This window comes from Prunus mume, linkage group LG5 (genome assembly GCF_029339155.1).
Source record: "Prunus mume cultivar Tortuosa linkage group LG5, ASM2933915v1, whole genome shotgun sequence".
NCBI lineage: Eukaryota > Viridiplantae > Streptophyta > Magnoliopsida > Rosales > Rosaceae > Prunus > Prunus mume.
Genome location: NC_142702.1, coordinates 11,997,001 through 12,069,089, shown reverse-complemented (window position 1 = coordinate 12,069,089; position 72,089 = coordinate 11,997,001). Strand labels below are relative to the sequence as shown.

The following is a 72,089-nucleotide window of genomic DNA, read 5'->3' as shown; positions in this document are numbered from 1 at the left end:
ATATACTATTTTGAGTTTGAAGACTAATTTGGACTCAAGCCCTCCAAAGATATAGTGTCTAACAGATTTATTTTTTTTGTTTTTCTTTTTTGCAGTAGGGTGTTTGAATTACTTGCTTAAGAGGTATGGATAGCTAAAAATCTGGCATCTGCCAATTTTTTTTTTTTTTTTTGTGACTTGTGTCATGGGTTTATTGTGTCTAACATAATTTTTTTTTTCCTTTTTTCAATAGGTTGTTTGGAATACTTGCTTAAGAGGCTATATTTGCTTTAGAGGTATGAATAGCTACAAATCTTCTGCCTGCCTTTATTTTTTTTTTACTGGTTTCATGGGTTCAACTAAATTATGCAATATAATGTTGAAAGAATTGTAAAAAAAATATTGTTACCATGATACTTACCCTTGAGAAGCATAATTAATGTGGAATCTCTCTACCCTTGAAAAGCATAATTAATGTGGAATATCTCTTTTTATAATTTTCATGTGAAAGAGTTATTAGCTTGTCATTCTGTGAAAGAGTTATTTGCTTATATCAATAACTGTGTTCGATCTAATCATGTTATGAAATTTTGGAACTGCTTTAAGTCATCACTGATTGAATTGGATAAGGCCCATTATAGGAGGTATAAGAAGACGGAGACAAGGTGTGTTAGAGATGAACAGGGATTGGATACACAATAAAAACAGGTTGAGTAATCAATATCGTGCTGGAATTCAATCATTTATGGAAGTTGCAAGCCAACATGTGGATAAGAAGAATGAGACTCCATGTCCATGCATGAAGTGCCAGAATATGAATTGCCATTCTCTTCCGGTTGTCCAAGCACATTTATGGCAGTATGGGATGTCAGTGGTGTATCACACATGGATATGCCATGGGGAACAATTCGAGATAACAAGACAAGCTTCACCTCCTGCAACTGCTCAAGAGGCACCTCGTCTTGATGATTATACGCATAATATTTTGAATGATGCATTCCCACCAGACTTGGGAGTTGTAGATGATACATTGGGGGACAATGAAGATGTGGGGGATGATACCGATATGCATAGGGTTGAGATGGATAAGTATGACAAGTTGATTGCTGAATCTCAGCAACAATTGTTTCCCGGTAGCAATGCATCAGTTTTGACAGCAATGGTACAATTCATGCATGCGAAGGTACTTCATCATTGGAGCAACAAGTCATTTGATCAAATGTTACAAATACTCAGTGCTATTTGTCCGCAGCCTCATAGCATTCCTCCATCATTCTATGCCGCTAATAAGATGTTGAAAGATTTGGGTTTGGGGCATGAAAAAATTGATGCATGTATTTACGATTGTGCTTTGTTTTACAAAGAGCATAAAAGTAAAGATAAATGTCCAGTGTGTGATGAGCCTAGGTATAAACCTAGTACTAGTAAAAAGAAAACAGTGGTGCCCCAAAAAGTGTTGCGATATATTCCTCTAAAGCCGAGATTACAGAGATTGTTTATGTCTGAACATACAGCAGGTCACATGCGTTGGCATAAGGATAAACGAGTTGATGATGAAGGTGTTATGAGGCATCCAGCAGATTCTATTGCTTGGAAGGAGTTTGATAAGATGTACCCTGAGTTTGCCGAAGAGCCACGAAATATCAGGTTAGGCCTTGCAACTGATGGGTTTAACCCATTCGGGAATATGAGCACATCTTATAGTATGTGGCCGGTGATGGTGGTTCCTTACAATCTACCTCCTTGGATGTGTATGAAACAACAGTATTCAATAATGACTTTGCTTATTCCAGGCCCAAAGGCACCAGGCAAGGAGCTGGATGTGTATTTGCGTCCTTTAATTGATGAGCTAAAAGAGTTGTGGGAAGAAGGTGTTCAAACTTATGATAAGTTTACTGATACAAGGTTTAACATGCGGGCAGCTGTAATATGGACAATCAATGACTTTCCCGCTTATGGGAATTTATCCGGTTGGAGTACAAAAGGTTACAAGGCATGTCCCGTATGTCTTGAGGATACAACATCTACCAAGCTGAGAAATAAAATTTGTTATATGGGGCACCGTCGCTACTTGAAAAAGAATCACCCTTGGCGTAAGGATTCTGAAAATTTTGATGGAACTATTGAGACGAGGGATCCCCCAAGAGAATTCTCTGGTGATGACTTATTACTTCAGTTTAATCACCTTGTGCATCGTAAGCTTGGTAAACATCCTGAAAATTTGGAGAGAAAGAGAAAGCGGACACCTATGGAGTTAAATTGGACAAATAAGAGTATTTTTTTCGAATTGGAGTATTGGTCCAAGTTGAAAATAAGACATAACTTGGACGTAATGCATATTGAAAAGAATATATGTGACAACATTGTTGGAACGTTGTTGAGCATAGAAGGAAAAACAAAAGACACACCCAATGCTCGTTTGGATTTGAAAGACATGAATATACGAAGGAATCTGCATTTAGATAAAGATGAAAATGGCAAGATAAAGAAGTATGCTGCAGAATATACATTAGAACCGGCTGATCGTCGAGCATTTTGTGAATTTTTGAAGTCTATAAAATTTCCGGATGGTTATGCTGCTAATATATCACGAAATGTCAAAGATGGGAAGATCACAGGTTTGAAGACTCATGATTGTCATGTTTTGTTACAACGAATTTTACCTATTGGAATTCGGCCATACTTGATAAAAGAAGTGTGTGCGCCACTTGTAGAATTGGCATGTTTATTCCAACAAATTTGTGCAAAGACGTTGAATGTTGCAGATTTGGATAGATTGGAGGTTGACATTGTGGTCATTTTATGCAAACTTGAGAAAATATTTCCACCTGCCTTTTTTGATGTCATGGTGCATTTGGCCCTTCATTTACCACGTGAGGCCAAACTTGGGGGACCTGTAGGATATCGTTGGATGTACCCGATAGAGAGGTAATACTCAGTCATCATCTTTTTATTTTTATTTTGATTAGATTCTCTTTCATTTGTATTTAAAGATATTAATATACAATGATTAACAGGATGCTAGGGAAGTTAAAGGGCTATGTACGTAATAGAGCTAGACCCGAAGGTTCAATTGTTGAGGGATACATTGCAAATGAAGCGTTAACTTTTTGTTCAATGTATTTTCGTAATGTGGAGACTGTTTTCTCTCGTCCTGAACGAAATGATGATGGTGGCGAAGCCAATGCTAAGCTCTCGGTATTTTCTCAAAATGCACGACCCTTTAATGGCTATAAATTTCTTCAATTGTCTGAAGGAGAAATGGAACCAATTTATTGGTATATCTTGGACAATTGCGAGGAAATTGAACCATTTAGAAAGTATGTAAGTGTAATTAATTCTATTTTTATCACTCTGTTTTCTTATTGCTTTGATTTAACTTTCTATTTATTTTTTCAGTGAGCATCGTCAAATATTAGAGCGTGAAAGCCTGTTTAACATAGAACAGAGACATAGGCAGTCGTTTCCCCAATGGTTCAAGCATCATGTCAAAGCATTGTATAGTGAGGAATCAACATTGGTGACTAAAGAAGTGTGTGCATTATCATATGGTCCTGATGAAAGAGTTTGTACGTATACAGGATGTGTTGTGAACGGAATTCGGTGGCATGTCCAAGATATAGAAGAAACTCGTACAACTCAAAATAGTGGGGTCATGGTACCAGGAACTCATGCTGATCAGGAAAGTAATTTTTATGGTAGATTAGTTAGTGTTGTTAAAATAGGATTCACATATGGCTATCATGTTATCCTTTTTAAGTGTGAGTGGTACAATACAAGTACAGATGTGAAGCGAAAGAAAAAGATTGTTAGGCTTGTTCATGATTACCATCTCACGTCAGTGAACTCAATGAATTTATGGTATAAAGATGATCCTTATGTGCTAGCAAAACAAGCACAGCAGATCTTTTTCCTTGATGACCCATCCTTGGGTCATGGTTGGAAGGTAATTCAAAAAATTCCACATAGACATGTGTGGGATGTTCCTGAGAATGAGGTGGCTCACGAGGCAGAAACACTTTACGACGATGGTGTGGACCAAACTGCACATATTAGTGTTAGACATGCACCAGAAGATAATGATCTACTCAGTCCATCACTTCGTAGAGAGTATGTTGAACCTGAAATAGTTGTCGAAGATATTAATTTTGAACATGTCTCAAATGATATGGAGGATGAAGATTTTATTGATGATGATGATATTGAAGAAATACCTTCGGGTGATGATGAAGGCAGTGTTCACAGTGACGATTATAGTGATTTGGATTGAAGTGTTAGGCTGTCTTTTGTTTAGGCACTATATGTTTCTTAATTACCTTCAAGTTACTATATGTTTTCCTTAATCTGTTTTAAGGGGTAAGATCTGTAAGGTCTGTATGTTGAAGAAATATCTTTGGATAAGGTTTGCATGTGTTAGGCTGTCTTTTGTTTAGGAACTATATATATGTTTCTTAATCATCTTGAAGTTACTATATGTTTTTCTTAATTTGTTTTAAGGGGTAAGGTCTGTAAGGTCTGTATATTGAAGAAATATCTTTGGATAAGGTTTGCATGTGTCCTCCCCATGTAAATGAAATGCATGTGCGTGTTATTTTTCTTTCCTATTAATAAAGTACTATGTTCAATTATTTTTAGATGAATAATTCCTTTATCTCAAGCACGTTTGTGACGAGAATCAATGTCATTATAGCTAAAGTATGATATTCAATAATTTATGTTTATTTTTTCAAGGAATGATCTGGTAGTATATTGTTGTATTCTCTCTTTGTTTATGTGTTTGTAAGTGTAGAATGACACTTATGAGGGCTGCTACCTTAAGCAACAATAACAATAAGAAGAAAACTTCAACTCTACTACCACCACAGCCACTTGAGCAACCATGTCAGCTGCCACAACAGCAATCAACTCAGCCACAACAAGGTACTTCATCAGCCTCAGGAGGGGGTTCCCACTAACAGGGTAACTGATACCATATTTTGTGCCTTTAATTTTTATACCTTTATTTGGTGCACTCTAGTTACTGTTTTTTTGAATTTTTGTCTCTAGATGAGGGAACGCATACTCAAACTTCTTCACAGAGGAAGAACACTCGTGGCCGAACTGTGGGGGCTGGCACTTGTGATGTTGTGAAAAAAAGGAAGAGTTTGATTCCAATACGGATGGATCCATCCCAGAAATTGGTGGCGACTATTGAGGCTCAGAAACTGTTTGTCTCTGAGATTGGGTTAATCACTCGCAATAAAGCTCCATTGAATGTTTTAGGGATGAAAAAAGTGAGCTTGGAGATGAAGAAAGATATGGCACTGGGATTGCAGGTAATCTTATCTAATTCTTCGTTGATTATAATTTAATTTTGTTCATTTAACTCTCTTTTTATTTCAATTCTTCATTGTATTCTAGGGGGAACTGAAAAATTTGTCCTTCAATGTTTCTATTTGCATTGAAAAATTATAACTAATACTTGTTTTGTTTATGGTTAATTGATATTAGTTCATGTTTGATGTGGACTTAACGGATCCGGATATATGGAAATTTATTAATGACCATATGCACTCAACTTATAAAGAATGGAAAGCAAAGCTCCACAGACACTATAAGCAATATGCTTCTGACCCTGCTCTTGCACGAGAAACACCTCCCCCTGAAAAGATCTTTGGTACTCGAAGGACTCTAGAAGAGTGGCATTATTTGGTTGATACGTTGTACACAAATGAGCAATATCAGGTGTCTAATGTATCATAACATTTGCTGTTTTCATTTTTTTGATTGGGAACTTATTCTAAGTATCAAATAGAAAAAAAAATAACAATTCATGTATTTAATAAAAACAGAAACGCTGCAAGACCAATGCTGAGAACAGAAAAAAGAAAGAGTTTGATCATACAGGAGGGTACGTCACGTCCTTTCCTAAAACATATGGAAGCTGCTAGAGAGGTTTATAATTTTTGGTCACTTTAAATCTTTCTTTATTTATTATATTGTAATAATTTCAAGTATTTCTAATTTTCTTTTGTTGGGAAAATGTAGAAGGGTGAAAATCCTACATACATTAGCAATTGGAACAACATGCATATGCTTAAGGGTAAGAGCATGTGGATCAATGAGGCTGCTGAAATTAAAGGGGTAAGGAATACATAAACCTGCTGACAATTAACTATTGACTTGCATAATCTGCAATCCAAAAGATCAGTCGACTGGTCATGCAAGTTTTTGACGGCCCATTATTTTAGATGCTAATTGTGTACTTTGGTTTTAGCATCATATAAAGGCTTTATCCATTGCAATAGAACTAATTAATTAGAAACACAATGAAGATGTGTGTCTGAGTTTTCTAAATTTTCCAGATCTTATATATTGACGACCAAAAAAAGTGCATGCTAAGATCGTTTTGAAACAGAGCTGCTGCAGTTGTACTTCTCTTCCTCTTTGGAGGCCCAATTCCAAACACCTATTTAACATATTCAGTTCTAATAACCCATTGTGCTCTTAGAAGTTAAAATGTAGACCCAATTATAAGGGGGCCATGTTGCTGGGCAAATATTTATAATCCCTGTTTTTGGAATTTTCTTGTTTGTATTGTTGTTGCTTTCAGGAGATGCTCAAAAAGATCTTATAAGATCTGTGAGTATTTTCTTACTTTCTGCAATCTGCATATCCGAAGAGATCTATTCCATTTTTTATGTACCTTTTCCTTTTATTATTTGCTTCAAGTTGAATTTTTTTTTTTTTATTGTGACTGTTTGATTAAGGATAATTGGCATTGCTAGTTTATGAACACAATTGGTCGTACTGGCATCCCATTTACTTCATTCTTTTTATGCATTTATATATATTGACATATCTATATTTTGCTTCTTTTTGTAGAAGAAGATGAATGAAGAGTATGAGAAAGCCAAGCAACAAGTGGCTGAGAGTTCAGGAACTCCACTAGATCAAGTCTCACTCCCTATCCCACAACAGTGAGAGATCATGACTGGAGAACTTGGGGTTGCAAAGGGCAAGAGGATTCGAGGCTTGGGTTCTAGTCTTAGAGTGGAGAGCTTGCATAGTTGTGGATTTGCCTCTTCTTGTGCTACAGAGCAGAAGGTTGAGGAACTTCAAAGCACAGTTGGTGAGTTGAAAGGCACAGTAAGTGAGCTTCAGGGCACAGTGGGTAAAATTTTGGATGTCATTGAGTGGATGCGAACCCATGATGGTCCTCTACCCTCACATTTATTTGTTCCATCCCAGCATGTTGGTGATTCTCCTTGTCATGATGATCAAGGTAATAGTGGTGGTTCACGTAATGTTTATGAAGATCTTGATGATATTGGAAATAGTCATTAGGTTGTGTGTACATCTACATACTTGATGGTTTTTGTATCTAGCCTACCTTGGGGGTTCTATGGGGCCTCTGTATCTAGCCACTTAATGGTTTTTGTATCTAGCCTACCTTGGGGGTTCTATGGGGCTTCTGTATCTAGCTACTTGATGGTTTTTGTATCTAGCATATCTACCTTGGGGGCTTTTGTATCTAGAATACACTAATGTGTACTTAAACAACTAGTATCTTTTTGAATAGTAATTATCCTATTTCTATTAATTTCATCTATTTACTGTTTTTCAAAAACTTTATGGACTAAATAATATTCTGTTACAAAGATTGAAATATAAATAATTATTTAAAATAAATAAATACACATCTTGACGACGAATTAGTTTTCGTCCCTCCATCAGATAATACCAATATCTATAGTTTTGGCGACCAATTTGTTTCGTTGCCCATTATGAAAATAACCAAACCAACTACCATATGCTACAAATAAACTACATCTTTCACGACCAAAAAATTCGTCGCTGAAATATTCAGGCGACCAAACATTTATTTCGTCGCCAAATAATTCCATGTTCGCGGGCATTTTTGGTATTTTGGTGGCACTTCCCTCTCTATAGGCGACCAACTTAGAGCTGTTTAGCGACAACTCATTTGGTCGCCAAAATCTTTTAGCGACGAAATGGTATTTCGTCGCATTGTATCTTTTAGCCGCGAGCTTTCCACACGACCTTGGCGACCAAAAATATTCGTCGCTATTTGTATTTGGCGACGAAATTTGGTGTTATAGCGACCATTCTGTTTCGTCGCTAAAAGGGATTTTCCTTGTAGTGTTTTCTACATGACGAACTCACGGAGGAGGTGTACATAGACATTCCTCTTGGATATAATACAACTCAGACTGGAACAGCTTGCAAGTTACGAAAAGCATTGTATGGATTGAAACAGTCACCACTTGCATGGTTTGGATGATTCACCATGACAATGAAGAACAATGGTTTCAAACAGTGCAACTCAGATCATACTCTATTCTTGAAACATCGGAAAGGGAAGGTAACAACATTAATAATCTATGTTGATGATATGATTATTACTGGGAATGATAAACAGGAAATATCACAACTACAAGACTATTTGGCTACTGAGTTTGAGATGAAGGATCTAGGTGGACTCAAGTATTTCTTGGGAATTGAGGTGGCTCAATCACAGCAAGGCATATTTCTCTCTCAAAGGAAATATGTCTTGGACTTGTTGACAGACACAGGAATGCTAGATTGCAAACCTGCGGACACTCATATTGTTCAGAATCATCATCTTGGAGAATATCCGGATCAAGTACTAATAAAGAAAGATACCAAAGGTTAGTGGGAAGATTGATCTATTTGTCACATACTCGACCAGACATTACTTATGCGGTGAGCGTTGTCAGTCAATTTATGCACTCTCCAAGTGAAGAACACATGAATGCAGTTCTTCGGATACTTAGATATTTGAAGTCTGCACCTGGAAAAGGACTTATGTTCTCAAAACATGGTCATCTAAATATTGATGGTTATTCAGATGCAGATTGGGCAGGTAATGTAATAGATAGAAAATCCACATCGGGTTACTTCACATTCGTGGGAGATAATTTGGTGACATGGTGGAGCAAGAAACAGAATGTAGTAGCTTTATCCAGTGTAGAAGCCGAGTTCAGAGGCATGACTAAAGGAATTTGTGAACTTCTTTGGTTAAGAAAGTTGCTTACTGAACTTGGGTATAAACCTACATCCACAATGAATCTCTTTTGTGACAACAAGGCTGCTATAGCCATTGCACAAAATCCAGTTCAACATGATCGTACTAAACATGTTGAGGTGGATCGACACTTCATCAAACATAAGCTTGAGGCTAAAGTGTTTCTGAAACGACCTGATCCAATTTCCACTTTGGAACTCCGGGTCGAAACTCGCTTAAAATCGACACTGGTGACTGTGGGTCATAAATGACCAAAAATGACCAAAACGCTAACACAAACTCGGGGCCTAACTCGTGGCTGCGCCTGAAATCGTAGGCTGCCTATGTACCCTTACCGAGGGATCAAGCCACACGTAGTTCTCTCCTCTGTTCTTGACCTGCAACTAGTTCGTTATTTTGTAATGGTTTACTTATCCGTAAAACCTACTCTAGGGCTGACGCTTCTGGAGTATCCGGGACTCGTTTTACGATCCGTCAAATACTATACGATCCTGGAAATACCTAGATTAACATACTTGGAATTAACTATGATCCAATGGTTCAAACATGTTGAACCCGGAAATCGCATACTAGGCGAGATCCGTTCGGGGTTCAAACGATATCCGAATTAAGTTCCGTGAAATCCTACGCGCTCGTGAGGACTAGGAGATCATTCTACGACTGACTGTGGTCCCCACCTTGTTGCCCACGAGCCGCCACATGCGCTGGCAGCGCGTGGTGCCTAAAGCGATAACGCCTCGCCGGAAAAACTCAACATCTCGGCTCAAGACTCCTATCCTAGGTAAAACACCCTATTTGGAACCACTTTTGTTCTTGGACATACCCCAAATTATAGACGGAAGTGGCCGGAAATTCAATTTGAAAATCGGCCGAAACCTAATTCCAAAATCGAACTACAAACTCTCAAAATTTCTGGAATCCTATCCAACAGGCAGCTAGATCATGAAAAATAGTCGAAAATCCATACCTCATTCGTCCGATTTGGTGGAGAAATGAGAGAGAATGAAGACTTGGAAAATCTGTCAAAATCTGTCCGGAAACAGCTCGGATTTCTTCAATTTCCGGCCAGTACCGGCGGTTCCAGCGGCTGAAATTGGTCGGGATGGGAAGAGGAAGGAAGCCCGGTCATTTTGGTACCGGCCCCGTCGAGTTTGGTGGCCGGACTAACGAACGGCCGCCAAAACGCGTGGCGGCTGCGCTGCTGTCGCGTGAAGGAGAGAGAGACAGACGCGAGAGAGAGAGAGAGAAACTGAGGTTTTAAAATCTAACTTTTCAAAATTACCCTTTTGCCCTTGAGCGTATTTTGACCATATTTTCTTCGTTATAATTCCGATTCGAGCCTACTACGTGTCTACGGACTCGTTTCGTCGCGCTCTACGCAACGGTGTAAGTGAAACGGTCAAATTATTTCTCGGTCAAAAGGTCAACCTTTTCCTCAATAAAATATTCTGAGGGCATTTTAGTCTTTTCCTCCAATAAATTAATAGTTAAATATTAAATTTAGGTTTGGGTTGTTACAGTTTCAGTTTCCTTTTGTGAAATTCGAGGATCAATTGGCGGATATTTTGACAAAGGCGATTTTCAGTAAAGCATTCCACAATTCACTAGATCAGTTGGGCATTGGCAACATCTATGCATCAACATGGGGGGGAGTGTTGGCATGACTTGTGGATATTGACTTACTTTCCTTACACACCAAGAATTCCTTTTATAATTGTAATTGATTTACTTTAATTTCTGATTTCCTACTGTAAATAGATTTAGGAATTTATTATTTACTTGCCCATTCAGGTTTCGTTGTATTATAAATATGACCTTTTACAAGGAGAAGAATACACAGAAAAATCCCACAAATAAATATTCTCTCATAGTTTTCATATTTTAGCAAATAGGACCCCTTAATAGGCCTCAAAACCCTTCCTTATTTCACTGGGTTTAGGGCCTCAAGGTACAACTTAATTTAAACTTCTATTAAACCTTATATGACTTAGTATCTAGTGCAAAGATCTAAATAGGAAAACATAACATTAGAAATAGGAGAAAGTTGACGAAACTTAGCTTCTGCTTCAAGAACTAGGGACCTTTTAATTTTGATCCACAACGATTCTATTACTTGCTGAACGTTGCTCCGGTATTAAATTAGGAGTCAATTAATCGTATTAATTGTACCCATTTTTTCATATCATACATCATCTAATTAACATAGATACATACAGCTATCCACATCATATGTTTAGATTTTGAATTTCCATTGCAGTGCAATGTTTCTTGCAAGGGCTGAACACAAATCTCCTTGAAATTTTGGGTATGCTACATTGTTTCCATATTTCCTTTGTTCTCCATTATTATTTTAATTTTTTTTTCTGGAATTAGTCGTATAACATGTTTTTCCAATGCCAACTTAGGAATCAAACGCCTACGAGAAATGAAATTGGCCCATATTCAAGCCCTTGAACTCCTAGATAACATGTGTGAAGTTGTGGGAACCGAATTAAATCATACCCTAGGTCAAATAATTCCTTCCATTTGGGGATTATTTGACCTAATTGGGAATTACTCAACCTAATTGGGAGTTACTCAATTTAATTGGGAGTTACCCAATTAAATTGAGAATTACCTAATTAAGTTGGGAATTGATTTGATTCCTACCCCAATTCCCAATTAAATGAGGAGTTACCTAATTAAATTAGGATTTGATCTGATACCTACACGATTAGGGATTTGATTTACCCTAATAAATCAAATCCCTAATTAATCAAATCAATTCCAAATAGGGGAGGAATAATTCCCTTCCATCTATGGAATTATTCCTCCGAAACCCTAATCTCCGAGACCATTATAAATACTTGGCTACGCACAAAGGTCAAGGTACGTCTAAATTCCTACCGAAACTCTGCAGAAATTATTTCTCACAAACCCTAGCCACCACTTTCTTTCTCTCTCTGACACAAGGCTTCGGCCACCACACACGGCTCCGGCCACCCGGTTTTCCTTGAAATACCCTACCTAACTTAGGCATCGGAGGGCCTTTGGCCAACACCCCCCGGGTGTGGTCCTTTTACCCCGATCTGTTTTGCAGGGAGAAAGAGAAGTGGAGAAGACGAAGGAATCTTAGACGAATATTCTTGTGGGACGAAATTTGCTCCCACAAATTGGTGCTTTCATTGAGAGCACGAGATATATTCAAAGCGTGCTCAAAATCCATCTTTCACACATTTTTTCAAACAACCATGGTTGATACAAGACGTACGAAGAGTAACGCCACCACGACGGGCCCATCTCATGGTTTCGTGGTGGAAACCTCCATGCAACAGCACGAATCATGCTCGCCAACGCCTCGCAGCCCTTCTAGTGCTTTGCACCGCCTTCAATTGCCGGAATTGCGTAACAGCCGCCACATGACTCGACTTCCACAACCTTGCGTCGCCGCCTGACACGAGTCGCTCGCTTGCCGTCGCCGCCAGAGCACAAGAATAGCCACACCACTTAACCATCGGACTTGCCGGCCCCATGGCTACTCGACATCGTCCCACCTTGGAGCAGATCCATTCTTCCTCCTCTCGCGATCACACTTGACATATGCACTGTGTACGCGCTCTAATGGAGCTCCTAGCCCACATGCCGCTGGGCCCGATGCATACCACTCTACTTGACCCGAGCAATGTGGACCTTAACTCGCGGGTTGATCAACTCACACAGAAGGTCGATGATCAAAACAACCTGATTGGCCAGCTACTCAGGCAGATCAACTTGAATCAAGGCCCCAACCTTGGACCCCATGACGAGGAGAGGAGGGCACACGAGCATGCTGGTGAGCAGTTCGAGAGGTCCCAGGCTAGTCAGACAAGGGCAAACCGGCAGGGAAGAGAGCGAGATCGTGCAGACGAGACGCAGACCGCGAGCCGCACTCTGAGCCGTTCGAGGCTAGGACCCAGGACCAATGTGCTCGAGAGGCTAGGCCCACAATCCAATGTTCGTGCTCGCTTAGGTCCACAAGGAGCTCGAGTTCGTGAGCGGTCGCGGCGACAAGCTGTGGAGGGATCCTCCCAAACTCAACCTTCTCTCCTGCCCCATCGGCAGGGCAACCAAGGGGATCGACCCTTGGGAGCCGGAGAAGAAGTCAGCCAATCACGTTCGAGGCACCGAAGACGTCGACCTGAACGACCTTCCTTGCAAGCAGAGGATGACGATCAACGCTCACCAGCCCGCTCGAGGTCCGACATGCGGCGACAAGCTGTGGAGGGGTCCTCCCAAACTCAACCTTCTCTCCTGCCCCATCGGCAGGGCAACCAAGGGGATCGACCCTTGGGAGCCGGAGAAGAAGTCAGCCAATCACGCTCGAGGCACCGAAGACGTCGACCTGAACGACCTTCCTTGCAAGCAGAGGATGACGATCAACGCTCACCAGCCCGCTCGAGGTCCGACATGCGGCGACAAGCTGTGGAGGGGTCCTCCCAAACTCAACCTTCTCTCCGCCCCATCGGCAGGCAACCAAGGATCGACCCTTGGGAGCCGAGAAGAAGTTAGCCGCCATGCTCGAGGCACCAAGACGCCGACCAACGACCTTCCTTGCGAGCAGAGGGTGACGATCGACGCCACCAGCCCGCCGAGGACCAACACGCGGCGACAAGCTGCAGAGGAATCCTCACAAACTCAATCTCCTAATCTGCCTCACGGGCAGAGCACCCAAGGGGATCACCTTGGGAACCGAGGAAGAAGCTAGCCGGCCGCGCCGAGGCACCAAGACGCGTCGGCCCGAGACTCCAACCTGCGAGCAGAGGATGTCGCAAAGCTAGTAAATGACCAACTCCGAGGTCTCCGACTCAAAGGAAGCGCGGAGGAGGCCTTATGCAAGGAAATTGATCGAGTTGATCGCCGCCTTTACGGACGAGGTGGAACGAGCTCCGCCGCCGGCGGTTTACAACGCCATCCATCACTCCATTCAAGGGGGACTCACCGAGTTATTTGAGGCACTTCAAGAGCGCCATGATCCCGCATAAGGCGACGACGCCGATGTGCAAAGTGTTCGCGGCGACTCGCGAGGAGCAGCTCAGATTGGTTCCACACTCTACCGTCCGCCAATAGGCAACGTCGCCATCATTTTCACAAAGGAGTACACCTCCTACAAGACGGTCGAAGCATGCGTACTCACCTGCTCAACTGCGCGAAGAAGCACGAGTCTCTACGAGACTACCCGAGACGGTTTAAGGCCGAAGGCCAACATCATAGGATGCAACGACCGTTGCATCCTCGCCAAGAAGGGCTTGCCAACCGAGCACGAGCTATACCGGAGTCGCCATAACTCCAAGTCAAACCTTGGCGAAGTGTTCGCGGAGAGTGCTACGACTTTGGGACGATGATCGATCGCCGCAAAGGAAGCTAGCAAGCAAGTTGACCACCCGACGAAGCAGGCAAGCCAAAAGAGCAACAAGTTCGAGCAAAAAGCCCGAGATAAGCGCAGATCGCGGCCCCAAGAGGAAAGCTCAGAAACAGGGACCTTCACTGAATTTGCTATCCCAATCAACCAGATCCTAGCTCAGGTGAAGGACAAGCCGTGGGTGAGGAGACCACCACCCATGAAAGGAGACCCCTCTAAAAGAGACACCAGCAAATACTGCGCATTCCACGGGGAGCACGGTCATTACACCAACAACTGCAACGCTTGGAAAAGGCACCTTGAGGAGCTGGTCAGAGAGGGCCATTGCACAGAGTTCGTTGCAAAGAAGGCTATCCAGCAGATCGAGGATCGTGATGTAGCTGCCAAGGAACCTCCCCAAAAGGTCATTCGAATCAACACCATTCTAGCCGACTCCCAAGAGTCCGGGCTGACCACCAAGGAGCGCAAGAGAAAGATCGCGCAGGCAACTTATGTCTCCCAAGTCACAACAGGAGTACCAGCTGTTGGGGATACACCTATCATCGGCTTCTAGAAGAAGGACTTGTTCGGGCTTGACCTGCCACATAATGACGCCCTAGTCATCTGCATCCAAATTGAACAAGCTGTGATCGAGCGAGTTCATGTAGATGAGGGCAGCGCAGCCAACATCCTGCAACTATCTGTTATCCAATAGATGGGGTTCGAGCCCAAGATTAGCAAACTTGCCAGATCGCTCATCGGCTTCAATGGGGCCACATCAATCACTATTGGAACGATCGACTTGATGTCCACTCACCCCGTGGTCCGCTCACGCACTTCATGGTCATCAACGAGGTTTCCCTACAACGGAATCTTGGGCCGACCGTGGATCAAGAAGATCGAGGCCGCCACACCGCTCTACATCGAAGATCCGCTATCCCATCCTCGGGCGGATCGGCAAATCAACAGCGACAAGCCATGGCAGGAGATGCACCGCCAAGGGCTCAAGAAGAGCAAGCAAATGCAGCGATTCACACCGCAATGCAAGCTACCAACGAGGCAGAAGCGCCTTAGCGCATAAGCAAACCCGAAGGGAAGGAAGTTACGCCTCACAATAGCGCTAAGGAACCAGATCGAGATGAGGAATCCACCAAAGGCTCCCTTGAAGAAGGTTGAAGCCCGAGGAAGACGCTGAGTTAGTACCCCGATCCCGACCAGCCGCATAAAGAGGCGCAGATCGCTCGCGCTGTAATCCGAACAAGAAGGATCGAGACGAGGGAATCCGCCTAAGGCTCCTTGAAGAAGGTTGGAAGCCCGAGGAAGACGCTGAGTTAGTACCCCGATCCCGATCACCGCAGAAGGAGGCGCGGATCGCTCGCGCCGTAATTCAACCAAGAAGGATCGAGATGAGGGAATCCGCCCGAAGGCTCCCTTGAAGAAGGTTAGAAGCCCGAGGAAGACGCTGAATTAGTACCCTCGATCCTCACCAGCCGCATAAGAAAGCGCTGGATCGGCTCGCGCCTAAGCCCAAACGAGAAGATGAAGCTGACCATCTTCCTCCAGAACAACAAAGACATGTTCGCGTGGTCACCATCTGACATGCCTGGCATTGACCCAAATATCATTTGCCATCGGCTCCATGTCAACCCTGCTAGCAAGCCCGTGGTGCAGAAGAGACGCAACTTTGCTCCCGAGCGGGTCGCGATCATTGAAGCCGAGATCGACAAGCTCTTAGCTGCCGGTTTCATTGAAGAGGTCTCCTACTCGGAATGGCTGGCTAACGTTGTTCTGGTGGCAAAACAAGAAAAGGGAAAATGGAGAGTATGCGTTGATTACACCGACCTCAACAAAGCGTGCCCTAAAGACAACTTCCCACTGCCGAGAATCGACCACCGTGGATTCAACTTTCGCAACCACCGTCACTTCATGGATGCTTACTCCGGCTATAATCAAATTATGATGTACGATGATGACAAGGCGAAGACCTCTTTCATCATCGAAAGAGGGACCTATGCTACAAGGTCATGCCCTTTGGGTCAAGAACACCGAGCAACCTACCAAAGGCTCGTGAATAAAATTTTCAAGGAGCAGATCGGCGTAACCATGGAGGTGTACGTGGACGATAGTGGTTAAAGCCCCCTGCCGGCGCACCACCTCAAAACCTCACCAAGGCATTCAGCCTACCCGCCAATATCGCATGAAGTCTGAATCCAAGTAAATGCACGCTCGTGTATCGTCGCCGTTCCTACGGTACTTGGTGACGCAACGAGGTATCGAGGCACACCCGCGCCAAATCAAAGCCATTCTCGAGATGAAGTCGCCTTCCACAGTGAAGAAGATACAAGCCCGACGGGCAGAGCAATGCCCTTAACAGATTCCTCTCAAAGTCTACCGACAAGTGCAGACCATTCTTCAAAGCTTTGAAGAAAGGACAAAAAGACAAATGGGACGAAGAGTGCGAAGTAGCTTTCCAGAATCTAAAGACCTACCTTACTTCACCTCCCTTGCTCTCAAAGCCGCCTCGTGAAGACTTGTTCGTACCGGCAAGGTCCAACTCGGCCACACCACTCTCATTCGAGAAGAACTTGAGGCCCAACATTCGATATTCTACACATCAAAAGCTCTCCTTGATGCAGACTCGTTACATCCAAATTGAGAAGCTCATTTTGGCCCTTGTGGTTTCAAGAAAGTCGCGACCTTATTACTAAGCTCACCGAGTCATCGCACATGACCGACTTTCCTTTGAGATCAATCCTCCACACTGATGCTTCAATGACTCATGAAGTGGGCTATAGAGCTGCCAATATGACCTCCTCTACGCCAAAGACTGCAATAAAAGCTCAAGCCTTAGCAGATTTTATTGCAAATCTACACCATCACCAAGAAGAGAAGTCTGGTCAAGAAAAAGAAGGAAAGTTCGAGAGCAGATAAGACCTCACCAACTCGACCAACCCAGACATGTGGCAGCTTGCGCATAGACGGAGCGCCGAACTGTAAAGGAGCCGAGCAGCGCCGCCGCCATCACCCCAGATGGAACCCTATTAGAGCAAGCTATCACGCTTGGCTTCCCGGCTTCAAACAACGAGGCAGAGTACGAGGCGTTGCTCGCTGGCTTGCGCTGGCAAAGAAGCTATCAATCAAAAAGCTGGCCATCTACTCAGATTCCCACCTGATCACAAGTCAAGCTTCAGGAGAATACATGGCGAAGCACCCAAGGATGATCTTGTACCTTGACAAAGTTCAAGAGTTGTTGAAGGCGTTTCCCACCTTCACCATCCAAAGCAAGTTCCCAGAGCAGAGAACGCACGCAGATGCACCGCAAGCTTAGGATCGGCGCCGATACCCAGCTCGACGCCCATCCCGGCCGAGCACCTTCACCACCTAGCATAGAAGAGGCAGAGCAGCCGGACCTGATGCAGATCGATGAGGATCCTAGCTGGCAAGACCCAATTATTGACTATCTAGTGAATGAAAACCTGCCCGAGGACAAGTCCGAGGCCAGAAAAATCAAGCAGAAGGCTGCAAGATACTACATGAAAGGCGACATGCTTATCTGCAGATCAAACTACGGGCCTCATCTCACTTGCATCAAGTACCCACAAACACTCGAGGTTCTCTGCAAGATACACGACGACGAATGTGGAAATCACGCTGGGGGCAGATCGCTTGCTCGAAGGCTCTCAAGCATAGGCTATTTCTGGTCTACCATGCGCCAAGACTCCACGGAGTATGCTCGAAGATGTGATCGATGCCAACGCTAGAAGCCGGTCCCTGGCCTGCCCGCTGAGGAATACCATCCGCAGAACAGTCCGTGGCCATTCATGCAGTGGGCCATTGACTTGGTGGGACCTATGCCGACGGCACCTGCCAACAAAGAGATGATGATCGTTGCCACTGATTACTTCACCAAATAGATCGAGGCCGAGGCTTTATCTTCTACCAAGGAGGCCGATATTGAACGGTTCATCTGGAAGAACATTATTTGAAGATTCGGTTGCCCGCAATCGATAGTCACCGATAATGGTACATGTCAGGCAGCGTGTCACCGCATTCTTTGGCAGTATGGCATCAAACAACACCTGTCAACACCCGATACCCGCAAGGCAATGGTTAGCAGAGGCATCCAACAAGATAGTGCTGGACTGCCTAAAGAAAAGACTAGAAGGCGCAGAAGGAAAATGGGTCGACGAGCTGCAAGGAGTCCTATGGGCTTATCGCACGACCAAAAGGAGATCGACCGGAGAGACACCATTTTCCCTGGCCTATGGGAGAAGCAATCATTCCCACACATCACAGTCCCTTCCATGAGCATTGAGGTGGGCAGCCTTGACCAAAACTGCAAGCAGATGAAAGTCAACCTTGATCTGCTTGAAGAAGAACGAGAAAAGGCTATTGTTCGAGTTGCCGCCTACCAGCAGCAGTTGACGTCCTACTACAATAAGAAGGCTAAGATAAGACAGTTTAGCTCGAGACCTTGTGCTTAGAAAACTTTCATCACAGCACCAAGGCAAGGGTCAAAGAAAATGAAGCCAAACTGGGAAGGCCCCTACGTGATCAGCCGATCTGGGGGCAGAGGAAGTTACACCCTTGATACTCTAGAAGGAAAAGAAATTCCAAGACAATGGAATGCCCACCACCTTCGAAGATACTATCCATGAAACTCTTCGCTTACCAACTTGGCTGCTAGCAGGCAACGAGCCTCCTGTACTTCCATTAAAGTCAAACTACTCTTGATGTTACCTTTGTTGTTAATTTCCTATATTCAATAAAGCGATGTATTCACACCAACATCAATACAAGAGCAAGCTTTTCAATGAAGTACTTTTCTGAGCATTATGTCTTACGAACATACACATGGCGGCAGCAAGCCCCATCTCCATTGCATAGGCTGCTTCACGAAGCACAAACTCAATGGAGTCTTTTTCGAGCATTTTGTCCCGACATACGCCGCAGCGATAAGCCTCATCTCCATTGCATAAGCCGCCTTCACGGCACAAACTCAATGGATTCTTTTTCGAGCATTTTGTCCCGACATAAGCTCGCAGCGACAAGCCTCATCTCCATTGCATAAGTCGCTTCACGAAGCACAAACTCAATGGAGTCTTTTCGAGCATTGTGTCCTCGACATACGCCGCAGCGACAAGCCTCATCTCCATTAGCATTTCGCTTCACGAAGCACAAACTCAATGGAGTCTTTTTCGAGCATTTTGTCCTCGACATACGCCGCAGCGACAAGCCTAATCTCCACAGGCATGTGTCGCTTCAAGCACAAACTCAATGGAGTCTTTTTCGAGCATTTTGTCCTCGACATACGCTCGCAGCGACAAGCCTAATCTCCGTGCAGGCATGTCGCTTCACGAAGCACAAACTCAATGGAGTCTTTTTCGAGCATTGTGTCCTAGACATACGCTCGCAGCGACAAGCCTCATCTCCATTGCATAAGCGCTTCACTGAAGCACAAACTCAATGTAGTCTTTTTCGAGCATTGTGTCCTCGACATACGCTCAGCGACAAGCCTAATCTCCATTGCATGTGCCGCTTCACGAAGCACAAACTCAATGGAGTCTTTTTCGAGCATTTTATCACGATATACGCAGCGACAAGCCTAATCTCCATTGACATGCTGCTTCACGAAGCACAAACTCAATGGAGTCTTTTTCGAGCATTGTGTCCTCGACATACGCCGCAGCGACAAGCCTCATCTCCATTGCATAAGTCGCTTCCAAGCACAAACTCAATGGAATCTTTTTATTTCGAGCATTGTGTCCCGACATACGCCGAGGCGACAAGCCTTACCTCCATTGTGGGCAAGCTACTTCACGAGTACAAACTCAATGGAATCTCTTTCAAGTGCTATGTCTCCGGACGTACACTTACAAGATATAATGAGAATTGAAGTTTGAAAGGCAACTGAAAATTCCATAACAAAGCAGCCAACCAGCACCATCTACTCAACGACCTCACCTGCCTACTCATTCGCATATGGTCTAGCCTTATCAGCTACGCCACCTTGAGAGTTGTCTTCCTCCATTGCTGCTTCATCTGCTATCTGCTCTTCAACTGCTTCTTCATCCACAACATTGCTCTGCTCACTTTGAGCAGGGGCAGGTCAAGATAAAGTTGCTTACCGTCTTCATGTTCGAGAGGGCAACAAGGAGAAGCACTATTCCTGCATTCCGAATATCCCATCTTGTACGCATTAGCAACAATCTCATGCTTGGATGCCTCCGTGGCTTCAACATGAGTGTCGAACTTGACCAGCAGAGCTATCACCAACTTCGGATCGGCTCAGGCAACTTAAGGACTCTTTGCTCGAGCAGCGACTCTTTAGTTCTCTTGGCCGTAACTTGCAACATTGAGTCGCCGCGCTTGATCTGCTCGTGGCTTTGCGCGAGTCGTAATTGCTAGATGATGTACAGTCCTCTCGCTTGATCCCAAGATCGGCACAAGCACCAAACCACGCTCTCAACAGCCTCCTGTGGTAGATCATGGGTTTTAGGCGCTCGAGCGGATACCGAGCAAAATGTCCTGCACCTCCCGCATGCCATTGATCTTCTTACTGCTCGTGCTAACGAGGCGCTTGATCCTCGGCAGATGAAGAAGCAACTCCCATAGGGACATTCCCAGCAAACAAGACCCCTTACGGAAGACTTGCTCGTGGAAGAATGAGGAAGCTTGGTCGAGGACTTCTCCCGCTCAACCTGGCAGATCATCTAGGTCCGAGCCATGCAGCCCATCTTTCAATATCTTCGGTCAGCGTACCATCAGCCTCCTTCCGATGTTCACTCAAGAACCGCAATCCACGTAACCCGCAAGGACGCTCAAAGCTTGATGAACATTGGTCGTGGTTCGCCAAGATCGAGCTTATTGTGGATGTCATTTTCTACAAGCATGAGACAAGTCACCAAACACATAGCAAAGAATTCCATGGCAGCTGTAGCAGATCAAAGGGATGCAACTTACCATCACAGTAGGTGAGAGGAATGAGCGGACCGTCGCCAACCTCCCCTACCCATCTGCCACTGACTTCTAACATGTCCGTGCTCCACACATGATCGCCTTGACTCATATTGTTCCTAGTTTGTGACACAAAAAGAAGAAGGAATTGAAGTAGTTTGGATCAACCACAAATAAGCCGACCCAAATTGCCACCGCTTCCAAGAAGAGCCTTGCCTCGGCCCAAATTATAGCTGGACAGCCCAAGTCAAAGACCACTGGTAAGTCAAAAGCCTCCTCCATTCAAGAGCCCAAATCCAAGGAGGAAGCCCACATACCGGACAGCCCAACAACACTCACATCTCCTACATGCCACCACGCCATGCAAGTCGGGGCATTTGTGGGAACCGAATTAAATCATACCCTAGGTCAAATAATTCCTTCCATTTGGGGATTATTTGACCTAATTGGGAATTACTCAACCTAATTGGGAGTTACTCAATTTAATTGGGAGTTACCCAATTAAATTGAGAATTACCTAATTAAGTTGGGAATTGATTTGATTCCTACCCCAATTCCCAATTAAATGAGGAGTTACCTAATTAAATTAGGATTTGATCTGATACCTACCACGATTAGGGATTTGATTTACCCTAATAAATCAAATCCCTAATTAATCAAATCAATTCCAAATAGGGGAGGAATAATTCCCTTCCATCTATGGAATTATTCCTCCAAACCCTAATCTCCGAGACCATTATAAATACTTCTACGCACAAAGGTCAAGGTACGTCTAAATTCCTACTGAAACTCTGCAGAAATTATTTCTCACAAACCCTAGCCACCACTTTCTTTCTCTCTCTTACACAAGGCTCCGGCCACCACACACGGCTCCGGCCACCCGGTTTTCCTTGAAATACCCTACCTAACTTAGGCATCGGAGGGCCTTTGGCCAACACTCCCTGGGTGTGGTCCTTTTACCCCGATCTGTTTTGCAGGGAGAAAGAGAAGTGGAGAAGACGAAGGAATCTTAGACGAATATTCTTGTGGGACGAAATTTGCTCCCACAGAAGTGATAAAACATGAAGATATCAATGAGCTTCTAACTGCAGCAGTCTTCAGAGCTACGAAGCTAGGAATGTTTGAGTTTATTGACCGTGTATTGCAAGCAAAACCAAATCTCGTGTGGACGTCAATGAGAAGGAACCTCTTTCAGTTTGCCATTGAATGTCGTCAAGAAAAAGTTTATAGCCTTATTTATTATAAACTCGATAAAAAACAAAGAGCTGTGATTGGAAGTCTTGCAGATTCGGATAACAATTGCGCGCTACATGTGGCAGGGATGCTTTCACCATTAGCAAGGCTTGATAATATCTCAGGTGCAGCTTTGAAAATGCAGAGAGAACTACAATGGTTCAAGGTCAGAACATGTAATTCGGTGTTAGTTTTTTTTTTTCCCTCCCTCTTATGAATTAGTATAATTCTAAACACCATTTTTTGTTTGGAAATTGTGGGAATCGGTCATGGGCGCACTCTGCATAGTTATTTATTAATGGGAATCGGTCATTCTGGTACAAACTAGCTAAAATCAGAAATCAATAAGACATCTAAGAAGATATACATTTGTCATATGTATATACTGTGAACATTCTCTTTTTCTTTTCCTCACTGAATATGATTTTCTATACTTATTTTTTTCTGTAAAAAAAAATAGTAACTCAAATAGATGGATACTGTTTTAAACAAACATGAACAAAATTTGTATTAATTTATACTTTTTCAACTTATACAAATTTAGTAGTTTATTCATTCCAATATTGAAAACTAATGTTTCAAATTGAAACATTAGTTTTCAATATATCGAACGCATTTTCTAGTCGAAAATCAATGCAGCCAAAAATGTAGTCGAAGGAGTTAAGCTAGCCTTTTATAGAAATCAAAAATGTAGAATGACAAGAAAAATATAAATAAAGGCAGTACTAAGATGGCTTATTTAGTTACTTTACGGTCAACATTGTCTTCTCTGTTCTCTAATGGTTTGGGTTTATATGGCCTCTCAAATTTAAAAAAATTCAAGGGTTGATTGGAAAATACTCATATAAATCTTTTGTTCAACAAAATGTAGGAGGTCGAGAATATTGTAAGACCCCTGCTTAAAGAATCTTTAAATAAGGAGTATAAGATGCCACGTGAGATGTTTTCCGAGAACCACAATCAATTGGTGAAGGAAGGAGAAAGATGGATGAAAGAAACTGCATTTTCATGTACAGTCGTAGGTGCTCTCATTATTACCATCATGTTTGCTGCAACATTCATAATTCCCGGTGGAAACAATGGAGAAACAGGCTTCCCAATATTCCTGCATAAAAATTTGTTTATGGCTTTTATAGTTTCAGATGCTATATCCCTCTTTTCTTCCACAACTTCGGTGTTGATGTTTTTGGGAATCCTTACATCACGTTATGCTGTAGATGATTTCCTTACATCCTTACCAACAAAGATGATAATAGGCCTTTCCACCTTATTCATCTCTATTGCCACCATGATGGTTGCCTTTTCTTCTGCCCTTTTCATTATCATCCATGAACAGTCGTGGATTGTTATTCCTATGATTTTCCTTGCTAGCGTTCCAGTCACCTCATCTATTTAGATGCAATTTCCTCTTCTAGTTGAGATGTACGTTTCTACTTATGGACGAGGAATATTTGACACAGGAAAGTGAAATTAAGGGCATAAATTCTTCTACTTGGGAGTGGAATATTTGATAGGAATGTGAAATCATGGACTTAACTTTTGATGGTACGTGTAAAGGCGCCACCATGGTAAAACCTCTGTACCCTATTGGTAATGTATAATCTTCCTATTGAAAAACTTAAGCTGATTCTGATTTGTTATTTTTCCTATTGGTATACTGGCGTGGTACTTCCAGATATATATAAAAGAAAAAGAAAAAGAATAAGGAATGTAAGTACTTAAAGAATACTTGAAAAGAAAAGGCCTGATTCTTAATACACCAATGCACTCAACCCCAACAGTATTTTATCATCTGCCAACAGTGGCATGCTCGTATAAAGAAAATTAATTCAGAAACCATTAAATGGTTAAATGGTGTTAGTGGGGAATTTTACAACAAGACTCAAATATAAAAAGAGTAAACGGGTATAAGTAATAGATGGAATATTAGTATACTCGTGATACTTCCAACACTACTTTAAGATGAGATGTTGTAAACTTTTATCTGAGACCTAAATACAAAAACAACAAAAATAGCAAGCCGGGTCAGCTTTCAGCAGCTCGTATCAATAATGTTTACACCATAATCAACCGAGCATATCCAGCCTCAAAGCGACTAGCACCAAAGACACGTGTCACCACCACAACGACTTGCACAAAGTCCCACATCGAAATTCTACACAAACCTCCCATTTTTACCTCCCTATAAATAGAGAATAGTATCCATGTGAAAGGAGGACTTCTCTCCACTTAGAAGAGGATTCGGGTCTCAGAGCTAGACCCTAGGGTCGGGGACTCTCTTCTAGATCCCTGGCTTGGGCACCTCACTTGTCATCTTTATATATTCGGGTCCAACCCCATGTACAAATGTAATCATACACTATTATAATGAGAACATACTTCTCCGTGGACGTAGCCCATTCATTAAGGGTGAACCACGTACATCTTGTCTTCTTTACATTTATCGCTTACCCAAGCCTTCACACACATACTGAAGGTCCTCACCTTCACCCATCATTCACTATCACCTACTCTCTAAGTTGACCTCCCAAAAAGAGCATCAACAGTTTGGCGCCGTCTATGGGAATCAACACAAGAAGCTTTGTTGTTCTTCTCTTCCTCTAGTGCCCTTCGGCGTCCTTTCAATCATCACCTTGTAACTTACCACTAAGCACATATGCATTCCTTCCCTTCGGCACCCCCGTACCTAGCCACATCGCCTTGCGGCACGCAAACTTTGTGTCTCCTTTGGCACCCTCGTGCCTAGCCACATTGTCTTGCGACACGCAAGCTATGTGTCTCATTCAACACGCAAACTCTGTGTCTCCTTCGGCACCCTCGTGCCTAGCCACATTGTCTTGCGACAAGCAAGCTCTGTGTCTCCTTCGGCACCCCCATGCCACATTGCCTCGCGACACGTAAGCTTTGTGTTGCCTTCGGCACCCACATGCCTAGCTACATTTCCTTGTGACATGCAAGCTTTGTGTCGCATTCGGCACCATCATGCCTAGCCACATCGCTCTTCGACACGCAAACTTTATGTTGCCTTCAGTACCCCCGTGCCTAGCCACATCTTTTGTCACCTTCGGCACCCCCGTGCCCATGCCACATCTTGTGTCGCCTTCGGCACCATCGTGCCTAGTCACATTGTTCTTGCACCCGCAAACTTTGTGTCACATTCGGCACCCCGCCACAATTAGGCTCGAGCGATGCCTTCGGTCCCCCACCATCATTCGATGCAAGCGATGCCTTCGACATCCCAACATCGAGCAATGCCTTTGGCACCATGTCATCATTTAGCCCAAGCGATGCCTTCGGCACCTTGTCATCATGTGGCTCATACGATGCCTTCAGCAAACCTCTCTGATGTGAGCAATGCCTTCGGCACCTCGTCATCATATGGCTCATGCGATGCCTTCAGTAAACCTCTCTGATGTGAGCGATGCCTTTGGCACCTCGCCTTGCATGGCCAAAAGAGGAAGCCACCATTTCAGCCCAAGGAACCACTTTTCAATCACGTTGAAAGTCTTAATTTATGGGTGGCCAAGTATTCCAAATGCATGGCTTGCTTGTACAAGGAGGCAAGCTAATATTTCAATCCAAGAAAAGCCCACGAAACTTCAAAGAGATAAGTCAACCATACCACATCTCTTTTGAATATATTTTATTTGGAATGTTGCATGTCAAGTTTCATTAAAATATTAGTATTGAATATTAGTATAGACCATGTGTGGTAGATGACATTGGACAACATTGCCCAGCCTTGAAGGGCTATACATGCACCACCATGCACTACAGCACAAAGCAGGGAATATGCCAAGGACCCACGGCTGCTGTTCGGCAGTTTCTTTCTCTCAAACTCATGGGACTTGTTCCACTCTCTGTTAAAGCCACAAATACTGATATGGCACCAAGTGCGTCACCCTTGTACCAAAGCTTTTCAAACAAACTTGACAAACCAAAAACAAAACTACTTTGCATGGCTTGCATGGCCAAGGAAGCCCACATGCCAATCCAAGGGGCAACCCACATGGTCCATTTCCATGAGTTTGTGGCTTAGGTGTTGTTCAATAGCTGTCAATTGCTATTCAACAATTCAATAGAATATCCATACTGAAGCCACCATAAACTCTTTTATTTGAAGACAAAATACAAGGACCAGATCGGCACCCAATGCTTTGAGCTCATCTCTAATAATCTAGCTTCAACCAATGGCTTTCAGAAGCCATATCCACCTCCAAAATACTACCTAGTACCATTTGGCAGCCCCAAAATTGAAGAATTATCTCATGCTTGAAGCCAGATACCACTCTCACCAATCTGTCATACAGTTGGAAAATTTCTCAAGGCACCCAAGGATACCGAATGGCAGCCGTAGAAAACTCCACATGCTTCGCACACGGCTGATTGACCGTGTTCGGCAGCAGCCACACTTTGCCTTCTTTGGAAGCTTCAGATCAGCAACTCCCAGCTCCAAATAACACCTGCCAGAGGTACATACAACAAGGATAAAGATCATCAATTCAAATTTCCGAAGCTGGCCTTGCCGAACGGCAAGGCCCATGAAAGAAAATCTGGACCTTCTCCGAAAGCTCTCTTGCTGAAGCCACCACAAGCTTCAAAGAAAAAAAAATTCAATTAGCTCTTACCGATCAACACTTGGCTTAAAAGTGGCTAAGACCTCGAATGCCTTCTATCTCTAGACATGGCCGAACTCTCACAACCAACACCCTTGCCGAACGGCAAGGGTTATGCAGCAACTAAATGGTGGCATTCAAGAATAAAAAGACTCACCTTCTAAACACTAAGAAAGGCTCCGAACCACGACAACAGCAGCTCACAAGTCTTCAGCACTCCAAGAAGGGCATAACAAAACCAAAGTTGCCGATACCACAAAGCACCTTTGCCGAAAACACAATACCAAATTTCAAACGGCAAGCTCCTCAAGTATTTGCCAAAACACCGAGATATTTGTCCAAACCAATGAGAGCTGAATCACGCAGCGAAACAAATTCAAAAAACTGATCAGGACACCCTTGCCTTTAGCAGAAGGGAACGGGTCTCATGAAAGCATACCTACCGAATTATGATGGGCACCCAGCCCACTTTGCTGAACGGTAGGCCCGAGGATACTTGCAGATTTGGTCCCCCAAAAAACAGCAAAACTCACGAACAGCCCAGCTCCCTTACCACAACAACGTGTTCAAGTCTCTTGCTTACCGAATCTCAAATGGCCAGCTCCTCAAGCTACCGAAGGTGTAGAGATTTGCTCACATCGTGAAGATGATCTCGAAGCCCATCTCCAAATTTCAGCCCCAAATTCACATCAGCATGTGATCAAGACACCCCACATTCATGTCCGAATGTGATCAAGACACCCCAACTCAAGCTTGCTGAAGGTCTTCCCCCAAACCTCACGACAAACCTGCCACAAGTCAACAAATATCAAATCCATATCAGCCAAGCCTTACCAAAAGGTTCAGCCGCTACTTTTTACCCTTGCCGAACGGCAAGGGCCGTGAAAACTCGAGGAAAAGATCACCAAGGTCACGATTCCAGCCCACGAAATCTAGCAACACCTGCCGAAGACAAAAAGTCTAGAGATTTGATCAGGACACCCTTGCCGAACGGCAAGGGCTGTGCAGCTTAAAAATAGAAAACCTCTTCAACCTTGCCAAACGGTAGCAATGCGCCCAAACCATACAATCTCGACACCACACCCCCCTTGGGGACTTTAAGAATGTTTCAGGACCACCCTTGCCGAACGGCAAGAGCCACGCTCAACTTGGCTAGAGGTTCGCGAATACCACGATTGCTGAACGACGGAACTTGAGAAATTGCTGAACTGCAGAAGCAGCGAAACTAGCAGATTACGGACCCAGTTCCTAGCGAACAAACCCGTACCTGCAGAACCTTCGAATCTCACCAAAGACACGTGTCACCACCACAACGATTTGCACAAAGTCTCACATCGAATTTCTACACAAACCTCCCACTTTCACCTCCCTATAAATAGGGAATAGTATCCATGTGAAAGGGCGACTTCTCTCCACTTAGAAGAGGATCCGGGTCTCAGAGCTAAACCCTAGGGCCGAGGACTCTCTTCTAGATCCTGACTTGGGCACCTGATTTGTCATCTTTATATTCGGGTCCAACCCCATGTACAAATGCAATCATACACTATTATAATGAGAACATACTTCTCCGTGGACGTAGCCCATTCATTAAGGTTGAACCACGTACATCTTGTCTTCTTTACATTTATCGCTTACCCAAGTCTTCACACATATGCTGAAGGTCCTCACCTTCACCCATCATTCACTATCACCTACTCTCTAAGTTGACCTCCCAAAAAGAGCAGCAACAAGTAAGAATGGTGAAACTTGTGGACGATAACTATGAGTACTGGAGTGCATTGGTTAAAAATTACTTGTTGGCTAGAGGCCTTTGGGATGTAGTGTAGGGTACAGCTGAACGTCCTAAACCAGAAAACGCTTGTCAGTTCGAGGCTTGGAGAAAGAAGACTTCCAATGCTTTACACGCAATCCAAATTTCGTGCGGGCCTGATGCTTTTTCCGTGGTTAAGGAGATTAGTGTTAAAATATCAACCCCAGCCCACAAACATAAGTCGGTTACTACTTTTATAAGTGGGCATGAAGCTTATTAATGTAATCAATTAAGAAGTCAAGAAGTTAAGTGACAGTAAGAAGTTCTTGTGAGGAGTAGGCCTCGTCAATAGGCCAGGTCGGATCGGGCTTTAAAGAGGAGAGAGAAAATAATGGACTGGGTCGGTTTTTTTTTATAAATTCAAAGTCCAAGCCTGGTGTGAAGAGTAGGCCTCATAAATGGGCCGGGTCGGGTCAAGCTTTAAAGAGGAGAGAGAAAATAATGGACTGGGCGGGTTTTTTTTATAAATTCAAAGTCCAAGCCTAGCCCATGGGCTGACTTGAAAAAGCCCATCTGGCAGGTGGGCCTAAATGAGCCTACTTTATTTTGTCTTTTTTTTTTCTATGTTTCCTCTTTTTTTCATAGTTCTATATTTACATTTGTTTATATGTTTATATCTCCATTTTTTTTTTCTTTGTTCATAACTTCATAGTTCTCTTTTTTTTTTTTTCTCCCCATAAATATAAAGATATAGTTATACAACCCCATATTAATAAAATCATATTTTATGTCATACTTCTTTTTTTTTTTTTTTTTTCAGTTCTTACAATGATAATAGATAATAGTTTTCTCCATATTTCATTTAACTTGGGTTTTTTATATATATACTTATTTATATGTATGTGAGCCCGTGGACTGGGCTTTTATAGGCCAATCAGGCTTTCTTGGACTTAAAGGGCCGGGCTTTAGACACCCAAGCCCAAGCCCAGCCCACTCAATAACGAGCCGGGCTTTTTCTCGATATTTTAGACATGTTCTCAACTCACATACACAACTAGGATGTCATAGTGATTCAAATCTGAGACCTCTAATCTGTAAGATAAATTGTGGATGTTCTTAATCCCACCACCTTCAACCTCACCATTGCCGCATGCTATTTCCAAAACCGATCCAAATGTTGTATCTCCTTTGTAACAATTTCTTTAATAAATAAAAGACAATAATTCTGTCAAATGTCTCTCAGTTTTGCATTTATCTAACACGTCCCGACCATTTACACAAACATCAAGGCGCTCACACGGATATGTTTTTAATAAAATTATGATGCAAATAACTACATACTCGGTTTTGTCCTCAGGCTTTTGGAGATATTCTTAGTTTAACAAGTTTCTATTAAACAACTACATATCGGCCATGGATTTTGACGAGTTAGTCCTATAAATTAACGAATCCTTTTATTTTATTGGACCTTACCTAATAATTCCTACAATCATCGACAATGATTCCTGTATAATTTCAAAATTTTATTTTGCTGGACCTTACCTAATACCTTCCATCGTCGACAATTATACCTTAATAATTTCAAATTTCAGTCTTTTGTTTGCTTTTTGCGTCAAGTACTTTTTGAGTATTGTGTATCAATTCGGATTTAAAAAATATGTTTTGTTACGAAAAATCTTTGCTGAGATTTCTGATATCCACATGTGAACAAAGACTTAGACAAAATGCTTATTAAACAAAGACTGACAATTAACAAGTCATTCTTTACTCGAAGTCTAATTCATTTCATGCTCAAATCAGTCTTCGGTGGTTCCCGACCTCCATTCACTATTGTTGAGCTGAGTGACTTTAGGGAAAATCTATATTTCTTTCACTGTTTGAAATCATTAATTTCATGGACGCTAATACTATTAGCATTTTTACAGCAACCATGACCAAATGTTATGAAGAAGGAAAATAAACTACAAAACTCTTTTCAATAAGGAATTCGTTGGAAACATTTTGAGGGTGTGAGTGTGTGTGAGAAAGTAGCGAGAAAGAAGATAGAAGATGAAAGAAAAGGATTGCCCATCAAACAAAAAAAGGAAGAGAGGGGAGAGAGAATATAATAAAATAATGAATAGTTTTAAAAGTTGGGCTGCTAGGTTGTCCCCAATGTTTGTTTTTAAATTTGAATGATGTGTGAAAGAAAGGGATTGCCCATTAAACAAATGCAATTCTAATAATTGAAACTTACTTAATTTGATAATTTAAATGGTGTGTCAAAAGGTGTGGTTCTACGTGTGTCCCCTAATATGTTTCAAAATTTACAATATATCAGTCTAAAAATCACAGCTATTGCAATATTAAATTTCTTGAAAAGACTAAATTGTTTTCCAAATGCATTCATTGCATATAGAATTCTATTGGCTATTCTTGTTACTGTTGCATTTGCAGAAAAGAAGTTTTTCAAAATTAAAATTGTTAAAATTATACTTGCAATCAACTATGTTGCAAGAAAGATTAAACGGCCTAGCTTTGATTTCAATTGAAAGTGAACTTCTAAAAAAACTTGATTATGAACATTTGAGTGATGATTTCTCTTCTAAAAATTCAAGAAGCTCAATTTTCAGATATTAGTATTGTACTGGCTGTGTGTTTTTTTTTTTTTTTTGGGGAAAAAGTTCTCGTAATAGTTTAAATTCCTCAAATAAACACAACAAATACAATGTGAACGATTTGTGGGTAGTCATGTATGTTTTTATTGTTGCTTTTGTGTTTAATGTAATATAATCTAATTTGTTAATGACATTTGTGTGCAACTACTCTTTAATTTGTGATTGCCAAATTTTTTTTCCTATTAAACAAAGATTGCTTATTAGAGGCAGCAAGGGACCTTATAGGGGCACAAGGAGCTTATTTTTGTTCCAAACATACTAATATTTAACTTTATCAAATGGAAACATTTAATTTTTATGAATTTGATTTTTAATTGTTATTACATGTTTATTGATGGTGACTTTTAGTTTTTTTTAAAAAAATTGTTTATGACATTAAGTTATGGCAAATTTTTATCTATAGTATTTTCGTATTAGATTATGTGAGGCTCCACTTTAAGTTTCACGCTGGACCTACTAGCAGATATTGGGATGCTAGTAGCAGAAATTTTTATCTATAGTATTTTCGTATTAGATTATTTGAGTATTACTTGTTGGCTCAAGACCTTTGTAATGTCATTGAGCCTTCAGTTGAAACTCTTAAATCAGAAGAAGATGACCCATCGGTTCAAGGATTGGAGGAAGAAGAATGCTGTACACACACAGCAATACAAAAGAGTCGGGCAACAGTGATGAGAAGAAAATGCTCTTCCATGGTCCAGTAAAGTGTTGAATTATTTCATCTTTTTATTTTTTTGGCAATATCATTGTTCTTGGAACTTGGGAGTATAAAGTTTGGGGAGAGGACTCGGTTTTGATAAGATATATGCAACTTTTAAACCGAAAATGTGGGGGCTTGGTGTCTAAAGATTATTTTAGGGTGTCGGTCCACTCCATTGAATCACCATTGTCCTTTAGTTTCTCCTCACTTTCTATTGCTTTTCTTTTTTAATTGTGACCATCTAGATGTTAATATGAACAAAGACTATTAGTAGATATAGTCGGTGGGCTATTTTTTTTATTTTTTTTATTTTTTTTTAAATCACAGATTCACATGTGTGAACAAAGACTATACAAACAAAAACAAGAACTAGACAATATGCTAACTAAACAAAGACCATGACAATACAGCATTCACACATACACCGATCCAGTTTCTGTTTTTGTTCCTTTCCTCACCCTGCCTTGTATTAAAGAATGCTTGGAATGAAAAAGCGCCGTCCTTGTTTCGCCAATACTTTAACATGTTATATATTTTGTAGTACAATAAATAGTCTAAACTCACACACACAACTAGGATGTCATGGTGATTCAAACTTGAGACATCTAGTCTGTAAGAGCATCTCCACCCACAAGGGCTAAGTCTAAGGTAAGGGCAAGCAAGGGCTGCCACTATTCACATGAATAGTGTCAGCCTTTGCATTTGTGGTTCCACCCACAAGGGCAAAGTCTAGGGCAAGTCTAAGGCAATTACTATTCATTGTACTTTATTTTCTATTTTTTTAGGGCAATGATTTCCCCACTCCTATTTTATCCACTTACACTCTTTTTTTAGTTATAAAAAAGGAGTGTAAGTGGATAAAATAGGAGAAAAAGGAGTGGGGAAATCACCACTCTTTTTTTATAGTTTAAACCATTAATTTTGATAATCTTTTGTAATTAAATTTTCGGATAAGATTTTCACCCATGAATTTTGCTCCACATGTGATGAAACTTCATCTCATTACCCGTGATAGGGTCATGACTAATGTTCACCCAAGATTGACACAACGCAATATCTTCATTCGTTGACCACGAGGCTCCGACTTCAATAGAAGATGCCATTTGTTTTTTTTTTTATACAAATGGAAAGTAGTAGAAAGAGAGTAAAAAATATTGGAAGGAGAAGAGTTTGTATGGAGAATTGGTGTGGAAGTGAAAAATGTTAGTGGAGATGAACAAAAAAATTGGAAGGAGAAAAGTTTGTATGAAGAATTGGTGTGGAAAGTGAATAATGTGAGTAAAGAGTAAAAAATATGGGATGGAGAAGAAATTGTATGAAGATTTTAGTGTGGAAAGTAAATAAAATGGTTAGGTATTTATAGAGAAAAAATACAGAATTTTTGGATATTTTTTAAAAAAATTTCAGATTTTTTTCGATTTTTTTTGCAATTTTTAGCCAAAAAGCGAGGACCGTCGGATTTCTGGAAAAATCCATCGAAGAGTCCCGTCGCGCCACGTGGCACCCGCCCGTTGGAGTCGTTGCGTCGACGCGTCGGCGCTGGCGTCCATGTTGTTACGCCGACGCCAACAAGCGGAACTCAAATTTTTATCGTTGGCGCGTGTAATTCACGCGCCACAGAAAAATGTGAATTACCGTCTTGTTGGCGTCGGCGTGACGCCCGACGTCGACCAACTCGGCTTCGGCCGGGCAAGACTTGCCCTTGGGCTTCCTCGGGCTCGTGGGACCCGCCACCAAACTAGGCTACGGGCCCGAATCGAGCTGTCTCGGGCTGCGTCGGGCAGCCTTTCCCCCGGGCCTCCTCCTGTGCTGGAGATGCTCTAAGATAAATTCTCCTCAACCATATATAAGAGCCCGTTGGGAATGACATGCGTGTGACTCATCATTGGGACTCAAATTAATTATGTTTCCCTTGCGTTACTGTTCAATAAAAGCTGGATTGGATAATGGCCAGTTTTGTTTTGTTTTGTTTTTTTTTAAATGTGTCCAATACGACCAATTTTACTGATGGAGAAAAGATATAGAGATGGGAGCGGATCCACAATCCCAAAACCAAATCAAAACTAAACTAATCCAATAGGGTTCAAGTGTTTTTAGCAAAAAATAAAAATAAAAAGCATAATTGTAGATGTTCTTAATTAATCCAACCACCACCATTTTATTTTTTTGTCGAAATCCCACCACCACCTTCAACCTCACCATTGCTGCATCTGAATATTTCCAAAACCCGGATCCAAATGCTGGACCTTACCTAGTACCTACCGTCATCGACAATGATACTTTTTGAATAATTTGAAATTTCAGTCTTTTGTTTGCTTTTTTGCGTCATGTACTTTTTGAATATTGTGTATCAATTCGGATTTTAAAAATATGTTTTGTTACGAAAAATCTTTGCTGAGATTTCTGATATCAACATGTAAACAAAGACTTAGACAAAATGCTTATTAAACAAAGACTGACAATTACCAATTCATTATATTTAGTAAACAAAGACGGACAAAATAATTATTAATCTATATTTCCTTCACCGTTTGAAATCATTGAATTTCATGGACACTAATATCATTAGCATTTTTACAGCAACAATGACCAAATGTTATGAAGAAGGAAAATAAACTACAAAACTCTTTTCAATAAGGAATTCGTTGGAAACTTTTTGAGGGTGAATGTAACACCCCGACTCCAGTTATTTCCTATTTTAATTTAATTAAGAGAAATTATTAATTTACTCTTGGGTTAAGGGTAATTTTGGTCAATTTCTTATCCGGGAAGATTTTGGGACCACGAGTGGTTTGGTTGCGTAGGTGGTACTGAAACGAAACCGTAGACAGTGTAGGCTTGAATCGGAGATTTAACGAAGTTTTGGCGATCAAAATACGTTCGGTAGCGGAACCGTAAATATTTTGAAGGGTTTAGTAAAAATCAGAATTTTCATTTTCTACCTCACTCTCTCTCTCTCTGCGTCTCCTTCCTCTCGCAATTCCCTCCCCGTGTTTCACTGCTCACCGGATTGGAAAAATCCTCACAGCCGCCACGTCCGCCACCTCAGCCCTCGAGACCGGTTCCATTCGAACCGCCACCTTCTCCTCTCTCTTCCCCGGCCAGCACAGGAACCTTGATATTCGCGGAAAACGCAGAAAAGTCTAAGTGACAGAACTTCCAGCTGCTCGATCTCTCTCCTCCAGCCACCATTTCCGACGGGTAAGGTGAGGTTTCTCATCCATTTTATGTGTTCTAGCTGGCTGTTGCATAGGAATTGATCGATTTGCAGTTTAGATTCACGAATTTGGAAGTTAGGTTTTGGCCGGTTTTCAATGTGAAATTCCGGCCACTTGCCGTCCGAATTGGACGTTGCCGTAGTTGAAAAAGATGCTCCATTCGTCGAGTAGTATCTAGGATTGGAAGGGTGGCTCGTGATTTGGAGATTTTCCGTCGCCGGAAATTTATCTACACACCCACGCGCTGCCGGTGCGTGTGGCGGCGCATGGGCAAGGCTGGTGAAGTTGCTTTTTATCTTGATGAGATCCTTAGGTTGTCACGAGTGCGTAGGATTTTGCGGATCTCAATTTGGATATCGTTTGACTATTGAACGGATTTCGCATATTGTGCATTATCCGGGTTCGATAAGTTCTAACCGTTGGATCGTTTCCAAACTGAAGTATGTCGATCTAGGTACTCTTAGAAACCTATAGGAATTCGCGGATCGTGAATCGGAGCCCCGGATGTTCCGATTCAATAATTTGAAGTTTGGGGAATCGCGATAACCGTATGATTGGGAAGCGATTCCCAAGCCTATAACCGGACCTTAGGTTATTCCATTGGACGTACACGCACCAGGAACTTGGGGATTTAAGTAATTCCTTTTGTGAATTTCCGTTTTGAAGTACGTTATATTAATCAAGGGTTCGTATCTCGAAATAGGTACTTCGGTTGACCATTCACAGCAGGCAGGACCCTCTCGGGGCCGGGCAACTTGGGATTATTTGTGAGTGGACTTTGTTTTTAGCATATGCATGGTTTTATTGATAAAAGACTTGTGCATATATTTTAAATGGTGATTTTGATTTAATAATTATTGGGTTGATGGATTTGAATATTCTTATAAGTATTCGCAATATATATTTTGAGTATGGATATGTATTTGAGTATGATGAATATGTTGATATGGATTTTGGGATTGACTATCTATATTGTCTATGTATAGAGTATGAGAGGTTGTTGTGGTGAGATTGTGGAAAGATACGAGTTTGAGGGATGGTTGTGAGATGTATGAGTATGTTAGGTGAGTACCATTCCCTAGTTACTAGGCTTCCCACACACGTTGTTGGCAGTGCCGGTGGGGTGGGAAGGCCATGAGATTGCGGGTCTCACACATGTCGTTGGCAGTGCCGACGTATGGGAAGAGTATGTATATTGCTTAGTATCATCACACACGCGTTGGCAGTGCGGTGGGGTGATGATACTGCCTGCGCGCGTAGGACTTGTTATGAGATTTGTGAGCTACACGTGTCGCTGGCAGCGCCGGCGTGTGAGCTATGGAGTTCCGCCCCCGGTTGGACTACTCATCCCGGACGCGGTTAGTGTTCGAAAATCCTGCGTACCAGTTAACAATTCCCCGGTTGGATTGTTTCCCTGGTACATTAGTATGGAGAGAAGTATATATTATATTATAGTCTTAGTTATATATATATTTATATATGAGTGTTTACGGGTTGATGAGAGTTGCATATCATTGGGAAATGAGTTGTGGATTTGAGATTTGGAGATTTGTTGGATTTTGGGATGATGTGTTGGAGTTTTTGATTTATGAATTGTGAAACTGCATGCTAGAGCATTATTTTTACATGGTGGGGTTATTATGTTGATTTAAAGTACAAACTTTATTTTTGTCCACTCACATATTTCTGTTTTGCGCCTGTGCAGAGTTGCTTTTAGAAGCGTTCGAGCGAGCTGTAGCTCCAAACTTTTCATCGTTGTTAGGTCTGTGTAAATTCTTTCTACTCCACTGTTTGTTGTAAATAAATTCTGTAGATGCTCTGTTATCGCCCATGTTAGGTTGTTACTTGAGGCCGGAGGCCACTTTATGTTGGATTGTTGTATGTTAAAAGCATGCTGGCAGTTGGAATATATCTATTATGTAAATTATGCAGGTTGAATATTGTTGGGTTTGAGCATTTTACAGGGGAGACTCTGCCAAAATTTTGGTAGGATGTCTTGGATTTTTAGTAGTGGGCCCGGCATCAATGTGAGGTCGGCGCCAAGACGGCCGGTTTGAAATTCAGGGGTCCTGTCAGCTTGGTATCAGAGCATTAGGTTCATTTTCCTTCGACATTTGCACTTTTGCTGCATTGTTGATCTAATGATTTGATGGTTTCTTCGTGTAGAACCATGGCAACTCGCCGACCAAGAACGCGAGGTCGTGGTCAGAGATGGGGGCCAAATCCTCCACCACCATCTCCGTCACCACCTCCTTCACCACCAGTTCCATCTCCTCCACCATCTCCACCTGCCGGAGATAATGCCTTGGACTTGCGCCATGTGCTGAGCCAATTTACCCGCACGATGACTACCGCTTTGTAGGGAAGGCGTAGTGCAGAAAGTTCTGAAATCAAAAGGGTGAAAGAACTCGGAGCAAAAGAGTTCATGGGTGGCCCAGACCAGAGGTGAGTGTTGGATTCTTGATGTGGAGCGGATCTTTGAGGTACTGGAGTGCCCGGATGAAGATAGAGTCCGTTTGGCTACCTTTCTGCTTAAAGGGAATGCTTATCATTGGTGGAAAGCTGCAAAAAGGGGTTATGAGAATCCAGCTGCTATTACCTGGGAGGAATTCCAAAGAGTCTTTTCCGATCAATTTTATCCACCTTCCTATCGATATGCTAAAAAGACAGAGTTCTGTATCAAGCGAGGATCAATTTCGGTGGCGAATATGAGCATAAGTTTAATGAACTGTCAAGGTTTGCACTAGAATTAGTGGCTACTCAAGAGGATCGGTGCAGACGCTTTGAAGGCGGTTTGTGGTGGGAGATTCAGACCATGGTCACCGCCAAGACTTATCCCAACATGAGAGCGTTGGCTCAGCCTGCTAACATGAGTATCTAGGACATGTGCAATGGGTACAGAAGACGCGCAAAGATGCGCAAGGATTGGGTGGCCTAAGTCGGGCCCATCCAAGATAGGAGGATCGAGTTCCACCACCTAGTGGTCGTGGACGAGGATCGAGCTCGAAGTGGAGGTCCATTCGTCGGCATGGACTCAAGATTCAGAGCAAGAGCCTGCATCTAGCCTAGGACTCCCTCCGCATTGGGCTGACATGTTACGATTGCGGGCAGGTGGGGCACTTTGCAAAGGATTGCCCTAGTTCCATTCAAGGGGTAAACCAAGCTCGAGCAATGCCCAATATGCTACTTTTGTGACAGTTAGGGCATACTAAGAGGATTTGCCCACGATCTACCCGGTGATACACCGGTGTAGGGGATCGGGCCAGCGAGAGCAAGGTAATGGGCGGATCGAGTCGAGTGGTGCTACTTCTTCCTGCGGGATCTTCCGATGGCGTGGCACCGCCATCTTCTTGGGGAAGAAGTGGCAGAAATTCAAGGGTCACCTGAGCGTCTACCACTCAGCTAGGGTGTTCTCTATGACCCAGGAGGCACAGCCACCTGCACGTGATTACTAGTATGATCCCTATTTTTGGTTATCTCGCTCGTGTTTTAATTGACCCGGGCCGCACATTCTTTCAGTAGCACACAACTTCGTACCTTATGTCAGTGAGACCGACACCCATGACAGGAAGTTTTAGTATTTCTCTACCCACAGAGGAAGTCATGTATGCGGACCGGGTATTTAGAGAATGTTATGTTCAAGTTGACAATGCGTGGTTGGAAGCCAATTTGATCCCTTTGGAATTGGTGGATTTGGATATTATCTTGGGGATGGATTGGCTAGAGAAGCATCATGCGTCCGTGGATTGTTTCCGGAAGGAAGTGACATTCCGGAGTCCAGGACAACCTAAAGTGATTTTCCGGGGAGAACGTAGAATCCTCCCTACTTGCCTTATCTCTGCTATTACAGCTAAGAGGTTACTCAAGAAAAGGTGTGAAGGATTTCTAGCTCATATCATCGACACTCGAGAGATCACATTGAATCTGGAAGATATTCCCGTTGTCCGTGAGTTCCCTGATGTCTTTCCAGATGATCTTCCTGGGTTACCTCCTGAAAGGGAAATTGAGTTCACTATTGAACTTCTTCCAGGCACCAATCCTATCTATCTAACTCCTTATAGGATGGCACCAGCTGAACTCCGGGAGTTGAAGATTCTGCAGGAATTAGTGAATATGGGTTTCATCCGACCTAGTGTTTCCCCATGGGGTGCACCGGTGTTGTTTGTGAGGAAGAAGGATGGGACCATGAGGTTATGTATTGATTACCGGCAGTTGAATAAGGTGACAGTACGTAACCGGTATCCTTTGCCGCGGATTGATGATTTGTTTGATCAGTTGAAAGATGCCAAGTATTTCTCTAAGATTGATCTGAGGTCAGGATACCATCAGTTGAGGATTAGAGAGGAGGATGTCCCCAAGACTGCATTCAGAACGCGGTACGGTCATTATGAATATCCGTAATGCCGTTGGACGAATGCTCCAGCAGCATTTATGGATCTCATGAACAGAGTGTTCCGACCATATTTGGATCACTTTGTGATTGTGTTCATAGATGATATCTTGGTTTATTCTAAGACTTTGGAAGGGCATAAGAAGCATCTAAGGTTGGTATTGAGGACTTTAAGGAGGAAGCAACTTTATGCCAAATTTAGCAAGTGTCAGTTTTGGCTGGATAGAGTGGTGTTCCTTGGACATGTAATCTCAACGGAAGGGATTTATGTGGACCCACAGAAAGTTGAGGCTATTGTAAATTGGGTACAACCCACAAGTGTGACGGAAGTACGGAGTTTTCTGGGGCTAGCAGGTTACTATCGTCGATTTGTGGAAGGGTTCTCTTCGATAGCAACACCTCTCACGCGGTTGACAAGGAAGGACGTTGCATTTGAGTGGACGGAAGAGTGCGAACGAGTTTTCAGGAGTTGAAGATTTGGTTTACCACCGCACCTGTTTTGGCTCTTCCTGATAACTCGGGGGGCTTCGTGATCTATAGTGACGCATCATTGCAAGGATTGGGATGTGTTCTGATGCAACATGACCGGGTGATTGCTTATGCCTCGAGGCAACTCAAAAAGCATGAGCGAAATTATCCAGTCCATGATTTGGAACTTGCTGCAGTAGTGTTTGCTTTGAAGATTTGGCGGCATTACTTGTATGGTGAGACATGTCAGATTTTCACGGATCATAAGAGCCTCAAATATTTCTTTACCCAGAAGGAGCTGAATATGAGACAACGACGTTGGCTGGAATTGATTAAGGACTATGATTGTACGATTGAGTATCACCCAGGCCGAGCTAATGTGGTTGCTGATGCATTGAGTAGGAAGACTACTGCGAACTTAGCCCATATTAGGGCGGCCTATCTTCCGTTGTTGGTGGAACTACGGAAAAATGGAGTAGAAATGGATGACTCAACAAGGTGGAATCCTTGCTAGCTTGCATGTGAGACCCATTATGGTGGAACGGGTAATTGTAGGCCAGTTGGAAGATCCTACACTCTGTAGGATAAGGGGAGAAGTAGAAAATGGAACACGGAAGGATTATGCCATAAGGGGAGACGGAGCCTTGGTAAAAGGAGCTCGTCTATGTGTACCTAGTAAGAATGTTGAGTTGAAAAGAGAAATCATGGAGGAAGCTCACTGTTCCCTTACACTATGCATCCGAGTAGCACGAAGATGTATCGAACACTACGGGCATATTATTCATGGCCGCATATGAAAGGAGACATTGCCAAGTATGTGAGCAAATGCTTGATATGTCAACAAGTGAAGGCGGAGCGACAGAAGCCATCGGGACTTATGCAACCACTTCAGATTCCTGAATGGAAGTGGGAGCGTATTGCCATGGATTTTGTTTTCAAGCTTCCACGTACTTCAAAGGGTCATGATGGAATTTGGGTGATAGTGGATAAACTCACCAAGTCTGCTCATTTCCTACCCATCAAGGAGACCTATCCTTTGACAAGGTTGGCAAAACTTTTTGTGGATGAGATTGTCAGATTGCATGGAGCACCTGTGTCCATTGTATCGGACAGGGATCCTAGGTTCACTTCTCGATTTTGGAGGTGTTTACAAGAAGCTATGGGTACTAGATTGCAGTTCAGTACTGCTTTTCACCCACAAACCGATGGACAATCGGAAAGGACTATCCAGACTCTGGAGGACATGTTGAGGTCCTGTGTGTTACAGTTTAAGGATGCATGGGATGTTCACCTTGCCTTGGTGGAATTTGCTTATAATAACAGCTATCATTCGAGTATTGGGATGGCTCCTTATGAGGCATTGTATAGGAGGCAGTGCAGGACTCCTATTTGTTGGAACGAAGTGGGTGACAAGAAACTAGAAAAAGTGGATAGTATCCAGGTAACAAATGAGAAGGTGAAGATGATAAAAGAGAAGTTGAAACTGCACAAGACCGACAGAAGAGTTATGCAGATAACAGGTCCAAGGATCTTGAGTTTGTAGTTGGGGATTGGGTGTTTCTGAAGTTATCTCCTTGGAAGGGTGTGATGAGATTTGGGAAACGTGAGAAGTTAAGCCCTCGTTACATTGGACCCTATGAGATTACGGAGCGAATTGGACCTGTTGCTTATAGACTTGCCTTAACCCCAGAACTATCTCGAGTTCATGATGTATTCCATGTATCCATGCTCCGGAAATACATGTCAGATCCTTCTCATGTATTAGAATACCAACCTATGGAGTTAGAAGAAGATTTGTCGTATGAGGAACAACCAGTACAGATCTTGGATAGGAAAGAACAGAAGTTGCGTTCTAGATCCATCCCGGTAGTGAAAGTTTTGTGGAGAAGCCAAACTGTTGAAGAAGCTACTTGGGAACCCGAAGAGCAGATGCGGGCCAAGTACCCTTATCTCTTCCATTGACAGGTATGTGAATTTTGCGGACAAAATTTTTATAAGGAGGGTAGAATGTAACACCCCGACTCCAGTTATTTCCTATTTTAATTTAATTAAAAGAAATTATTAATTTACTCTTGGGTTAAGGGTAATTTTGGTCAATTTCTTATCCGGGAAGATTTTGGGACCACGAGTGGTTTAGTTGCGTACGTGGTACTGAAACGAAACCGTAGACAGACGGTAGGCTTGAATCGGAGATTTAACGAAGTTTTGGTGATCAAAATACGTTCGGTGGCGGAACCGTAAATATTTTGAAGGGTTTAGTAAAAATCAGAATTTTCATTTTCTACCTCACTCTCTCTCTCTCCTGCGTCTCCTTCCTCTGCGAATTCCCCCTCCCCTGTGTTTCATTGTTCACCGGATCGGAAAAATCCTCACGGCCGTCACGTCCGTCACCTCAGCCCTCGAGACCGGTTCCATTCGAACCGCCACCTTCTCCTCTCTCTTCCCCGGCCAGACTCCGGAACCTTGGATATTCGCGGAAAACGCGAAAAGTCGCGGAAGTGACAGAACTTCCAGCCGCTCGATCTCTCCTCCACCACCATTTCCGACGGGTAAGGTGAGGTTTCACATCCCTTTTATGTGTTCTAGCTGGCTGTTGCATAGGAATTGATCGATTTGCAGTTTAGATTCACGAATTTGGAAGTTAGGTTTTGGCCGGTTTTCAATGTGAAATTCCGGTCACTTGCCGTCCGAATTGGACGTTGTCGTAGTTGAAAAAGATGCTCCATTCGTCGAGTAGTATCTAGGATTGGAAGGGTGGCTCATGATTTGGAGATTTTCCGTCGCCGAAAATTTATCTACACACCCACGCGCTGCCGGCGCATGTGGCGGCGCGTGGGCAAGGCTGGTGAAGTTGCTTTTTATCTTGATGAGATCCTTAGGTTGTCACGAGTGCGTAGGATTTTGCGGATCTCAATTTGGATATCGTTTGACTATCGAACGGATTTCGCATATTGTGCGTTATCCGGGTTCGATAAGTTCTAACCGTTGGATCGTTTCCAAACTGAAGTATGTCGATCTAGGTACTCTTAGAAACCTATAGGAATTCGCGGATCGTGAATCGGAGCCCCGGATGTTCCGATTCAATAATTTGAAGTTTGGGGAATCGCGATAACCGTATGATTGGGAAGCGATTCCCAAGCCTGTAACCGGACCTTAGGTTATTCCATTGGACGTACACGCACCAGGAACTTGGGGATTTAAGTAATTCCTTTTGTGAATTTCCGTTTTGAAGTACGTTATATTAATCAAGGGTTCGTATCTCGAAATAGGTACTTCGGTTGACCATTCACAGCAGGACCCTCTCGGGGCCGGGCAGCTTGGGATTATTTGTGAGTGGACTTTGTTTTTAGCATATGCATGGTTTTATTGATAAAAGACTTTTGCATATATTTTAAATGGTGATTTTGATTTAATAATTATTGGGTTGATGGATTTGAATATTCTTATAAGTATTCGCAATATATATTTTGAGTATGGATATGTATTTGAGTATGATGAATATGTTGATATGGATTTTGGGATTGACTATCTATATTGTCTATGTATAGAGTATGAGAGGTTGTTGTGGTGAGATTGTGGAAAGATACGAGTTTGAGGGATGGTTGTGAGATGTATGAGTATGTTAGGTGAGTACCATTCCCTAGTTACTAGGCTTCCCACACACGTCGTTGGCAGTGCCGGTGGGGTGGGAAGGCCATGAGATTGCGGGTCTCACACATGTCGTTGGCAGTGCCGGTGTGTGAGACACTTTCCATACGTGTCGTTGGCAGTGCCGGCGTATGGGAAGAGTATGTATATTGCTTAGTATCATCACACACGTCGTTGGCAGTGCCGGTGGGGTGATGATACCGTCTGCGCGCGTAGGACTTGTTATGAGATTTGTGAGCTACACGTGTCGCTGGCAGTGCCGGCGTGTGAGCTAAGGAGTTCCGTCCCCCGGTTGGACTACTCATCCCTGGACGCCGGTTAGTGTTCGAAAATCCTGCGTACCAGCTTAACAATCCCCCGGTTGGATTGTTTCCCCGGTACATTAGTATGGAGAGAAGTATATATTATATTATAGTCTTAGTTATATATATATATATATATATATTTATATATGAGTGTTTACGGGTTGATGAGAGTTGCATATCATTGGGAAATGAGTTGTGGATTTAAGATTTGGAGATTTGTTGGATTTTGGGATGATGTGTTGGTGTTTTTGATTTATGAATTGTGAAACTGCATGCTAGAGCATTATTTTTACATGGTGGGGTTATTATGTTGATTTAAAGTACAAACTTTATTTTTATCCACTCACATATTTCTGTTTTGCGCCTGCAGTAGCTGCTTTTGGAAGCGTTCGAGCAGGTTGCGAGCTCCAAACTTTTCATCAGTTGTTAGGGTCTGTGTAAATTCTTTCTACTCCACTGTTTGTTGTAAACAAATTTTGTAGATACTCTGTTATCGCCCATGTTAGGTTGTTACTTGAGGCCGGAGGCCACTTTATGTTGGATTGTTGTATGTTAAAAGCATGCTGGCAGTTGGAATATATCTATTATGTAAATTATGCAGGTTGAATATTGTTGGGTTTGAGCATTTTACAGGGAAGACTCTGCCAAAATTTTGGTAGGATGTCTTGGATTTTTAGTAGTGGGCCCGGCATCAGTGTGATGTCGGCACCAAGACGGGTCCGCTCCGGTTTCAGGGGAAATTTTGGGGTGGCTCCTGTCAGTGAAGAAGATAGAAGATGCAAGAAAAAGTTTGCCCATTAAATAGAAAAAGGAAGAGAGGGGAGAGAGAATATAATAAAATAATGAATAGTCTTAAAAGTTGGGCTACTATATTGTCCCCAATGTTTAATTATTTTTAAATTTGAATGATGTGTGAAAGAAAAGGATTGCCCATTAAACAAATACAATTCCTAAGGTTGAAACTTACTTAATTTGATAATTTAAATGGTGTGTTAAAAAGTGTGGTTTTATGTGTGTTCCCTAATATATTTCAACACTTACAATATATCAATCTAAAAAAATATATTTATAATAAAACTCATTTCTTGCATTGAATTTACACATAAACCTTTAAATTGAAGAAAAATTCCAAAAGGGCCAGCTGTAATATTTTTAAATTTGAATGATGTGTGAAATATCATTATTATCCTTGCATTATGTTTTTTAGTTTTTTGAACACTTGTATGGTACATTTAGTCTCTTTAAATGATGTGTACAATTGTTGTGGAAGTTCTTAACAAACGTAACTGAATCTCTAAAGATGAAGAGGAAGAATCTTAACACAATGCTATAAGAAAAAGTATGTATCAATAATCTTCTAATTGAGTGATCAAATGAATCCAAATTCAAGTGATTTTTCGTAGAAATGATCTTTGAATGATTCTACAAAATAAACAGTTTGGATTAGTGAAATAAAATACAGAGTGGGCCCTACAGGGATGTTGGATCCCTCAATTGAAGATCGCTGTAAACTTATTTAAGGAATCCCTCTATGAGCCCCCAGAAAAATTTGTACTTTTAGTTAGAGCGATCTGCGTGAAAAAGAAAATGTTTGGACTCCCAGTTTAAAAAGTTGTATTAGCATCCATGTTTTATCTTGACATCCCGGTTTAATGGGAAGTAAGTGAAATATTTCTTTTATGTTGTTGTGCATTATGATTTTGGTTTTAAGATAAACCATGCCTGGTGTCACGGGATGAGTGAGTGGCGCGGCGCGGGGGAAGCGAAACACAAATTTTGCCACTCAAAGCACACCCGTGTGGCCTAGGATCCCTTTGGATCTCAGTCAGCCTTCTCCCACTTCATAATATTCATGACTCTCACAACTCCGCGAGAGGTTCACCTTTAAGTGTTGTCTCCCACTAGACAACGAGTCACACTACCTTGTGACAATACAATCATTCCACATTCGGCAACGAACACTTTACGCCCATACATCAAGCGTTGCATAAGACATGTCAACTGCATCGACCACGTCGCATGCTTACTCATGGCTCGCTCATGTCCAAGTCAAGACATAGCGATCCAACACACCATCAATTCACCCACACTTCTATCGGTCATTCCTTTAGCGTCCACGACAGCCCACATCCTTAAGCTATACACGCAAGCTGTCATACTTGCATGTCGCCCAAGCCTTGGAGACATATGTATTCCGAATGTCCCACATAATCCTCTATGCATTGCATGGGGTCACAACCTATGCGTACCGGCATCCAAATATCTTCCTTCTATCATGGACAAGGCCCAACCCAAGCCAAGTCCATTGAGTATTGTCAAATGCCTCGCTAGCCGATGGCATAGCGAATGTCATACGTTGACCTCACTCTTTATAACAATGCGCAATACAAACGGCCCCGTGTGTTCGTACTGTCCTCGAGAATTCATTTCCCTCGAAGACACAGATTATCCTTCAACAATCTTATGCTCGCCCTTAGGACTACCTCAAATGGCACAAGGATGCTCGCTTAGTGCCACAAGGGTGTAAGCACCAGGGGTGGTGGAGAGCATGACACCATGTCACGCCCTATATAGCATTTTATGCATTTAGTCTTCTGCTAGGAGGAAACATCACCTATGCATGAGAAGTCATAATTGGGCATAACTCCTTCGTACGAACTCTGAATGGCGAACCGTCAGTTGCGTTACCTGCATCTCAACATCATGAACGTGCTGGAATTCTTAGGTTCTTCAGGTTCCTCCCGTAACCTTCAGAAATACCCAAAATACCCTTCACAAGTGCAACCCGACCAACACCAACCATTCTAGCTCTTAAGCTCTCGCCCTTCCAGACTTAGACTACCTCTAAAGCGCATAGATGTCCCAACGAAGTCACGGTAGCACTTGCTTATGTGCAACCTGTGACACTGGGCTATATTTAATAAATATATTTTGCTACCTACTTTTAAACCTAGTTGGGGGTCTCCCTACTGCTTGGCATATACGTCCCTCTCCCTCACCACTAACTATTCGTGCCTACTCTAATGCTGACTAGGCTGGTTGCCTAGACACCCATTGCTCTACCTCCGGTTATCTCATCTTTTTGGTTACCATTCTCATCTCTTGGTGTTCCAAGAAGCAACCAACCATTGCTCACTCCAGTGTTGAATCTGAGTAATGTTCTTTAGCTCATGCCTGCGTCGAAACCGTCTGGGTTAGTTGTCTTCTCCATGAGCTTGGCAGCCCGGTTACATTTCCTACTCTCATCTACTGTGACAAAATCAATACCACCTATCTAACTACGAATCCAGTTCGTCACTCTCACACAACATATTGAATTGGATTATCATTTTGTTCCTGAGAAAGTTGCCCTTGGCAGTCATCATGTTCAATTTGTTCCTTCCACTAATCAAGTTGCTGACCTCCTCACAAAAAGTCTTCACAAAAGTTGTCATCTCCAGCTCTCTGAAAAACTCGTCCATCGAGGTCTATCGTCCAGATTTCAGGGGAATATCACGCAATCAACTCATGGCCGTTAGGCCCTTCTTCCATTATAGGAATCCTCTGCATTGCAGGAATCGTCCTTCCATATTTGTAGATGTGTTAATATTGATTTACCTTCCTTGTATTGTTGATTTAGTTTCCTTGTATATCTCTACTAGGGTTTTCAACTATGTATAAATCTCTCATGTATCACACTTATGAAATCAATCCAAAATACAAAATTTACACCTCTCTCTCTCTCTCTCTCTCTCTCTCTCTCTCAATCATCTTATGTGCCACAGCCCACTAGCCCTCCACTACACCCTAATCTCTCAACCGTCAGATCGATCTCAACCTTTATAACGAAGAGGACGAGGATGTAAATTTCAAACCAACCTAAACCCAAAACCCAGTAAGAGGAAGGAGAAGAAATTTAAGCTCTTTGAATAAGCAAAGAAAAAAAAATCAATTTTTAATTCAACAGTGAAGCATGTGCCTAACATGTGATTTTTTTAAACAGAGATTTGGATGAAAATTGCCAAAACTAATGGTGGGGAGTAAATTGGCAAGAAAATTTAGTATGAGGGCTAAATTGGCAGGAAAACAAGTTTAGGGTGGAGATTTCGACAAGCGTGATAGTTTATAGTGTTTTTTAGCAGATAACCCTTTTTTAGTACAAGCGATTGTCGAAACTTAAATGAGAGAGGGGTTTCTCACATATACACACACACCACCAAGATGTCAGGGGAGTTTGAACCCAAACTATATTAGTCAACAAATTAAATTCATTTTCCACTAGGATAGGCTTTTTTATTTTTTTATTTTTTGGCAATTCACTTGGCTAGACCTGTTTGGCAATAATGTGTAAGATTTGAGATGGTATTCGACCGTATTCAACCAAGGGTATATTACGATTTGGATAAGAGTGTTTTGGCTGTTCATGGAGTGTTGAAACTTGAAAAGGTGTTTGTGTAATTATCATGATCTGGAGGAGTTATATAAAAACCTTAAAAACCTCAAGTGTGTTAATATAAATTACCCTCTGTTGAATTGTGCGTGCACATGGCCAGCTTCATTATAAATTGAATTTATAATTACGATGGTTTGGTTTAATTTGTTAATTGCAATGCAAGTTAATGGTGATAAGGGATTGCACAGTGTTGTCAGTGACAACTTTGATGGTGGGGGGATTATTGAAGTTAGAGTTAGGAAGGGCCACAAAGACTTCAAATTTTGACTCATAAAGAAAAATAAAAACTAAAAAAAATTCAGTTGAGAAAAATAAAAGTGGGAAAAAAAATACTTTTGAGAGATTACAATAGTTGCCAGCATAATAAAAGTGAAAAAAAAAACTGACAATTAAAAGAAAAAGGACACATACCAAAGAGACAAAAAGAAGACGGAGGAGAAAAGATTAAACCAAAAAAAAACAAAAACAAAAAAGAAAAAAAAGAGAGAGAGAAAAAGTGTCCTAAGTAGAGTTAGCTTCAGAGGGTCAATTCATAATGTGGTCGGGCACAAACAAAAGCAAGTGTGAATGAGTTGAAAAAACAGACACCAGCGGTAACTGGTCCATTAGACGCGTTTTTGGGTTTACAATGCGGTTTGGGGCCTATCCCAATTAAAAGACTCTTCTGATTAAAAAAAGACTCTGTAATGAGCGTGTGTATACGGTATATAATATATATATCCTCACCCATTGCTTTAACAAGTGGTTCTTCACTCAATTGGGTATAGTAATTAAAACAGAAATTGCAAAGCCTCTCCTAAGTAAGCCCTTGGTAAGAATGGCCGTCTCCGCAGATGCAGCTGTTATGGAACTTCTTGATAGCAGTAACTATGTGGATTGGAGTGTATGGGTTAAAACTTACTTGTTGGCTCAAGACCTTTGGGATGTAGTGGAACAAGACGAAGAAGAAGAAGAAGCTGATGATAAGTTCAAAGCTTGGAGGGAGAAGAATGCCACGGCTTTACATACAATCCAAATTTCGTGCGGGCGGGAAGCTTCTTCCCTCATTAGAAACACCAGTTCAGCCAAACGCGCTTGGGATACTTTGGCAGAAAACTTCAAGCCAAAACCAGGTAAGTCCCCGGTTCAAATTTTGAACCTCAACAAATCTGTGAGAAGTAAATATTCGACTTAAACCAGATATATATATATATATATACATATTATATATAACCAAATTATACTCTAAACATTTAATTGATTAACCACAAGACCACTATTTATGTTTCTTATTATACTAACACGGATATAAGGACTTATGCAAATTACATGTGTAACAATGTTGAAATTAAATTTAACGGTGTCAATTTACCCCTTTGGCTTTACTTATTTATTTTAAAATAGCTAATTTCCCCATGAATCATGAAACTACCCAATTTATACCCCATGCTCATATTCCGAGCAATTCCATTCAAGATGTTAGGCAAAACAAATGCGCATCCCACGCCATATTCTTTACACAAAAGTTGCCTTGAAAGTCTTCAAAAGTTAGTCAATTGCTAAGCACCTGACTTTTGCAAAATGACAATTAGTGCCACTTTTTGTAAAGAATATGATGTCAAACGATAATGAGTCTCTTAAAACGTGACTTTAATTGACGATATGGTTGATGTAATTGATAAGAATTACAGTTGGGTACATCAACCAGTTTTGTATATTTTATGGGAAAATTTGGTTGAAATAAAAGTTTGGGGGTAAATTGACACAATCTATATATAATTCATGAGGGAGGGAAAACGAAGTGTACTTCAAATCGTAATCATATATTAATGTAACAAACGTGCTGCAAAAAGTGGAGGTTTTACTCCCAAAAAAAGAGTGGAAGTTTTAACTTCAGCCATCCCCTTCAATTAATTGAGGAGACACTTTGTAGGGCCATTTTGCATATGATAAACTTGTTTTTCTTCTTGGATCAAAATCTTGGGAATTATAGCGAAAAATAAAAACTAATAAATAATTGAGAAATTTAGTTATATACTCATTTGTAGCACTAGTGATACCGGTAAACCTTACACTATTTAATTTATATAAATAAACAAAAAAAAACCCAAAAAAAAACAGCCGACCCTATTGAATTTAATTTTTAATATTAATTAAATTACTTTGATGCCCTATTGAGTGATTTAGATTTTTTTTATGAGGTTTTAGGGTTGGGCTAGTTTTTATGAAGTTTTAGGGTTGGGCTAGTTTTAACAAATCGACAATAGTTTTGTAATTTATAGGAAGTTCAAAGCCTTTTTGTTATATTGTAAATGAACTTTAAGTGTATTTCTAAAGTTCATTTCATATATTATTTTTTCATTATATAATTTTGGCCCTTATATTGGGTATAATAGTGAATCTCCTTAAATAAACTAGCAGTGTATATATGATTCGTTTACACTTCTAACTACATATTCTTGATCTGACTGAAAAAAAAAACAGCTACATACATATTATATGCATGGGTACAATCCATTCAATTATTAACACAAAAAATAAATGGATTATGTTATCTGAAATTATTAATAAAATTAATTAAACAAACTTTGCTCAGGATATTACAATGACTTCCATCAATGTCAGCCGTTGTTCGATGCTGTGTGGAGTGGGGATTGGGATGAAGCAAAGCAGTTTCTTACCCTACATCCCAATGCAATAAGAACAAGACTTCCATCTACAAAAGAGACAGCTCTTCACATGGCAACACAACTAGAGCACGAGCATATTGTGGAAGAGTTGATGCAGGTGATGTCAGAGGAAGACTTGGAAATAACCGATAATGATGGTTGGACAGCTCTTGCTCTTGCTGCAAGTAGAGGAAATATAAAAATGGTTGAATGCATGGTTAGAAAGAGCAAGAAAATACTTAGTATTCCCACTCGGGACCGCCATAATGTGACTCCACTTGTCTTGGCTTCTATGAATGAACAATGGGATATCGTTGATTATCTTTACTCCGTCACTCCCTTCCAAGATCTAATGCCAGAAAAAGGACCATACGGGGCTGGACTTCTTCGCACCTTTATTATGGGCATGAAATTTGGTAAGAGTTTTAATCTTATAACAATGAAATTGATTACTCCTTTTTTTCCTTAATGATAAAAACTTGTTTTTCCCTACTACAGGTATTGCTCGGGAATTAATTCAGTGTTGTCCACGATTGGTCTTTACCAAGGGCCAAGATGGGGCATTCCCGATGGAAGGATTTATGCCTTCTGCATTCCCGAGTGGAACAAGCCTCAAATTCTGGCAAATATGGATCTATAATTGTTAGTATCCACATTCTTTTCCCTCGTACAATTACAATTATATATTTTCAATGTTACATTGACTGTAATGAACCTAAGACTTCAAAATTGACTGCGCTTTTGAATTTGAGCCTTGAAACTTCAAAATAATAGTTATTGATCTCAATGGCTAAGAAATGACAACTTCAGTGACTATATCGGAGGGAGGGGTTCAAAACATCAGACAAAGAAGGAAATGGAACACCCAGATGAGAGATGTGGAAATGCTGAATTGGTTTTTTTAATTATTGTTTTAACTTCTTATCTGAAAGAATTGGAAGGGGTCTGTTGGCTGCGAGGTTTGGGAAGACAAAGGAAGAAGATGAAGGATCAGAACTGTTCTTTTCTTTTTAATAATCTATTTTTAATTAAGAGTTAAAGGTATTTTCACACTGTTATCTAAGAGCACATGTGACAGAATATTAACATAGGAACATGAGGGGACATGGAAAAAGTTGACAACACACAAAATATATATACGTAAATCAATTATGACGAGATATCCATAATTGTAATAGAAATAGTAATTCGAAATATATTGATTAAGGTTAATTACTGTCATTTTTTGAAAGGTATACACATAGAGCGTGCCATCAGTGATATTCGTGTAAGTGTTCAAAATGAAGGAAATGAAGAATGTAATCGAATGAAGATCACTTGGTCAGGTATGTAGCGATTATGGTTTTATCTGATAAAATTTAAATAATTTCTTCTTATGTTATTGAACTCTTCGCACTTTAAATTTTGTTTTTGCATTAAGAATACTGAAGAAGAATAACTAAATGTTCATGAGCAAATAAGAATCTGTCATTGCACAGTGGGGAAGGCAATGGAAGGAAACCAATTTGTACTAATATGTGTCGAGACAAGAATTATGATATTTAGGTGTGTGGAAGCAAATATTTGAAGATCCTAGGTCAAATAATTAGTCCTATCAATTTGGGGATTCTTGTAATAATGAGGTATTTGATTCTAATAAAATTAGCTAATTGGTTCAATCTCTCTAAATTAGGGAAAAATAATTCTTTTCCATGTGAGGGATTATTCTTCCGAAACCCTAGCCACCAAGGCCCCTATAAATATGTGGCCACGGACAAGGCACGAGGTACGTCTAAAACTCTTTAGGGAGGAAATAGGGATTACTAGACGAATATTCTCTAGGGAGGAAAATCACTCCCACAAGGTGTATGGTATCTAGCTCTCTACCGGATTCTCTTCAATGTTAGAGCAAGCTCAATGGACCCATAAACCATTATCTTTCTTCACCAGTCTCTATGAAGTTATTGCAAGGAGATCTTGATTAACATGCTCCGTATTTTTCAACCCCAGACCACCTCTATTCTTAGGACAAATAGTACTCCAACTGACAAGATGCACTTTCCTTCTCCTATCAGTTGATCTCCAAATAAAGTTCTTATTCAACCTATCCAACTCCCTACAAACTGTCATAGGCAGTTTAACCGTTTGCATAGTATATAGATCGGGATAGTAGAAGTAACAGACTGAACCAAAGCCACTCTGCCAACCATAGAAAGGGATTCAGTCTTTTATTTATGTCGCTAGTCTTCCTTCCATGAATTAGTGGAACACCCAAGTATCTTCCCAAGTCACTGGTTAAGGGGGAACCACATCATTGGGAAATCTCCGTCGCTTTAACTTTCTCAATATTAGGAGAGTAATACTCCACAAACTTCTCAAAATTCACTAACTGCTCGGACATCTTATAGAAATAATCAATACTACCCTTGCTCATAGTCTTGGCCTGTTTTGGAGAAGCTTCTGCGAAGAGAATCACATCATCAGCAAAAATAGGTGGGAAATATGGGTCCCCTTCTTAGCTGCCAAATCTGGTTTCCGAAGTTTCATTATGACATGATGTTGTAGAATATGAGCTAACTACTCAAGGCATAAAACAAGATGATATGGGGGCAAAGGATCCCTTTGGCTCACCACACCTTTCGGAATAAACTTCCTAGTCATCTCTGTAATAGGTACTTAGGTGACGAGGGGTAAATTTAAATGATATTCAACCAAAAACACAACAAACTTCACACTCTAGACCTTGACCAAATACTCTTATGACTAGTCAACTGTTAGATATGAATTACACCAAACAATAACATATACAAAGCATATCAAGATGTACCTGCAAGGCTAGAGAATTACTAGTGACAACCTATGCACTCAGAATGACCCGTCAATCTAGGCATCCCTTGTGCTAGCAACAACTACGATGAAAGTGTGTGAAGGCAGCATAATCGAGTAAACACCAAACAGCAGAAAATGATGACTAGTCAACCACAAGAACACAAACCCAGAAACACATGAACTTCATGCGATGGCTAGTCAACTATCAAGAACACAAACCTAGAAAATTTACAGAGATGGAAACCAGAAATTGTTCACCTAGAAACCCACCATTGGGAAAAATTGAGGGTCATCAACCGACCAAGCAATCCACTAAGCAAAAAGATTCATACAAAGAAACACTAGCAAGCTCAAGAAATTCCTAGGTATATTTAGGAAGATGAGCTTTACCTCATTTGTGCAATCTTCTTCTCTAGCTTAGCAAAACCAACAGCTTAGGTCTTCATGGCAATGGCAGCTCCTTCTTTAGCTCTTTCATCCCATGGCACCAGCTGGCTAGCTCCAACTCAAACAAGAACGAAATTTGGATTCAAAGGGAGAATGACCAATTTATTCAAGAAACCATACTCTTGAAGAAATCAATCTTGAATCTGACTTGGATATATATATATATATATATATATGAGAGAGTGTTTGATCTAGCAAGATGAGGTTTTCATATTTCAAATGCAATTTTCAAAAGGAAACAATTTGGAAAACTCAAAGATGAAAAATATGAAGGTTACACTTAAGGAAAGAGCGAAAGTTTGCAAAGAAACTTTCCAAAACTTGCCTACCAAAGTGACGGCTACCAATTGAAGAATGCACTAGTTTTTACACCAAAATTCCTACAAGGCAGCAGAGAATTTCGCAGAATAGGACAAAAACAAATGAGTAGATCCAACTGGAACTCCTAACAATTCCAAAGTTGACTAGTCATACGAAGGAAAGATGACTAGTCATAATCTTTAGGAATTTAGTTAATGCAATGCAAAACTTACCTTTGTCAAACACATTGTTGTCCATGATAATGTAGCCAGATAAGAACATCTAGAGATGTAATTCTTAATCTAAAATAGAGCTTGAGAAAATACAATGATTGTCCTATTACAAAATTGTCAAGGGAAGCCAAAAGAAAAATATAAAATGCATACACTTACAATCTCACCATTTACTAATGCTTAGAACTGAACAGTGTTAACAGAGTTTGAGATCAAATCAAGAAACTAACCACATCAACCGATTTCCTGCGGAATTGCTCATGATAAAGTCCTACTGCAACTAATCATAAGCTTTGGCTAAATCTACCTTCCATGCCATGAAACCTTTCTTACCTTTGGCTCCTCTAAATTTATGCAAAATCTCATGCGAGATAATAATATTATTCACAATTTGTCTCTTTGAGACAAAGCTCAATTAGTGAGAGAGACACCGACTTAATTATGAAAGGTCTTAATTTGCAGAGACTTATAGGCCTTAGTTGCTTCAAAAAAGTAGGCTTGTCCACTTTAGGAATATGAGAAATCAAAGCATTATTGAGTCCCTCAGGAATGTTCGCACTATTAAAGCAGTTTTGCACAAGCGCACCACATTTCTTCCACTGAATAACAATTTTCCTCATTTCCTCCTTGGAATCAATCCATTAACCAGAATCAATCCATTAACCAGAATCATTCTCCAACCCTTCTAATTTATTTTTTCTTCTTCTAACTATTGTAGATAAGGGAAAACTTTGTTTTTTAATCACCTTCCTTTGGCCACAAATTTCTAGAATTCTGTTTGCAATAAAGTTCCTCCTGAGCCAAAATATCATTGGATTCATTACTGATCTTCTTTTCTGGAAGCCAAAGATAAGAGCTATGCCTCCTTCACAACGCTCTGAATACCATCCAATCTAGTTAAAGTTCGTTTTTTCTTTTGGAATTATGGACAAAAACCTTCATGGGTCCAAGTTCTGAAAATAGACGTGAGATTTTAAATTTGTTTTTTTAATAAACCCCTATTATCACGTGACCAAGAATTCTATAAAAAATCATCAAACCCAACCCTTCATGCATAAGCCGCATAGCTGCAAATATGAAATATGCAAACTACCAGACTTTGTTGGTGCAGGTGGCTTGATACAAGTCATGATGTGCAAGTCTCACATCAGAGAATATAACAATAATCTACAGTTCAAATATAGGTGGTCCACTCCTAAAACCCCGCACCTAGAGGTCCATTAGGCCTTTGCTCTCTCAGGTGGTTAAGGTGGGTACAATATTGGTGCATGATTTGGACAGGTAGTGGACTCCTATTAGTCCGTTGGTACAACAATTGGTATCAAAGCCTAGTTTGATTTAGATGCACTTGGTTCAAGGTAGAGCCATTGACATGTTCAAGAATAGGGCTCGTCAATGGGCCTGGCCAGGCTAGTCCGGCCCAAATTTAATGGGCTTGGGCTGGGCCGGGTCGGGCTTTAAAGAGGAGAGAGAAAATATCAGACCGGGCCGGGCCGGGTTTTTTTTAGAAAATTCAAAGCTCAAGCCTGACCCATGAGCCGAGCTTGAGAAAGCCCATCGGGCCGGGCTTAAACAGGCCTACTTCATTAAAAAAAAGTCATAAACTTAATCATAAGGGCATTTTAGTCCAAATTTGAGATTAAACTCACTTAATTCCAATATTTTCACATCAAACCAAATTCATAAAACACCCAATAAAGTCACACAACTTAATAAGATTTTCCACAAAAATAATAAAACCAAGTATTATTTTTGAGGTTATTATATAATTATAATGTAATATGTTTTAAAAAATAATAAGTATCAAAAAAATATTTTTTTTAAAGGATGGTATGAATAAATATGCAAATATTTGGTGATGTGTTCAAGAAAAGTATGATTATATTTGGTGGTACGATTATGTTTTGTGATATGATTATATTTGGTGATGTGATATGTTGTTCTTCTTATATATATATATATATAATTGTTGAATTAATAATTGACATAAATTAATGTGTTAATCATCCAATTATAAACTAATAATGAGTAAAGAAAAGTAAATGAAATGAAACAAATTATATATGTGATTTAAGTGATATAATCCTAAACCTAAACTCTTATTTATACATAATTATATATGTATGCGGGCCTAACGGGCCGGACTTTTGTGGGCGGGCCTGACCTTCTTGGGCTTAATCGGGCCGAGCCTATGGACCAGACTGGGCTTCGACACCCAAGCCCAAACCTAGCCGAGCCCAAGGAGGGCTCAGGCCATTTCAAAGCCCATAATGGGCCGGGCCGGGCTGGCCCCCATTGACCTATAAGCCCGCTGGCCAAATGATGAGGCATATTCAAGAAGGCAACACAAGTAAAAATGCTTGGATGCTTGGACTGGTGAAGAAAGGTGAGTAGGCTAGTGGGGTTTAGGGTTTAAGGTGGGGACAATATCCGTGTATGGTTTGGACAGTTAGTGGACTCTGTACAACAATTAGTGTTGAGTTGTGCGAAAACACTCCAAGACCTTGTTGTTAATGAACTATGCGACGATACACAAACCCCTTTCGAATAAATCACACACACCACAAAGAGAGATACATAAGGACACAAGAGATTTATAGAGATTCATCCTCGTGCCTGCATCCTCTTGGTGATACACCCGAGAAATTCACTAGTATGTAAGAACAACTCTGGTTACAATAAAGAACCCCCTTATCTTTCACAAGAACCATAGCTCTTTTTTCTCTCACCCTTGCCCAAATCATTTGACGCCCTTGTAAACACCCAAGAATTTGTCCTCTTGAATTTTCTTATGTCTCTCTCGAAAATTCTCACTCTTGAATTTTCTCATCTCTTCTCCTAATTAACCTAGCCCTAAAAGTCCTATTTATAATTCATAGAACTTGAGCTACAAGTTAACTAGGAATAGGAAACTAAACCCCTATTAAATTATGACAGGACCATACTCGAATCCCCCTTGAAATTCGCGTCAAATTCTGCTTCCCTTCCTACATCCAAACGATGTCGGGCCCACTAACTAATCTAACCCTTCACCACGCACAATTAAGAAAAAAGGAGCAAGACATCTACCGAAATTTCGGCAAAGTCTCTCCTAAAAACTGAGCATTTTCCAAATTTTCTCATTTTAAAAATAAATAAAAAAACACATTCAATCTTCCCAAATTTCAGCACGCACAAGAAATAAAGCACACAACTACGACTTAGGCCTCTGGCCCTTAAATGTCACCCCTTAATGAACGTACCTGCAAACATCCATAACAAATTCACCCACTTCTTGCAAGCAAGGTCTACATTCCAACCATCATCAAAAGAAATTCTAAAATGGCTCAGGCTTCATTACACAAAATATAATTCAAACCTCAATTGGCTCCGGGCCCACCAAAACAAAGAGAAGTCTAAACCTTAATCGCAAACCACTTTGTGTTTAAGACTCAATAACGAATAACATATTCAATGATAAATTTTGATGCAATTCGAGCACAAATCACACAGTTTACAACATGGCTGCACCTAAGTTAACCTAGGTTGTCTACGTACACTTACTGAGGGATCAAGCCATACGTAGTTCTTCCAGTAAAGATATTAATCGCATACAAGTCCAATAAATCAGTCGAAACCAAGTTTCAGATCAAACCTTACGTGAAGATGCTAAAGCCTGTGCAGAGTAATCTTAATTCACATACTCAAGAAAAATCCCACCATAAATAACAATATAAAACTCATACTGACTTTCTCCCACTGTTGTTCCCATTATACCTTTATCTTTACATATACACATTTCCCAGACACGCACGACGGAATCCTCAACGCCCGTGCGACTGGAACTCAAAACGACTATCCCAAATCCCAAAACACAAAGTCATAAAATTATATAATAAAAACTCAACCCACAACCAAATTTCCAATAATATATATATATCCCCACTTCCCACTCAACATGCAAACCTTTATACATAATAATGATTACGACAATAATAGTAATAATAACAATAATAAGAACCATAATAATAATACCCATAATAATAATGACTATATATTCTCGGAAATCCTCATGTCACACTAATCCCATAATCTGATTAGACCATACTTTCCATAATCTAATAAATCAAAAAATAGATTACGTTCTCATTCAAAATCATTTATGCACAACATACTTTTTAGAAAACTAGTATTCATAATTCATTGATTTCAAGCCATCGAGCATATATTTAAATATAGACATATAATTAGGCATTTAATTAATTTCTTATTCATGCCAAAACTCGGTTATCCAAGTCATTCCCAATTCCACACACAATTAAACATAACATACCATGCTAGGAAAGTAAAAGAGATTGCATAATAATTCATAAACATTTATATATAAAAAGCTCTCAAAGCATAGTACCAATTTAGAAACAAACCTCAAATACAATTACAACTACTAAATGGCCTCAATCGAGTAGACAAAGCCCACTATCTAAGTCAACTGGGCTTGTAGGGCCTATGACCTCAATTTGTTGTAATACAATTCCTATTGGTCCAAAATCATAAGTTAAACCCATCCTAGAAGTCTTGTCACAATCCAACGGTCAGTTTGACCCCGATCGTAGAATTTGATTAATTGGTCCCGCGAAGCCCACAACCTCCGATTTAAGGTCCGAAACGTTCCTAAAAGTCCAACAAGGTCTACGTAAGGCGTCTCGATCGAGGGGTCGAATCACTCACGATCGCATGAACAGACGTCGACTTAGTTCTTAACCCTAAAATTCATTAATTCAAAGTATCCGGGACTCCAATTCTCAATCAACCAACTCCTATATGATCCTAGAGATACGAGGAATGACATATTTGAAAATGGGATCAATCGGACGATCTAAACCTATAGAACTCGAATATCGCCTAAAGGTGTAATATCCATTCGATGGTCAAACGATATCCAATTGTTAGTCCAAGCATACTATATTTCTCAAGACTACAAGAGTATTTTGGAATCTTTAGAGCCGCCACAATGGGTCCCACGTGCCGGCAACATGTGGGTGTCTTGAGTAATTTCCGAGGATCGGAAAACTCCAAATCACCTACCAATACCTATAACTATAGAACCACCACAACTAGGGGAATCACTTTTGGTCTTGGAACCCAGCCAAAAAGTGGCTTGAGCTAGCCGGATTGAACCCAAACCGTGAGCCCTAAGTGGATGTTTTGAATGAACTCTAAAATCATAAAATCGATCCTAGAAACTTATACCAACATCTAGAGCACAAGGAAAGGATAAAGATTTGTACCTTGGTCAATAGAAACCGTTGGCGGAATTGCCAGAACGAGAATGGAAGTCAGCCCAAAATCCAGTCGACGTTGCCGCTTATCGCTAGGTTTTCAATGGGAGAAATGGGGTAGGTTGGGTAGAGAGAGAGAGAGAGAGAGAGAGAGAGAGAGAGAGAGAGAGAGAGAGAATTTTTTTTCAAGTAGTCTCGTGCAATTCAGTGATTTTGTGGAAATCGTCATTTCGATTTTCTGACCTTTACAGGCTCGTCACAACTCGGAATTGAGCGTGCCACATGTTTACGAACTCGTATCTGCGAGCTCAAAACAACAGTGTCACTCAATTCCTTAAAATCGATCTGGGTTAAAAAGTGATTGAAGTGACCCTACCCAAAGGGGCAAAATTATATTTCACAAATAGAAATAAATTGAATAAAATAATTAAATTGGATCGAGGATGTTACAAATTAGGCTATAAGACCCCAAAATAATAGGAAACCAGATCAAAACACGACGACAACGCCAAACCAGTGCGCGACACTGTTCACGTGTCGATCGGTCACTTAGAGTAGAAATCACGCTTGAGCTCTTGATCGGATGGCCAAAAGACCAGTTTCCTGAACACAGCTCCTCCGTCTTGTGATTTCTTCTCAGTCCTTGCTAGTCATCTCATGCAATCCCTTAATTCCCTGCTTCCTCTTTCATCAATGGTAAGCCAATTTCACAGCAGATTTAGTAGTAGGGGGCTTTGGTCAGATTTTATTCTTAGAAGATGCTTGATAAAAGTCTCGAAAAAGGGAATCATCCAAGAAGTATTAGAAATTCCTCTATCAATCCTTCTCCAAATAGTTTTACCATTATCCTTTTTATCAATCGAGGTGAAAGGGCTGCAAATAAATCCAAGGTCCATAATTTTATGAGCCTGAATCCAATGAGGAAATCTACATGGTTTCCATCGATCACTTCCGCATTTCCTCTCATCTGAGCAAAGCAATCTCATTAAAATCTCCAATAATGGTCCTTGGTAAAGTGTAGGCAGCACCATCATCAATTAGATGCCTCCACAAACAATCTCTTTTCCTAGGGCAAGGGCTTCCTATACACAACCGCCAACAGCAAATCCTGAGTGACCCACCTAAGAAATCAATATAATAATAGCTTGCTTCATGAGAACAATGGGCTGCACCCTGATCTTAGATTCATTCCAGAGAAACCAGATTCCTCCGGTCCGGAGAACCCACCGGCCTCCACACTTCTTTCCTTTAAAAATGAAGTTTCGCAATTACCATTGCCGCTCTGACCCCGCTAATTATGGGCTTTAAAACTACAAAGAAGTCAAAATGATGCAATTTCTTCAAATCGTTAATTGTACCAGAAGATTGGTCAACCCCAGCACCTCTCACATTCCAAATAAAAAACTTGGGGAAGATTAAAATTTAGGGGAAGGGGGAAAAAGCCATGGACAAGCCCATCATCAATCATCTGTGAGAGTTGGGTTGTTCTATAATAACTTTCATGATAATCAAGATTAAGCACATGGACATTAATAGTGCTAACCTGCTCAAAGGGGTCTAGTTCAAGACATAATTCACTATGATTCCTTCAGATGAAAGTTGGTCACACTAATGATTCCTTAAGTGTAGGTTCAAGTCTGGAAGACACCTACACCCATTGCGCGGTATACAAACTGCCCAAGTTTCCTCATCTTTACTTGTTTTTCATTTTGACTATTCCTTATGAAGTTTTGAATCTTGCGGGGGATTGTTAGTTATTTATTATTTTGTTTTCTTTTATTAAAATTCAAAACTTATTATTATTGTTATATATTTAATAGTAATGATTATTTATTTTAAGAGTCATATTTGTTGACCCAATAGACGTGACTTTATAAAAGGGTGTGTGGAGTCTTATAAATAAAGAACTCCTCATTCATAACAGAGTACGAACAATTCTCTATTACTCTCATACTTCATATATGAATCATACTCATCATTCTCCATCTCATACAATTCTCTTTATCTATTTCATAGGCAATCGATCAACACTTGGCATTCCCGTTTGCCGTTGTTTCTGAGAACTCACGAGCAACTTCCTAGTGGGTCACCCATGACTTCGAAGCCAGTGAGCTCCCAAAAGGCCTCGTGCTAGATGGAGGCGAGCATGTACATATAAGGCACACATCATCCCTTCTTCATTAGTCGATGTGGGATGTTACAATCCACCCCCCTTAGGGGCTCGACATCCTTGTCGGCCCACTCGCTCCATATGGCAGAGTGGCTCTAATACCAAATTATCACATTCCGGGATTGGCTCCGCCGTATCATGATATTGTCCGCTTTGAGCCCCCGCCCTCTGCTCTCATGGTTTTGTTTCTGAGAATTCACAAGCATCGTCCTAGTGGGTCACTCATCATGGGATTACTCTAGCCCCAACTTACTTAACTTCAGAGTTCCCATGACTTCGAAGCCAGTGAGCTCCCAAAAAACCTCTTGCTAGATGGAGGTGAGCATGTACATATAAGGCACATCACCCCCTCTTCGTTGGTCGATGTGAAATGTTACATATACGGCTTTAGGACAGCGTTTATCGTGTCTCTCTTGGGTTCACAGGCCAAACTTTTTTTCTTCTTTAATCTACCCACACTACTACATTTACACTTTGTGCAACGAAGAGAATTTCGTCGCGCAAAATACATTGTAGTCGCACAAATTTTAGTGCGACAGAAACTTCGTCGCGCAGATTCCGTCGCGCAAAGATCGTGAAGAAAGACTTTGCGCGACGAAAAATATTAGTCGTGCAAAGTGACTTTGCGCGAAAAACATTGGTCGCGCAAGCGACTTTGCGACGAAATAATATTTGTCGCGCAAAGTTTTCTGCGACGAAAAAATTAAAAAAATAAATAAAAAAAATATTTTGGTTTTTGACTTTTTGTTTATTATTTTGGTTTTATATTAATTGAATTATATTAATTATTTCTAATTTTTGAGTAACGAAATATTAATTTAATTATATTAATTATTTGTGCGACGAAATATTTTGGTTTTTGACTTTTTGTTTTATTATTTCTTTAATATTAATTTAATTATATTAATTATTTCGAATTTTTACTTTTTAAATTTAATTTAATTGTATGATTTTTTTCGTTACTTTAATTTAAATTGATATTTATTTAATTATATTGATTTATTCAAATTTTTACTTTTTAAATTTAATTTAATTACTTTAATTTAAATTGACATATTCAAAATAAACTTACATATGAAAAATATTGATCAAATTATCCAATAAATATATATATAATATTCAAAATATACACATAAATTAACAAAGTACAATACATAAAAAAAGGGATAATCTCCCCTAAAATTGTTATACAACAAATCCAACCCAAACTCCAATCCCTCCCCTTTACTCAACCCCAAACCCCACACAAACTCAAAACTAACTCCAAAAACACATATTAATGAAAAAAAATTAAAATTTGGAGAGAATCTACCTTTTGGCAAGATTGAGAGTGAGTGAGAATGAGAGAGAGAAGTGAGTGTGAGAGAATTAGAGAAGATAGTGATAGAGAGATGAGAGAGTGAGTGAGAGTGAGAGATAGTGAAAAGAGAGATGAGAGAGTGAGTGAGAGTGAGAGATAGTGAAGAGAGAGATGATGAGAGATGAAGTGAGATGAGTGAGTGTGAGAGAAATAGTGGGATTTGGGGAGAGGGAAAGAGAAAATGGTGGAGTTATTTTCATTTTAAAAACGGTATCACTTTGCGCGACGAACGATATTGTTGGTCGCGCAAAGTTTTTGACGAAAAAATTGGTCGCGCAAAACTTTGCGCGACGAATACTGGAATATTGGTCTAAAGTTTTGCGCGACCAATATTATTTTATTGGTCGCGCAAAGTCAAAAAAATTCCGCGTCCCATTTTTGATACCGCCCAAAATTTGAAATTTTTGCGCGACGAAAAATACATATTGGTTGCGCAAAGTCTAAAAAAATTATATAAAAAAATTCCCGCGTCCCATTTTTGGTACCACCAAATTTTTGCGCGACGGAAAATATATATTGGTCTCGCAAAGTCTAAATTTTTTTAAAATCCCGCGTCCCATTTTTGGTACCCGCCCAAATTTTTAGAGTTTTGCGCGACGAATTGTTGGTCGCGCAAACTTTTGAGAGACGAAAAATTGGTTCGTTGCACGATATTTATAAAAATAATTGTTATGAATAATAAAAAATAAAATTATTTTTTTTTACGATTTAAAATATAAATAAGGTTAAAGCTACTGAATAAATGTATATACCAATTTCTTAAGTGTTATACATACAAAATAAATAAATTTAAAGCTACTTAATAAGTAAATATATATATATATATGTATGTATATATATACACACATTATTCAACGATCCAACCGTCAGACTTGTTTGTATATACTTCAAGATCGTATACCCCAAAAATTACAAAAAATAAACATTCGGAGACCCAGTAACGGGACAAAAAATTTCAACGGTTCTAAATGAAAAATCACGATTTAACGGTTATTTTAACTCCGATTTTAATGATTTTTTACAGCTACAGTCCTTGACCTTATATGAATACAATGAACAAATTCGATCGTCAATTTAAAATATTTACACTAGTAGATACCAAAAAATCTTATGTTATATTTAACAAAAGTATAAATAAACTCTTAATTGTTAGTGAATATATTGTTTTGATGGCATACGCATTCTAAGAAACTATTTTCAACGATCCAACCGTCAAACTTGTTTGTTTATACGTCGAGATCATATACGCTAAAAATCAGAAAAAATAAACATTCAGAGATCAAGTAACGGGACAAAACTTTTCGACGGTTATAAATGAAAAATCATGATTTAACGTTTATTTTAACTCCAATTTTGATGATTTTTTACCGCTACACTCCTTTACCCTATATGAATACAATGACTAAATTTGATCTTCAATTTAAAATATTTACACTAGTGGATACCACAAAATCTTATGTTATATTTAACAAAAGTATAAATAAACTCTTATAATTGTTAGTGAATATATTGTTTTGATGGCATACGCATTCTACGAAACTAGTTTGAACGATCCAACCGTCAAACTTGTTTGTTTATACTTTCAGATCATATACGCCAAAAATCGGAAAAAATAAACATTCAGAGATCAAGTAACGGGACAAAACTTTTCGACGGTTATAAATGAAAAATTATGATTTAACGGTTATTTTAACTCCGATTGTGATGATTTTTTACCGCTATACTCTTTTACCATATATGAATACAATTACTGAATTTGATCTTCAATTTAGAATATTTACACTAGTGGATACCACAAAATCTTATGTTATATTTAACAAAATTATATTTTCTAACAAAAACCCAATCCAAACAACAATAATATATTTTTCTAACAAAGATTTTAAAAAATATATTTTTTAATTTATTTTATAAAGACTTTGCGCGACGAATTTTTGTTGTTTCGTCGCTCAAAGTAGCTTTGCGCGACGAAATGATTTTCGTCGCAAAGTAGCTTTGGCGACTAATTTTTTTTCGTCACGCAAAGGCTCTTTGCGCGACAATTTTTCCGGCGCTCAGCGACTTTGCGCGACAAATTTTTTTTGGTCGCGCAAAATTTGGTTGCTTAAGACTTTGCGCGACGACGTATTATCGTCGCGCAAAAGTTGGTCGCGCAAAGTCACTTTGTGCGACGAATTATTTTTCTTCGCGCAAAAGTTGGTCGCGCAAGGTTTTTAGCGACGAAGTTTTGTGTTTCGTCGCGCAAAGTGACTTTGTGCGACGAATAATTTTTTCGTCGCGCAAAATTTGGTCGCGCAAGGGTTATTTTGTAGTAGTGCCATTGTTAATTGTGATTGTTTTAATTGAACGTATTTAATCCGTTTTATATTTACACAAATATGCATATATTTCTAACATCATCCTCCATACACACTTCCTCAGCCAATATGTTCAGGAAAGGATGGTATCCATGTTATCTTGTCCAGCGTCATTGAACTTTCCAACTCCGACATTAAGGCTTTCAGGGACAGGTCTAAGAGTCTACCACATCTGTACAAAATTCTCAACCCATTTATACCATACAGTGGAATCACCCTTATTAATACTTATTAATACAGCTCTAATTAATGACATCTCTTAGGGCCTCCCTCCCCTTAACCATACCAATTTTTGGGCATGGCGCTTACTTCGATTAAACATAAAGGAATCGATTAACATTGAAGAGAGCATGGCATCACAAGAACCATAATAGCATGAAACGGAGTAATTTGAAAATTTGAAAATTATGTTAGTGCTTCAATCTCTATCCTAGGGCTTAGAGGTTTAGTTCCTCATACTAACTGAAAATAAAAATAGTAACATAAACATAATGAAGATATAATTTTACAGATTTTTTTATCAATGGATATTTGTTGAAATGTCACCTGAACTTATACCTTAGTTTCAATTTGTCACATGAAAAAAAAAAAAAAAAAACTTAAGTGAAATGTCACCTATTTCAAAATCCATGATTTGTCACCTAAGTTTAACATCATCCAATTTTACATCTATTTTCAAGGGTATTTTAGTCTTTTCATTTTCAAGGATATTTTAAAATGGAAAAAATTATTATTAAAAAAATAAAGCTTAAATGTAAAAATGGCTGGGGGTTAAATGTGAAACGATATATAATTTTTATAATTTTCAAGGATCTTTTCATAATTTTTTTATAATGATTTTTCCATTTTAAAAATACTTTTGAAAATAAAAAGACTAAAATACCCTTGAAAATAGTTGGAAAATTGGATGATATTAAAATCAGGTGACAAATCTTGGATTTTGAAAAATTCAAGTGACATTTCACTTAAATTTTTTTTTTTCAGGTGACAAATTAAAACTAAGGTATAAATTCAGGTGACATTTCAATTAATATCCCTTTTATCAATGAATGAGCCACAAGGGGCTGTTATGGTGGCATAGTTTCCTACTTCTCCATCATTTCCCATTGGTTCTTTTGCTTTGCATATTTTGAAAATGTTGAAAGCTTCCTCGTCTTTTCATCTAACTGGCCTTTATCTCTTCTTGATGCATAAGTTTATTCCCTTCATCGTTAGCTGCACTCCTATCATATCATACTCATTTTGTATTACCATTTGATGGGACATTTGCACCAAACTCCTCATAAGTTATTGCTAGGTTTTTAAGCTTTCTAGGACATTTCCACCTTCACATTCTCACATGCTCTGGCATGTGTGGCGAATTTTCTAGCTTAACACGTAGACAATACATATTAGGTAACATGGAGCGGGTGTGGTCGTTGGGCTTTACATGCGGGCAAACTCGCCAATTATGTCCAAAATGCAAGAAGTATTGGAAGGATATTGAGAGACCTTCTCAACATCCTTCAAACTTGGTTTGCATTTATCAAGGGTCCTGCCTGGAAATGGCATCAAGAATTTATTTGGGACAATATAAATATTGCTTGTATAATTTTCCACATCGCGTGCATATCATATGGAGGAAGCTTCTGTCGAGCCTGAATGAGACACTGTGAGAATGTGAATGTGAAAATGTTCCACATTGGAAAGTTAGAAAAATTTGCAAGGGCTTATAAGGTATTGGGCTACTCCTCCTCATTGCAAATTGATTTTGGGGTGAAACCTGAACTTCCTTCAGACACACACCAATCATTCATATGTCCATTTGCCCACATTACCGTCTGAAATGATATTATTAAACACATATGTGAGCGAAATATGGAGCTGAATTGAGTTTTCTGTTTTCAAGAATTTAATTAACTAAATTTAAATGTCCTTGAAATTTGAGCAAATGGAAAAAGAGTGGTGAATTTTTTTATTGCAATTAATTGGGTGTTTATAGGGAAAATATGATTAGATTAAAACAAAAAAGGAGTTGCAATTTTGGATAATTGGAAAACTAGCTGTTGAAATTTTACATTGATTTTGAGAAAAAAAAAAAACATATATAGAATTATTCAAAACCTAGTCATCTAATTTTGAAAGCTGTTACATCAACAACTATATAAAAGACGTGCGGATGAACAATCGTCTAGAAAAAATAACTGAAAAGTTGTGTGCGTGCTCGTGCTCCGAATATCGGCGAGCAGGCGAAAAGCCGCACATATTTTGCGAGGGTTGGAGTCCCAGAACAGTATCACGTGGCCCGCTTGTTTTTCCGGATGCAACAACCAGTGGGATAAGGGTTCAGCCCAGCCCACTATACATACATGTTCGCATCCATGTATGGATCTAAATATTCCTTGCACCCATTTTATGAAACTTTTCAAGTGAGCTAATACTTCTTCCCTTTTACACATTTTGTCATCATCTAATTAACAGAGATACATACAGCTTTCACCATCTTATATTTAGATTTTGAATTTCCATTGCAGTGGTAGGTCTCTTGCAAGGTTTGAAATCAAATCTCCTTGAACGTTTGGGTATGCTACAATCTTTTTTTTTTCTTCATCTTTTCTTTATTCTCCATTAATTGTTTTAGCAATAAAATTTTTCATGAATTAGTGGTATGACATGTTTTTTTTTTCAATGCCAACCTAGGAATCAACCGCATACGCCAAATAAAACAGGGCCATATTCAATCACTTGAACTCCTACATCACATGTGTGAATTGATAAAACATTCACGTAGCAATGATTATGTACGTAAAGCAATTTTCAGAGCTATCGAGAAAGGGATGTTTGAGTTTACTGACAGTGTATTGCAAGCAAGACCAGATCTCATGTGGATCCAGAACCAAATGGGAAGGGACCCCTTTCAGTTTGCAATTGAATGTCGCCAAGAAAAAATTTATAGCCTTATTTATAGACTCAATAAAAGAAAAAGAACATTGATTGGAACTTTTGGAGATAACTATGGCAATTGCTCCCTACATATGACCGGGATGCTATCCCCATTGGCAAAGCTCGACAATATCTCAGGTGCAGCTTTGCAAATGCAGAGAGAACTGCAATGGTTTAAGGTCAGAACATATTCTATATAATTCATAGTAATTTTTTTTTTTTCTCTCTTATGAATTAGCTTTCATATATATGCCCTTTTAAAGACCCTTTCTAACATTACATGTCATATGCTTATAAAAGACAAAAATAACTGATTTCAAATTTTTATATATTATTCCCCATGATCTATGTTTCTGGCTCCGCCTTGGTGTGTAAAATATAATATTATTCGAACTTTTTCTCTTTGTTTTTGGTTTGCTATTGGTTTGTTCATGAAGGTGTCAAACTTGTTTTGGTATAAACGAAGTGCTCTAAGTGTAACCAAACCAATTTCAAACTGCCCTCGAGCTTTATGCGCATATCCAAATGAAGGCCTGCACGCAATCAATAAAAGCATATGGGTTCATCTTTGTTCTCTACATCATTCATCCATATTCATTTGAAAAATTGTGGCTTTTCCAACATCATTTGCATTACATTGCATCAGCAGATAGACGGATGCTGTCTTAAAAAAATTAAAGAAAATCGGAGTTACTTTATACTTTTTCAACTTATACAAATTGTAACATAGATGAAAATAAATTGTTTGGGCTGAAATGAGTCATTGAACATTATTTTAGAATCATGCTGTGTATTGAGGGCATGTTTTCGTTACAAAAAGTGTAAGAGCATGTTTTCGTTACAAAAAGTGTAAGAGAATCGACAATCATGCTCTCTATTTTTTAGTTAAAATTTAGCTAAACACATATAAACATTATTTTAGAAGCTCTCTATAAAATTTTAACTCCAATTATGCTATAACTATCTTTTAATTGGTCTATCTCTATAAAAATAATAACATACAAAATAGTTACCATTAATTAAAGGTTTAAAATATTCATAAAATAAAGCATAGTTAAATTATAAAGAGCCACTAGGAGTCCTTTCTCTTTTCTCAAATTTAGGAGCTCCTAGAAGTCTCCATATTTTAGGAGGTGGACAGGGAGTATGGTTGGAGTTGTATTTTTTCAGTTTTTCCCTAAAATTTGTCTAAGGAGGTCATTTAGGGAGCCCGTTGTAGATGTTCTGGAAAGGTGGTCAGCACAGTTACTTTTAGTTTATTCATTCCAATATTTAAAACTAATGCTTCAAACGCATTTTCTAATCGAAAACTAGAGCAAAATAGCACGAGTTAAACTATAACCTTTAATAGAAACTTCAAATGCAGAATGAAAAGAAAAATTGGAATAAAGGTCGGCCCTAGGATGTCTTATTCAACTTACTTTACGGTCAGCATGCTAGTCTTCTTGTTACCTCTGCTCTCTAATGGTTTGGGTTTGTATGGCTTCGCTCAAATTTCAAAGATTCAAGAGGGAATTATTGGAAAAATAGAGTAATAATCTTTTACTCATATGAATATTTGTGTTCAACAAAAATGTAGGAGGTCGAGACTATTGTATTACCCCGGACGAAAGACTCTACTAATAACGACGGTATGACGCCATGTAAGCTGTTTACTAAGAACCACAAAGAATTGGTGAAGGAAGGAGAAAGATGGATGAAAGGAACTGCATCTTCATGTACAGTTGTAGGTGCTCTCATTATTACCATCATGTTTGCTGCAGCATTCACAATTCCCGGTGGAAACAATGGAGAAACAGGCTTCCCAATATTCCTGCATAAAAAGTTGTTTATGGCTTTTATAGTTTCAGATGCAATATCTCTCTTTTCTTCCACAACTTCAGTGTTGATGTTCTTGGGAATCCTTACATCACGTTATGCAGAAGATGATTTCCTCAAATCCTTACCAACAAAGATGATAATAGGGCTTTCCACACTATTCTTCTCTATTGCCGCCATGATGGTTGCCTTTTCTTCTACCCTTTTCATTATGGTCCATGAACAGTCGTGGATTGTTATTCCAATGATTTTCCTTGCTAGTATTCCAGTCACCTTATTTATTTGGATGCAATTTCCACTTCTAGTTGAGATGTACATTTCTACTTATGGAGGAGGAATATTTGACAGGAAAGTGAAATCGAGGGCATAAATTCTTCTACTTGGAAGAGCAATATTTGATAGGAATAAAGTGAAATCATGGACATAATTTCTTGATGGTACGTATAAGTGGTAATGTTGTAACTTCTAAGAAGCTTGTATGCATTGTCCATGCCATGTATGTGTTTGGCATCCTATAATAAAACTGAAAGTTCATATGTATTTTATTTGTTCTTGTGAAGATATAATTGTTGGATAAGCTTTTGCTTCGCTCCCCTCCCCACCCTCCCTGATAATATGTTGTTGATTCTTGGTGAAGAAAAGCGTGTGAGAAAATAATTTGGGATCAAGTCTTGAAGTTGTTTGACTTTGTTTTGAGCTCTGCCTGTTACATACGAAGATCGAGCAACGAAAAGAACAAGGTGAAAGCCTCAGTACCCTAGCAATAGGAAAAATAACAAATCAGAATCAGCTTAAGTTTTTCAATATATTTGATCCATAGAGTTGGCTTCTGTTAGCAATTTATTTATTTATTTATTTACTGGTGGTGAATGCTGAAATAAAAACACATAAACTACATGGTGTACATAAGCTACATGGTTTATTTATTTATTTAGTCGTTGAAGTTTTCATGATTCGTAATCTCAATTCCTTTGGAATTTTTTCCTTTTCTCTTTTAATTTTTTTGGGTA

The 72,089-nt window shown here is 40.1% G+C and overlaps 4 protein-coding genes and 1 pseudogene across 4 annotated transcripts; all 5 read left to right on the top strand.

Moving 5' to 3' along the window:
• Positions 1-655: 655 nt before the first annotated feature.
• On the top strand, positions 656-4,249 carry LOC148916949 (uncharacterized). The gene is made up of 3 exons (XM_089052333.1): positions 656-2,907; positions 2,997-3,299; positions 3,379-4,249. Exons 1-3 carry the CDS (start codon positions 656-658, stop codon positions 4,247-4,249), a joined length of 3,426 nt encoding a protein of 1,141 aa, XP_088908459.1.
• Positions 4,250-17,695: 13,446 nt separating this feature from the next.
• On the top strand, positions 17,696-18,145 carry LOC148916948 (uncharacterized). Its single transcript, XM_089052331.1, has one exon. The coding sequence runs from the start codon at positions 17,696-17,698 to the stop codon at positions 18,143-18,145; it is 450 nt and encodes a 149-aa protein (XP_088908457.1).
• A 4,370-nt stretch (positions 18,146-22,515) lies between these two features.
• Positions 22,516-24,042, top strand: LOC107881986 (uncharacterized; annotated as a pseudogene).
• Positions 24,043-41,945: 17,903 nt separating this feature from the next.
• Positions 41,946-42,335, top strand: LOC148916947 (uncharacterized). Its single transcript, XM_089052956.1, has one exon. It carries the CDS (start codon positions 41,961-41,963, stop codon positions 42,333-42,335), a length of 375 nt encoding a protein of 124 aa, XP_088909082.1. The 5' UTR covers positions 41,946-41,960.
• A 7,131-nt stretch (positions 42,336-49,466) lies between these two features.
• LOC103331136 (uncharacterized) lies at positions 49,467-71,640 on the top strand. Its single transcript, XM_008233745.3, has 7 exons — positions 49,467-49,870; positions 51,334-51,822; positions 51,905-52,048; positions 52,639-52,731; positions 68,853-68,900; positions 69,019-69,440; positions 70,841-71,640. Exons 1-7 carry the CDS (start codon positions 49,576-49,578, stop codon positions 71,447-71,449), a joined length of 2,100 nt encoding a protein of 699 aa, XP_008231967.3. The 5' UTR covers positions 49,467-49,575; the 3' UTR covers positions 71,450-71,640.
• The last annotated feature ends 449 nt before the right edge of the window (positions 71,641-72,089 follow it).

Coding starts and splice junctions, on each gene's coding strand:
- LOC148916948 (XM_089052331.1), top strand. CDS start 17,696: ATGCACCGCAAGCTTAGGATCGGCGCCGATACCCAGCTCGACGCCCAT.
- LOC103331136 (XM_008233745.3), top strand. CDS start 49,576: ATGGCCGTCTCCGCAGATGCAGCTGTTATGGAACTTCTTGATAGCAGT. Junction 52,049..52,638: donor GCAAATATGGATCTATAATT/GTTAGTATCCAC, acceptor ATTTTTTGAAAG/GTATACACATAGAGCGTGCC. Junction 69,441..70,840: donor GAGAACTGCAATGGTTTAAG/GTCAGAACATAT, acceptor ACAAAAATGTAG/GAGGTCGAGACTATTGTATT.
- LOC148916947 (XM_089052956.1), top strand. CDS start 41,961: ATGAGATTTGGGAAACGTGAGAAGTTAAGCCCTCGTTACATTGGACCC.
- LOC148916949 (XM_089052333.1), top strand. CDS start 656: ATGAACAGGGATTGGATACACAATAAAAACAGGTTGAGTAATCAATAT. Junction 2,908..2,996: donor TGGATGTACCCGATAGAGAG/GTAATACTCAGT, acceptor AATGATTAACAG/GATGCTAGGGAAGTTAAAGG. Junction 3,300..3,378: donor GAAATTGAACCATTTAGAAA/GTATGTAAGTGT, acceptor TTATTTTTTCAG/TGAGCATCGTCAAATATTAG.